The 71,892-nt window shown below is 44.3% G+C and overlaps 1 long non-coding RNA gene across 3 annotated transcripts; it reads right to left on the reverse strand.

Moving 5' to 3' along the window:
• Positions 1–15,380: 15,380 nt before the first annotated feature.
• Positions 15,381–40,687, reverse strand: LOC125332300. 3 transcript variants are annotated; one of them, XR_007206444.1, is made up of 5 exons: positions 40,601–40,687; positions 31,702–31,931; positions 23,474–23,600; positions 18,739–18,818; positions 15,381–16,075 (listed from the first exon to the last, which is right to left on the reverse strand). It is a non-coding gene; the product is annotated as an uncharacterized LOC125332300 (long non-coding RNA). The 3 variants fall into 3 exon arrangements; XR_007206443.1 differs by lacking the exon at positions 15,381–16,075 and adding an exon at positions 24,132–24,431 and having other exon boundaries at positions 17,753–18,818; XR_007206442.1 differs by lacking the exon at positions 15,381–16,075 and having other exon boundaries at positions 17,753–18,818.
• Positions 40,688–71,892: the final 31,205 nt, after the last annotated feature.

The raw sequence follows: 71,892 nt of genomic DNA on the forward strand, positions 1-71,892 counted from the left end.
ACGCTCCTATCAGAGCTCTTCCCCTCCCCAGCATCACACACCTCTGTCAAACACTTTGTCCTGCCAGAAAAGGGTTAACAAATACCCCTTTGGAAAAGAATCCCTTTGAATATGGCCTGAGAGGGAGCTCAAATATTTTCTCAATGGCAAGTTGACGGAGTTTTCTGTAGATCTGGGGTGAAAGAAAAGTCTTCAGAAAGTTTCAGAAGAAAGCTCCTTTGAAATGGCCCGACTGGTGTTATGATAAGCAGTTCGATAAGCCCACCCATGGAAAAGTTATTAGGAATTTATATCATATGGATCCCATTAACCTAAACGTTTGCTTTCAAAGTAAACTTCTCGGTACATGACTACCACTAAATCCAAGCACTTCAGGTCTGAGGATTGTGTTTTTACAAAGGAATCGAGGGTTATCCAATCAATTAGCTGAATTCCCTGTGTAATTGTGCTTTAAATGAATCACCTGGTACTAATGACGCTGCTTACCCATTAAAAGGAAAATAAATAGCGTTGCCTTTAAGGGAAACACTTTTAAATCTGTGGAAAAAAGTATCTCACAGTTTATGGTTAATCTTTGGCACTCAGTGCCTTGGGGTATACCCAAGGCAGGTAGATTGGGAAGATTAGGCAGAAGGGTTTAGGGCAGATGGCAGTCAAAATATGACTCAAGCTATTTTTAATTAATTTTTACAAGATCATCTGAAATCATTACTGAGATCAAAGCTGTGTTATTTAGGTGATAATAAAAATATAGGCTAAGAATAAGGTTGTAGCTTATTCTTCAGAGGCAGGAAGCAGTGCAGGAGCATGGAGATGACAGAGAGAAGAGGAGGAAGGAACTGGGATTCACTGGGGCCAAATGTCCAGTGCTGGGTGTGCAGACATGCAGCTTTAGACCTTGGAAGAGAACCCAGTTATTTTCATCATCTCCCCTGCCGCACTCTGCTGCACTTTGGAAGGGTTTAATACGTAGGTTTTGCCATGAAATAATTTGTCTCTGTGCTGTATTATTGCACAATTTAGACACATTAGAGACCTTGTAGAAGCATAAAGGATTCCAGGCTAAACGGGCTATTTGTCTATCCCAGCCAGGCAGCACGTAGCCATCAGTGGTTTAGTGAAGGATTTTATCATTAACTTATATCATGTTTCTAAATTAATTCACTTGAGCAAGAGGAGAAAGAGAAAAAAAAGCAATTAAGGCCCTGCTCCACACAGTGGAGTCCACAGGCAGGAGGCTGCAGCAAATTATCCGGAGCACATTTCTGCCCGACCACAACTGGATTGGAACAATTTACTGGATGTGAGCACTGAACGACAGCAGATCTGGATGCCTGATGGAGGAGCACCCTCAGCCCTCCTTCCTCCTGCCCAGCAAGCACTCGATTTTCCTGCTGGGACATGCTCCACACCTTGTCCTGCTCCGCTTGGTCACGGTGGGATGGGTGGTAACGCCTTGGATCCGAAGGGGCCTTCAAAGCAGGTATTGAGCAGCTTGTTGGTATTATTGCTGGGCTATTTTTGGTTCGTTTAGAGGTCAGCACCTTTCCGTGAGCAGGGAGTTATGAGATATTCCCCTGGACAAACAGAGACATAATTGCTCAGCAAAATAAAAGAATTCGCTCAGGAGCTGGCGAAGCAGAGAAGGTTTTTGCTCTAATTCAGAGAAATTTCTGCTGCGTGTAGCTGGGATTTCTGGCGTGTGAAAAGAGCCTGACTGAACGTCTCCCCAGTTGTTTTCAGTGAAGTGGAAAAAAATGAGAAACACGCAAGAAGTGCCTACTTTTGATCACCAAGGTGTTTTGATCTCATAAATTATGTCTGAAATTAGGCATGAACTGGAAAGTGTGAGTGTGTTTTCCCTCGGTCTGGGAGCGTCTTGTTTGGGGAGAAGGAGCCCTGTGCCTCCACCTTCATCAAATACCTTTTATTTTTCCACCTCTGCTTTCTAAGAAGGAGGCTCCTCCTGCCATTTATCAGACGTGTCATGAGTGTAGGATGGAGAAGCACAGCATTCCTCCCTTTCTTTCTCCCCTGGGACTTCCTCAGTCTAAACCTCATGCTTAGCTCCAAAGAGACCTGAAAATGTTCCAGGCTATGGAGCGGTTAACCTGCAACCTAATCTCATCCCAACTGTCATAACACTGTGTTAGCCCTGCACAGCTAATAAATCCCAATAATGCCGACTTAATGGGGCGGGCTTGGACAGTGCCAGGATTAGAAGGGCACACAATAAACAAAGAGTGTCTGAGTGCAGAGGTACAGTAGAGCAGTGAAAAATCACCAAGTGATGCTACAAATCTTGTGCTGGTATTTCCATGGGCCTCCGCCACAGGCAGTGCTGGGGGAGCTCAGTTCCATGCCCTGATTCCTCTTTGGACACACAAGGCATGGGAAGAGGTTTGGTGTAGGAGCTCAGCCTGGTGTTACATGCAGCTGAAAGGACAGGTGAGACTGTCTGGAAGGATATGAGAGGACTCGGAGGGATGCTCTTCCCTCAAGCAGTGATTCCCTTTTCTAGCACTAAGATTTCTCACCAGCAAGGCTGGGAGTTCACAGCTTCCTGAGGAGAGCAATCTGTCCGTCTGAGACAAAGCACTGCCCTAAGCAAGCCACCAGGTTCCATTTAAATAGAACAAGGAGAAAAATCACCCCAGAAAAAGGTGTTCATTTGTTAAAGGTTTCAGGATATCTTACTGAAAGAATTTTCCTTGTAACTTCTACAACTTCCACAGCAAATGCAAGGATAAGTAGAAAAGCTGCAGAGAAACTTATTATCTTTTTACAAGAAAGCTTGTGGTGCTGAATTGTGCATCCCTTAGCTCCTGAAATAGATTTTAACATTGTTTTCTTAACCCTGGCATGGGAAAGAGTGGATTTTCCAACCTTTGTTAATGATGGACAAGCCTGAAAACTTTTGATAATTTACTTCACAATGGGTAAATAGCCAAAGAAACCATATCTGAACCAGCCAGGATCATTTGGTCTGAGTAAGGAAGCTGAAAGACTCATGAGAATGGGACTTCTTGCAAGATTTCCTTGATTTCCTCTTTCCAGTAGGAAAAATGACACACAGAGGATATCCTATCTTTCTGTATTTCAGCACCTCAGCTTCTCCTCAGAGCTGGACTAAAAGCCGCAAAGTCATGTGAAAGTAGAGGCTGGGAATCATTTCCCTGACCTTTCTGGAAAGGTTAAATGTGACTGGAAGTTTATCTGCATAACCACGTAGTGATAGAGAAACCACATTTCTTTGACGCATTTTTCTGTTAAGTCTATTAATTTCACTGGTGTTATTTATTCACTTAACATATTTTGTTAAGAGATGAATCAGATCCCCCTTTATCCCCTGTTTCTTAGAATATTTTTTGCTGGTAAAACTGGGGCTTTCTTAGCTGAGGAGAAAATTTAAATCCTCTTGGACTCACCCAGAGTGGTGAAAGAAGGATCTTAGGTTACAAGCTGAATGAGTAAATTGTCAACTCATAGAAACTAAGCTTAAATCCAAGTGAGCAAAGTGGAGTTTAGCTTTCAAATGTGAACTTTGAGAATTGCTGGAAAGATCTCTTTACTGCAAACCCTTGGATTTCCAAGAGAAAAATTAAATTAGTGCTAGACCTGACTAAAGGAAACACACTATTATAGAGGTCTGAGCTAAAAGAATAGAGAACCTGATGTCAGTAAAAATGTGCACCTCCAGAAAATAAAGGCTTTAAACAGTGTGTGTTCAGAAAAACAAAAAAAGAAGAAAAAGTAGGGAGGAAAAAACCCAAAGGAAAAGAAGGGCCATGATCCATGCTGATGCCTGCATTTCTGTTATTAGTAGTGGCCCTGTCCCAGCCAGGCACGAATCACATGCAGAAATCAAAACTAAACATTGAGCAATCCTTTGGGGGGCTGGGGGTGGAAATCTCCACGTTTGGGTTTGCTCCAAGAGGAGCAGAATGGTGGGATGTGGATCCTCCCACACTCCAGTGCCTCCAGTAAAACCTGCTCACTGGGATTTTGCTGATGGTACCTGTCAATGTGGCCCAAAGCTCTTCGAAATGAGCAGCTTTCAGTGGCTTCCTTAATTTTGGGATTTTGCTCTCCTGAATATCTCAACCCATAAACATGGGTATCTCCCCCCATTCCTGCAAGGAGTCATCAGCAGTGCAATGGCTGCAAGGATTTATAAACTCTGCTTCAGGCAAATTGCTAAATGTCTATTTTCAGCTAATTCTTTTCTTTCTTTCTTCCTTTCTTTCTTTCTTTCTTTCTTTCTTTCTTCCTTTCTTTCTTTCTTTCTTTCTTTCTTTCTTTCTTTCTTTCTTTCTTTCTTTCTTTCTTTCTTTCTTTCTTTCTTTCTTTCTTTCTTTCTTTCTTTCTTTCTTTCTTTCTTTCTTTCTTTCTTTCTTTCTTTCTTTCTTTCTTTCTTTCTTTCTTTCTTTCTTTCTTTCTTTCTTTCTTTCTTTCTTTCTTTCTTTCTTTCTTTCTTTCTTTCTGTGTGGAGCTGCTGGAGGCTAAACCCTTGGATTGGTTTGGGATGTTTCCGTGCTAATGTGACATCTACTTTTTCCTAGGTCAAAATTAACTCTTAACATTTGTGGATGCTCCATTTTCCAGACTCCAATTAGGCTTATTAGTCCCAAACAACTCTGCCTCCTCCCAGAGATAATCAAGGCTCAGGCTGAGCCTCAGGTAGTAAATCCCAAAGGTTTCAGGCCCTGGAGTATTCCACCCCCTGATACCTTCTCTCATCCATCCAATGCTTGAGCACCTGGTGAGTTCATTGCCCATTTTATGAGCTATTGAGTGGGGTGAACATGTGACTTAACTGTAATTGAGTTTTAACTGCTGGAAAAATATCTTGTTTCTATTTGGGCACTGAGTTTATTGGTTTCTCAAATTTTTATCAGGTTTTTTTTGTAGCTCCGATGACTCAGAAATGGGAGAGGACACCATGAATTAGGAACCGTAAAAGGGAGGAAAAGTAAATTAGTGACGTTCTCTTCCTTCATAAATAAATATTTATGACTCCACCAATAGGTTCTCCTGCTTCAGCCCTGTGCAAACACTGTCTGCAGCAGAGGTAATGTTGATTTTAAGCAATGTGCTCTCAGATGCAGAGTCCTGTTCCTCAGTGCCTGGAGTTAGCACAGCTCAGTTCCTCACAGACTCTTTGATCCTTGGAATCCATGTCCAGGTGCTTTTTAGGCAACTGGGAAACCACTTTATGCATTCTCATTTCCATGGTGTCTCCTGAACATTTGTGGTATTGGTTTTTGCAATCTTATCTGCAAATTTATCTGAGCTATTCAATAAATCACCAAAAGTCGCTCAAATTCCTTGACTCCTGTTCCCAACACAGGTGTTTAATTGGGAGATCCCATAGCTTCAGGCTGTCCCTCCTCTTTCCCGATGTTTCAAACCCAAGTGAAATGAGGACTCTCCTGTTGGCACTCTGATTTTGGCTGGGAAGAGGGATGTTTTCCCTGCGAGCGCTGGAGTTTCCGAAGGCAGCCAGATGAGTTTGTTTATTCCCCCAGCATTTCAAAGCCTGCACTGTCCCGTGGCTCCTCAGCTTTAGGACAGCTTTAGCACCTGACAAAAGTGTGGAGGAAAAGGCTCCTGAGCACGGGGTGTTTCAACCTCCTGTGGAGGAGTGACCAACCACCTCAGCCTCCCAATGCCAGACCACGCAGCGCTGAGATGCTGATATTTGTTCCTTCCTGGCAGCGCTCAGGAAAGGCCAATTTTGTGGGAGAAGGAAGCTGGCAGAGCTCTGTCTGTAAAGGCTTCAGAATAGTCTGATTTTTATCAGAAATGGCAAGCAAAGGAGAGTAAGCCGAGAGTGATCCAAAAACTTCGTTTGTCTGCTGCCTCCCTCCACTCTCACCAATGTCATGGAGAGAATTTCCTTCAGATTTCTCCAGGAGACTCCCTATAGAAGAGCTTCTCTCTGTTGCTGTAAATCCTTATGTTTTGAGGGAAAATGAGTGGTTTGGGTAAATTATTGACAAAGCAAAAGTGTGACTGCTCAGAGGTCGTTTCAGTGCATGACGCTACATTCTTCCTCGCAGAGCTGGTGAAAGTAAACAACATTATTATAGATTTTGGTCATGCCCTGGCATCAGGCAGTTTCTGTGCTTGCCGTATGCTCACACTGAACTGGAGCAGCTCTGCATACGCAGGGAAATTGTTTCAAGAGCCAGTTCAGCCTCAGAACTCGCTGTCAAAATTACGACGTACACGATGCATTCTGCCGACCACAAAAGGGTTTCTGTTTGTCAAATGAAATAATGTGTAATTTGGGATATCATTTAGGAAAGATTTTTTTTTTTTTAATTTCCTTTTTTAGAAAATTTTTTTCTGTTTTTTTGTTTTGTTTCATATCCCACCACAGGCCTGGAGACTGCAGCATGGGATTAGTGGACAGCGTCCCACAGCTTCCCGCGATGACCGCGGCTCCACGTGAGATGGGAGACGGAGGAGGCAAAAGCCAAGTCTTTAAACTGGGATTGTAGAAGGCGACTTGCTGAGCCAAATAAAGAGAAGAGGGAAAACTGACACCTCACAAGACATGGACAATTGTTGCCACTGGCTGGGAGGCCTTAAATTACAACCCCGTTTTGTATATCCAAAAAGCTTACACTTTCTATTTATATATCCCACATCTTCTGTGCACCAAAAGTTGGATTTGGCAAATGCAGCTATTCCCTGCAGGCACATGGGTGGGGTTTGCTGCAGAGAAAATAAACTTGATTGTTGAAAACCTGTGTTTGCAATTACTTGGAGTTTCAATATTCTGAGGTCAAAATAGATCCTTTCAAATTCATAACGCTTTGAAACAGATTCATGTTCGTCCTGAAATGGTTATTGGATTAAAATGAAATATTGGGGTATTTTTGGTAAGCAAGTTACAGCAAAACCCTTCAATAGAAATTATGAAAATGTGGAAAGAAAGAAAGTATTGAAAGTTTTGGGGGGGTTAAAGAAGAACTTTTCTGTTAAAAATAATTAGTTCTAAAAATGACAACCACCTACACTAATCAGTTCAGCTACACTGAACTGGCCAAACCAGGTTTCCAATACATCTTTTGGGAGATTATTCTGTGGCCTGAGAGATCTTTCCTTGGCAAAGGAGCAGGTATAAATGGTAAGAGACATTTTCTTCAGGGACTTTGGGGGACTGGATGAGGGTCTTAGTTTCATAAATACTGTCGCAGAAAACCCTGTGACTGTCTTTGGGCAATTTTGCAGTGTGTTAATATGCCTTAATTTCCTTAAGAGTGAGGAACATGGACTGGCATTTAAAAATAAATTAAATGTCCCACCAGGACTGAGCCAAGGAGGTCTCCAAAGTCAGGAATAATCCTTATATTCTAAAGCAACCATTCAAGGGGACAAACTATTTTTAAACATTTATTTGCTATTTATATCTCAATGACATCTTCAGAGTATTTCAGCACAGCTTCCACCTTGGACGATCAGCTCGAGAAGACTTTCGAATGGAGAAAGAGTAAGAAATGGGGCCTTCAGGAGCAGGAATAAAAAGCAAATTCAGAAAAAAAACCCCTCTTAAGTAATTATTTAGGTCCTGGAGCTGTGGCAGTGCACTGCAAAAGAGCTTCAATAGGGCTGAGAGCCGGAGCCTTTCTCCTCCACCTCGGACTGGAGCTACATCTGGCATTTCCCCCTTGCAGGAAAACAGTGAGGGGCTTGTTCCAAGGAAGGTGCAAGGAGGGGAGCCAGAGCCCGCTCTGCATGCTCCTTGCCTTGAAATATTCCTTCACTGCATGCCCACTTGAAGGCCCCTTTATGCTGAGGAAACTTAGTGTAAATAGGAATCAGGCTCAAAGAGCCTGGAGAGCTGGAGCACAAGAGTTCAAACCTTTTCAGTTCCAATCCTTTCAGATCAGAGCAGCCCTGAACCTCCAGCCAGGTTTCACCCCATGGTACAAAGTGTGCTCGTTAGGGCTGGCTGATGAACTCTGCTAATTACCTCCTGCTTGGGGCTGCCATGTTATGGATGGCAAGAACACCAGGGGGATGCTTTTTGAGAAGAGGAGAGGGTGTCTCTTAGTTCTCCTCAATTTCTTGAGAAGAAAAAGCTTTTATTTTTATTTTTTTTAACCTTAAAGTGTTACTTGTAAATGGAGGCCAGAATTTAATTTCAGATAGCGTTACTCCACCTTGTGCAAGTGATTTCTCTTGACACTGCACTGACTGCCAGTGCACAAAAAGCCCTTTATGACTTATGCCAAAGAGCCTGAAGTATTTTTTGCCTCTCCAAAAATGACATTTCATTCCCCCCTCCTTTTTTTTTTTTTTATCACCTGAACACTGGCCTTAAAACCACAGCACGCAAAGGCCCCATGTGAAGTAGGGAAAGGCATTCAGCATCTGCTTATATCCCCAAACTGAAGCACCAGTGTGCCTAAAAAAGCTTGTATTTAAAGGCATTGCAGCTGCATCAGCTCATATTTCATCCAGCCACCAATTTCCTTTTCCCCCTGACAAACAGGCCTCAGAAAGAACCCAGGCCAGAAATTCTCCACGTTAGCGAAACATTTCCTCTTTCCCGTTCTCCCTTCCATTAACGTTATTATGCTGCTCCTGGGAAAAGATGACTTTTCCAATCCAGGCAGCATATTTCTCTCTTTTCTTTTCTTTCTGTCTGTTTTCTCCTTCTCCTGGCTAAGGGTAAGGGAAGAACAGGGGGAAAGGAATATTGGGAGTGAAAGGAAATAGAGCAATTCTGCAGGAAGGACACCCTAAAATCTGCCTCTCTTTCTGCACATGGATGCAGAGGGGTAGTAATTCCTGGATTTTCCCTCCAAAAAGAAAGAGAAAGCCACAGTGTGGGTGACAACATTCAGATGCTCAAACACCACATTAGTGACAGCATCCACCAAGGGTCAGGTGCTCCCTCTGGAATCAAAAACTGCTTCAAGCCCATTTGACTGATCCAGAGGTTAAACTCATCCCAGACCTGGCAGTGAATACTTACAGCTTGTTATGAAGTCAAAATTTGCAGTTGTCAGGTTATTAGATTTCTTTTTTCTAGGTGTCCAGCAGCCTCCATGATCTGTGCAATCCCACTTCTGCATGTCCACCAAAGATGTCCATGTTCCCACCTTGCAGGACCAGCCCTTTAACTCCTGGGTCTTCACTGCCTGACTTATATCAGGACCAAAGTTCAACCTCCACCAGACCAAAACCAGACCTGATACAAGAAAGAGGGATTATCCTGGCTATCAGGAGGGTTGCACTCGCATCAAATTGGATTTTACCATGAGCATGTTCACTTCAGCCTGCTTTTATTTTCCTTCTCCTCCCAGAACTGGAAGGCAGAGTCCCAGAGGACAGAAAACATTTCACTGAAATGAGTGGCAAAGGACAGCCAGGTCATAATTCCTGGCTTCAGAGCGAGCGTGGCGTGACGGAACCATGAACTTTCTGTTATGCCATAAAAAAGGTGAAAGAGCATCATCTGCTCACTGTAAACCCCCTCCAGCACTATTTTAAGTCATTTTACCTTATTCTAAGGTAACTCACTCAGGAAATCCATCCTTGAGGCGGTTCTTATAAGTTCTGGTAGAGAATTGTTTCTTCTTTCTCCTTGTGCCTGAAAGCCGTGAAATAATTTGGGTTTGTCACGTTCAGCTTTTTGAGAAGTGAACCCAAAAATCAGGCAGATTTTAAGAGAAAGTGGCTTACAAAGGGAGCAATTTTCCAGTAAAGAATGGGTTTGACAGAAAATTTCCTGCAGGTACTGGTTGTTTAATCTTGTCCTAGTGGCTGGATCAGGTATTTTCAATCAACCCGATTTTATGTAGTGTTTTAGCACTTCTTGGCAACAAGAACTAAACGTGGCTTCAGAAATGGGTCAAAAATCATAATTTACAAGAGCCCAGGAATGGTTCTTTCCTGGAGATCAGACTGAGCAAATGTCCTTTCTGTTGTCCTATTCCACTTGGGCTTCGTAATTTCTTTCTAAAAACCTTCTGCATAAATTGCCATTTGCAGTGAGAAAAGCAAGAGTCACGTCACGCCAGACCCCTGAACTTTTCCTCCAGGTTTGTTGGAAAGGGGCAGTTTCTCTAACCACTCTTTGTTTCCCTTTCTTAATTTTTTTTTTTTTTTGTGTTCTTACTCACTTTTCTGCCTTTGCTTTTCCCTCTGAGCTGGGAGCTTTGTTCAGACAGACCTTCCCTTGTGAATGGTTTCAGTTTCAACAAATTGCCATTCTGTGACACCCCGCCAGAAAAGAGCCTTGGAAAATTCCCAACCACCTCCAGTCTGTGCTCTGGAGCACATTTCATTCCCAAATCCTGGGCTAACCATGGACCAAACCGTCCATGGGCGTAGCTCCCTCCACTCCAGGGCATCCCCTCTGTGAGGGAGTTTGCCCCACGGAACAGGGAAGGAATTTGTATCCAAGGAGTGCAATCCTTCTGGAGGTGACGGCCTCGGTTTGAAGTTGGGGAGGGTGTTATTCAGCATTTCTGACAAGAACAGAATAATGATGCTGTGTCTGGTTTTGATTTAGAGCAAGTTGCAGTGCCACTTCAAAAAAAAAAAAAAATTCCTGTTTTTTAGGGCTTGAAATGATCAATTTTCTCTTTTGGAAGGTTAAGTGTGGGCAATCCTTTCTATTTTTTGGCTTTGCCAGCAGCAAATAGAGAATCCTGTTCTATTTAACAGTGTTCACGGAAGCAAGAACTTACCAACTTTTGAAAGAAATATAAAAGTATTGAAAATTCCACCTCTTCTTTCTAAAAAATTTAGTTTTCCAGGAGTGTCTAGCAATGATAACATGAAAAAGATAAGATGAATTTATGTTGTTTTTTTTTTTATTAGATGTAAAAATAACTCCAAAGCGCAGGAGACGCATAATGAGATGCAAATCATGACAAGGAAATGGACTCGTTTAGACAACCCAGGTTAATTCTTTGCCTGCATGCAAAGATTTGTTTTTTATTATGCACCTCTCCATGATTGATTCTCCTCAGATCCCCTGAACGTGATCCTTGACTTCATTTTTCTCTCTTTCAACTCACACTGCAACAACTCACACAATAATTTCGAACCATGTTTTGACTGCTTTTTTTTTTTTCACTCTTCCCCACCGTGGTTTCTCCCAGCTATAAGAATAATAAAAATAATAAAGCTAATATCCCAGTTCTGCCTGGAGAAGTTTTATTTCAGTTTTACTTCCACCAATGTCAAAATACCACTCGGAGCAGCCTTCATTCCCTGTCACGTGCTCGGAGATTTTTCCTTCATGCCTTTCTGGTTAGAGATGTCTTGTTGGAGGATTTTATTTTGTGCATGTCAGAGAACAAGTATGTTTTTTATGACATTTATGAATGTGACCAGTCTGGGAACATGCTGTCTGTCTGGGCGGGTTGCAGCCAAACTTGAAGTCATTGTGACCAGAATTTCCAATTTTGGGGACGGCTGATCCATCAGCTGGGGTCAATAAATTGGCAGAGTCATCTTTTATAGTATGGGAAGGGGACTTGGAGGGATTGTCAGGGAGAGGTTTTAATTATCTGGGATATTAAGCAGGACAATTTCTTCCACCTTTCTCTGCCTTTCCTTTTGGCTATAAAATTTATATTAACTGCAGTATGAAATAAAAAAATAATTTCGATTCTGAATGCCTGCTACAGAAACCAGCTTTGTCCTGAAGTGCAAGAATCAAGCCTGTAGCATCAAAATTTCAAAGGATTTCAGTTTTCTGCTGCCTGCCTTGTTTCAGCTGCTCCAGCCCTCTGAAATCCATGATTGAGAGTTGCTAACTCCCAACCATACCCTCCTGGCAAGCCGGCTTGAGGTTTTTTTAATATTTTATTTTAATTATTTTTAGTTTATAGCTCAGCAACTCGCTTGACCCAGGGGAACACTTAAACTAAATTTGATAGATGTCAAGTCAGGAAAAAAGAAAGACAGCAGTGTTCTTTCTCCCTGCAATTACAAATGTTTGCTGGAGACTTTTCTGACAGGATTAAGCGGAGCAGAGACCTGGGGGGAGCAGAGAGGGATTGGAGCCCAGGGCTCAGCTCAGCCTGGCTGATGTTCTCCAGAACCTGGATGGGGAGCAGGACTAGGACACCTCCAGTAGCAGTTCCTGACTCCAAAAACATCGGGTTTGCCTTTTTTCCCCCTTTTTCCCCTCAATCCTGACGTGTCTTGCATCAACTGGAGGAGCTAAAAAGAGCATCCTTGTTTTTCCAGCTGACTTTTGGAGCTGTGGAGAAGCCCCTTAGATGGGCTGAGAAACCCCCAAACAAAACAAAAACCAGAGCTTAAAGAGCTGCAAAGAAACAGGGAAATGCTCTGGGAAAAGACGAAAAATCCCGCTTTTTGACAGCTCCCCTGAAAACAAATATCAGAAACATAAAAAAAATCTTAAAAACCAAGAAAAAAGTGATTCTGCTGTTTTCCAACCCATTTTTTTCCTTGCAAACTAAATTTTGGAAGATACTGTAAAATAGACCGATGCAATCGGTGACAAAGGGAGAAAAATTAAGCTCCTTAAATTTCTCTAGGAATTATTCAGATGGGAAAAATGTTGCTTTTCTCCAGTATAATGTGCTGGCTGCATCAGGGAAAAGGAATGGGCTCTCCAGTTTTGTGTCATTACATCACTGGCTCAAATGTTGCCCAGGAATTTTATCCAAAACTCAGTGAAATCAGTGGGAGTTTCATTACTGGGAATTAATACTCAGGTACAAAAAACCAGCAAATAGAAATTAGGCAAAAATATTGAATTGTGATTTTGAAAGTGCTCAGAGTTTTCTTTCCAATGGAATAAGGGAAGAAATGATATGAAAGTCTGATCTTTCCATGTTTCTTTTCAATAATATTTTTTGGGTGATCCCTAGTCCCTATAGATTTACTGCTTATATTTATCACTGGAAAACAAGGCCAATTACAGGTTGGGAATGAATAACTTAAATACATCAAAACTAGGTTGTGTTTAAAGGTTGGAAACACTCCTTTTTGCTGCTTTTCTTTCTATAAGGAAGAAATCAAAATGATTTCTATGGGACTGGATCATTTTTCCCACCGATCGAAAAGGCTGGCAAAGAAATGCTGCACAGATATGAAAGTGCTCCATGGTTCATGTGAAATCAGCTGATCCTGGTTCGATTTTGGCAACATTCTGAGCAAAATAATATTGCCAAAGTGTGCCCATGGCACTCAAAAATGCTCAGTGTAACATTTTTCGAAACACGAGTTACATTTTCCTGATGGAGTTGCCCTTTCCCTTGTGGGAACCAAGGGTGGTACTGCACTTGCTTGTGATTTAAAGTGTTTCCACTGTCTGTTTTCCAGTCTTAATTAATTTGAAGGAAAACTCCTTAATGAACGGACAGGTATTCTTGTAACTTACTGAACAACATGTGCTTAGAGTGAAATCCAAGCTGATTTATTTCTGTGCCCGTGGAATGTGAGAGTATTCCCTCCATATTTTTCTTCCCAGCTTTCAGACAAATAAATGAACCCTCATGGATATATCTTTACAATATTTGATAACAACAAAAAAAGGGGAGGTTATCTGAGTTAACTCACAATCAGGCAGGCAAAGTGGTTTAGTAGATTATGAAACCCCAAATTGTTCCGTGCTAATAATTATATTTGCTCCTGTTCTTTAATTCTGGGTGGGCAAAGCTGCTTTTCCTCTGTCTGCTGGAAAAAAAAAGAAGGATGGCTCTCCCTCTGCTTTTTGGCTTAGCTGCACACATCTGGGTTTCGTATCAAAAGAAATAAATATCAGCCCTAATTAATCCTTTGAGGCTGCTGGGTACGAACTCCTGAGCAGCCCAGGCTTTAATTCCAGCCCCAGCCAGGCCCGGGGATGGGGTGGGCTGTGGAGGGCTGGCTGTTGATTTAATGCACGATATCGTGTCCGAAAGGATCTGGAACAACACTGATTTACATCAGCTGAATATTTGGCTCATTTGAGACTCCCCTGGGAAGGAGAGGAGGGATACCTACACACATCCATTCCCCCTGCTCTGCTCAGATGTGGTGTGTAGCAAACTGCATTGCAAAATGCTTAGGAAACCCAGGGAATGTTCTATAAATGCAATTTGCTGAGGTTGTTTAATTGGGAAAATAATATTCTTTCAAGAAACGCAAACGACTTGATTTACTAGTCCTTTATAAAAAAGTTATTTATAATGATTTGAGCAGGAGATAAATCTCCTGTATTTCAGACAAAGGAGTATCAGGATGGCAACACTCTGATTAGTTTTACGTCTTTCCTAATTCAGCTAATTCAAAGATAGACCTCAGGGAGTTCTTTGAACAGCAATAAAACTTGTTGGGAATGGGCTCTGTTACATGTTTTACCATTCAAAACTTGTCTGTCTCTATTTTTACTCCCTCCTTTTTTTTAAAGGAAAAAACTCTAAAATGATTTTGATCCAAATATGAGAGCGAATTCAGAGCAAATGGAAGTAAAGGGAGTGTTAACACTGGCCTGGGTACAGCCAGGCTTTGTGCAAACCTCTCCCCCTTCCAATGCTCCTCAAGCCTAACCTGCAGTAAACGTTGTTATTCCAGCCCTGGATTTATCCAGCAAAAAGCTGCCAACTGCCCCAAATCGTGTGGCTGATTTCTGTAACGAGTGCTAATGAGACCACCACACTGATCTTCCCAGGTTTATTATTTTCCTTCCCAACCAGAGCCCAAACTGCAACCCTCATCCCTAGAGGTTCAAACCTGGTGCTTTAATCCCCTGCAAAACTCCTGTCCACGCTGCCATCTGAAGCCATTCCCATGGATCCAGGCTGGTTTTGTTGTGCTAAGCAGGAGCATGTTTTCTTGACTATCCATCTACTAAAAGATATTATTTTTCCAGAGGGGAATATTTCAAATATTTCCAAAGAAGATTTTTCTTTTCTGCTTTTCTTCCTTTTTTTTTTTTTTTTTTCAATTGGGATTATTGAAAGTAAAAAAATGAAAGGAATAAAATCATACCAGAAAAAACTATAGTAAAATAAGAAAAGCAGGGAAAATTGAGAATTAGAATTATGGAATCGTTTAGATTGGGTAAGACCTCTAAGATCATTGAGTTCATCCATTATCCCAGCACTAACCCATGTCCCCAGGTGACACATCCACATGTCATCAATCCCTCCAGGAATGGTGACTCTACCACTGCCCTGGGCAGCCTTTTCCAATGCTTAATAAGCCTTTCAGTGAAGAAATTTTCCCTAATATCCAACCTAAACCTCCCTTGGCACAACTTGAGGCTGTGTCCATTGGTTACTTGGGAGAAGAAACCGAATTCCACCCCACTACAACCTCCTGTAAAGGTGAAGCTGATGCTGACACTGATGGCCCCGGATGAAGCCCAGATTTCAGTCAGAAACCTTTAATTCCATGCAATATTTTATGAAATTTCTTGCGTGTTCCTGAATTTCACACACATTTTTACAGAGATCTGTCATATGAAGGCCAAGCAAGAGAATCCTCTAACAAAGAAAATTAATATTCCAATAAACATCAGTGTCCAGTCTTGATTTCTGAAAGTATTTCACAAACACAAAGGGCCAGATTAATAAAATAAGATTTGCAAAATAGGGGCCAGATTAATTGCTGTAATGGCAGGAAATCAATGGCATAAAAATCAGATTCTCTTGCAGAAATCTTACAGAATTATTGTTTTCTTGGGCCATTTTTTATGGACAATCCAAGAACTGCCACCAGCTGTGATTTTCTTCAAATCCTTTGATAAAAGGAAGAAGTAAAGCCACAATTAAATAAATTACAATCCCTCTTATTGTTGGGCAAGCAAAGCCCTTGTGAAGGAAAAGGAACGGCTGCAGGAAGGTCATTGCCAGGAAGTATTTGAACACCATTATTCCTCCTCTATCAGTCCCTTCTGGGTGATAAGAGCGTCTTTAGACCCCTAAGTCAAGTTCCTCTTACCCTGATATCTCCAAGTGGTCACTGACATTCCTATTTTTCACGTCTGGCTGTAGGTTTGAGGTTCTCTCCCAGTTTTCTCTTGAGCTCTGGAGCCAGGACAACATGGTGGCATTGTCTGGTCTCTTCTCCATTAAAAATGAATCTTCCACCAACAAAAATAAAGGTGACTTTAAATATAAGTATGCAACATCCACATTTGTATTCAAATGCTCGTTCTATATTTACCAATGATCTATAAGTGCCTGGCTGGGCACATACAGAGAATGCAAAGCCTCCTTCCTCCATGAATGGCATCATTAATTTGGATTTAATTTTATTCTCACCCAGAAATTCATAGATAGAAATGTGTGTTTGGGCTTTAGGGCAAAAGGTAACCAAGACTGAAACAATTAATTTGAGATTTTTCTTTTCATTTATTTGTCCAGCTATTTATGGGGTCATACAACCTAAGATAAAGGTGAATAATATGAGTCCTGCAGTGGTTCATTCCACCTCCTCTTTGTCATTTTGCTGAGTTAAAAGGAAACCTAAATAACCTAAGGAATAACTTTATTTGGATTTTTTCCAGCTGTGCATTACAGAAATATTTGAATCCGTTATTGCTCCTAAACATGTATTTGCCTAAAGAGAGAGGTGAAATGACCCCACAGGGGGAGAACTGGGACACTGGAAGTTACCAGGAAGGGAATTCAGCTCAAAAATAGACTTGTAAATGAATTATCAGCACACAGCCCAAATACTGTTGCTTGTGGAACCACCACCTAAATCCTTGTTTCGTGAAGTCACCCATCTTCCAAATTCATTTTGATCCTCTGTTTTCACTTTGTCTTTACCTTTCAAAAACAAAATTTTGAGCACTTCCATGTAATAAAAGAACAATAAAACTTTGTCTAAAGTAGGGAAAATCTATGTCTAGTGCAGTGAAATATCAGAGACTGCATTTCTCAAAGCTATTTAAATAGCTCAGAAAACCCCACCTGACTGGGAACTTTGATATAAAACAAATCTTGTTTGTTAAAATAGGCTTCTAATGCCAAATTAAAGATGCCTGACTCAGAATTGTACACAAATAGAATTGTACACAAATAAACAGCTGGCTCCTTACTTGGAACAAAGGTTTTTTTTATCATACAGATATTATTTCTGGTATTGCTACTTAAGATGTGAATGAATTTGTCTTGCTGATTTGGATTAATGGGGGCAGCACCAGAAATATTTGCTGGGATGTCATTTTGGGCAGGGGGGTAAAAGCTGGGATGCAGGGACAGGCCAAAAATATTTGCTGGGATGTCATTTTGGGCAGGGGGGTAAAAGCTGGGATGCAGGGACAGGTTGAGTGCTGCACACCCTTGGAACCAACCTCGGAGCACTGCGAGTGCTCGGCTCTGCCAGCAGACATGACCACGAGTCCGATTTCCTCCCCTTTGTTCAGCCAGCAAATATGCAGCTGAGGTGGGACTGGCTGTGATCTAATTCTGCTGGGAGAGACTCGCAAATCTCCTGCCAAAAGAAGCAACGGGAGGCGTTGGTATCACCGAGAGCTGCTCAGTCCTCTGACAGTCGTGCAAACATCAGCTCCTTGAGTGAGGACCAAAGCAGGTGGATGTTGCCCCCAAAGTTTTAACAACTCTCAGGCACAAATCTGGAGCTCAAAGACACCTTTAAACCATTTGCTTGAAGTTAAACAAATGCTTAAATAATTTTCTGCATTTAAAATCCTAGAGTGGTTTGGGTTGGAAGGGACCTAAAAGATCATCTTGTCCCGCCTCCTGCCATGGGCAGTGACACCTTCCACTATCCCAGCTTGCTCCAAGACCCATCCTACCTGGCCTTGGGCACTGCCAGGGATCCAGGGGCAGCCACAGCTGCTCTGGGCAACCTGTGCCAGAGCATCACCATCTCACAGGTCAGAATTCCTTTTTCTTGAATTTTATATGTCATAATGTAACTGCCTAATAAAGTTTAGCACAAACAGAGTCTTCCAGATTTTGGTTGTGTTATCCACATAAAAATTCATCTCAACCAGATGTAATTTAGAAAGTGGAGGAGGGATTCATAATTATTGGTTACATCATCCAAACCTACTTGAGGAGCTGTTCATGAACGTCAGAGTTTGGCACAGATTTGGAAAATTTCATTTTCCTTTGGCAGAGGAAGCTGACTCAAAATATTCAGTGAATATTCAGATTTTCAAAGATGTTGAAACTCTGCAGCTCTTCCCATTTCCTTAGCAGCATCACAGGGTTTGACACAGCTGAGCCTCTGTTCGTTATCATTTATAGGTTTCTTTTATGACTCTCTTATTAAAAATGAATCTCTGTAAATGCATCTTCCAGAGAAGAAAATACAGCTTTACCTGTGCTCTTTTGGGGTACACACAAATCACTGCTCATGTCAGTTTACATGTCCTGTAACCCCAAACCACTGCCTGACTTCACAGCCTGGGCCAGCCTGAATATTGCAGGTCTTTCAGTCCCTTTATTATACAGCATGTTTGAAACCTGTAGTTTTATGAGAAAAATTAAGGATTTGTGCTGTGAGCCTCGTTTGATGCCCTGTGGATTTGTGTATGATTTTTACAGCATGGACAGGCAATCCAGCTTTCCCTTTAAGGAGGACATTAAGCCAAATTTCTGCCTCTGACTATTTTATGAAACATGTAGGGAGTTAATATTTAGGGAGACTTTGGCTCATTAATCCCATTTGACAGATGGATACACAGATACAACCCAGACCCAGGGAGTGCATAAGCCCAAAATCCCTAAGGAGAGCAGCTAAAATACATTTTGTGAGGAGCAGACTCACTTCTTCACAGGCAGTTGCAGACTTGCAGGTGGGATTTCACATGGACCATGGAGCTTTGGCTTCAGCCAGGAGTGGGTTGTCTGTACAAATGGGAAACAAAATAGATATTAAAAACGAGTGAAATGGGAAAATCAAAGCTTTCAGTAATTTCTAATTAGACCAGAAGAGATGATTGCGCATATCTAATAATCCTGCTCAGTGTGCCACAGGCTCCTCTTTGTCTGGGATGTATGTTTGGAAAAAAAACCCACCCAAACATTTTTACAAATGTCCACTGATAACTTTGCCTTTTTAGATTTCCATTTTTTTTCCCTTTTCATCATAATCAATTCTTTCTTTTCTATGATGACTTGATTATAAATATGGCATTTTGGCCATAGGTGACAGAAGCACTCTGGGCCAGATGTGCTGGCTGCCTGTGAAGGGCTTGGCCATAGGATGTTGGTGGTTTAAAGTAACAGGAAACCTGAGGAATATCATAAATCAGCCTTTTCTGACTGGGTTTCTTGTACAGAGTAAAACAAAATGAATTGAATAACTTAAGTATGTGTGAGCCTCCTGCCTACCAAATTACTGGGGGCTGCCGGTGGAAAACACACTAATTCGATGTTGGCCTCCAACAGAAAATTGTTAAATGAAAATTAGGTTTCAGCATTTTAACACAAAAATCAACTTGGAGTTCAGTGTTAACAGGAGCCTAAGGATTTAACTAACTGCAAGGAAAACAAGGAGAGACAAAATTCCTGCCTTACTAAGCCCCAGTCCTGAGAAAAAGCCTTTTACTTCTGGATCCCAACACGGCAGGAGGGACAAAGCGAGTACCAAAGGGTGGTTTTCTTTCTTTGCTCTCTCCTGCCATGGATTTCATAAGGTCATAGGTTGACATTTTGTACTTTTCCACACTTATGTTGACTTTCATTAACAATAAACAGAAGGTGCTGGGCCAAAGTCATCGAATCCGTGACAGAACGTTCGAAAATATGAAGCTTCCCACATTCAAGGACATCTGAAGGGGCTGAGCTCAGAGATCCTCTCCCCTGGTGTCCTGGCAGGGCACTTCAGGAGAGATATGAGAACCTCATCTGAGCTGTTCCCCTTCAAGGAGCTGTTTCCAACCCTAACTGGGGTTGAAGCAATCACATTCCAGGGATATTCCCGTGGATTAACCTGCCTATGGCAGTGCAGCTCCTGCTCTAACCAGCTAAAATAAGTTATTATGAATTGACTCATCCCAAGCCTTAATTAAAAGATGCTCTATTCTTATCATCCCCTTAAAGAACATTTTAAAACCATTAATTAAGACCAAAAATGTGGCCTGTTCCTCTCTCAGCTCTTCTCTGCTCTACTTAAACAAAATAACACTGAGAAACCAAACTTTTTTTTCCATCTAATAGCCATTCTTTTGGGTTTATTTTGAAGCAATAATTCTAAAAGTCTTTCAATCTCCTTTTTCTGACCATTTTGTGGAGACAGGCATGGCCTTGCATTCTTGTTCCCTGAAGAATGGCTCCCACATCAAGGCTTTAGCATCCACACCTTCTCAGATGCCCGTGCTTTCCCTTTCACAAACCACTCTGAAACAACTTTTAAATTTATAAATTAATGGGCTTACAGTGGATTGGCCCAAGTTTTACCATTTCCTCCACACTGGAGATGATTTTTTGCTCAACCTGGGACATTTTCTTCCCTGCAGCTTTTCTCCCTTTCTCCGTGGTGTTGCTACGTGATCTACTCAAACGTGGACCTCCTCTTATACTGAATTCTTATGGCTGAGAGGGCAGTTAATGCATTAAATATTAGAGAGAGCTCCTGCTTGAAATGCATCCTCAAACCAGAGTCCCGAGCCACATTTCTTGTTCTTTTTTGAGTCTATATTTTGGGTTCTGGCAGAGGGACAGGGAGCGAGCGTGGCGTGCAGCATTTCCCAGACTGTGTAGCTTGGCACCAGAAAATCATTTCTTCAGAGTTCCAAACCTGTCAGGATGCTCTCTCGAAACCGCTCCACATTTCAGACGTGTAACACTAAAATGTCACTTTTGGAGCCCAAACCGGAGTGCCTTCAGCTCTCTGACTGGCAGAAAACTGAAGGATAAACTCCAGGGAATTTCTCCTACAGCTGTAAACTTTCAAAAATACTTTACTGCTGCAAAAACCATGGAGTGTGGTTTAAATGAACAATATGCCCTCTTCATACCCCAGCAGCACCAAGAACACGCTTTCCACTTCAGTGTGAACAACCCAGCAGTTGATTTCTGAATTGTTTTCACCCACACAGAACAGGTTAAGCAGATTTTAGCTCATCACACAAAACAGACGAGATTCCAGACATCTCCAAGAGGAGGAAGAGATGATACAGATGGTTGTGCAGATGTTTGGATCCTGTTCCCTTAATGCTCTAGGCAGGACGAGTTTAACCTCCTCATATGCCTCACAGAAGACCAGATCACGGCCCTATTCCATCCCTGGGATCTCGGAGAAAGCCAAGTCTCCAGTTAATATGTTTATGTGACATTCTGAGCTTGGCTCTGCTCTGCCCTTGTGGGCCAAATCCTAATATGACCCAGTGCTCTCTCACATCAGCTGGAGGTTTGCCTGAATAAAGTAAAAGTAAGTGATGCCTCCAGGTTTCAGGCCAGGAATTTCATTTCACAAAAGCTCCATGTATTAGAAAAAGATACATCAGCTTCAGCCCGCTGCAGGGTCCTTGTTTTCTGGAACTTTTCGTGTTTTGATTTTTAAAAATCTGAAATATGAGCAGGCAGGTCTTCTCCCACCCCTGGGGCTACACCCTTCCCTGAACAAACCTGTGCTCAGCAGGACCTGAATCCTCCCTGAAGCATTTACACCTCCAGGGGCCAGAGCTCTTGGCACTCTGCCCTAATGTCATCAATGGAAAGTTTTCTCCTGAGATCACCAGGGGCTGGGTCACATCCTATTTTATTATGCAGAGAAGTTTTGGAGGCCTCAGCCCTGGAAGTGTCCAAGGCCGGGTTGGATGGGGCTTAGAGCAACCTGGGATAGTGGAAGATGTCCCTGCCCATGGCAGGGGGTAGGAATTGGATGAGCTTTAAGGTGCCTTCCAACTCAAACCACTCTATGATCCTATAATTTTATGATTCTATTTGCTTATGAACAACCCCCAGCTTTTATTCTGGTTTTATTTTAACTTTTACTCCTATATTCTCTCTCTGCCCTTCATTCAAACCAAAAAAATGACTGATGATTTTATAGGAACAATCCTGACAAGAAACCAGAAGGGCTAAACAGTCTTGGGAAAGGACATGACAGCTCTCCAGCTGAAAAAAGACTGCTGGAAAACACCCAGGCTTGAGGAAAAGGCTTGAGCACCAATTCCTGGTGAGGGTTGAGTGCCTTGGGTTTACCCGTTGCTTCCATGATATTCACACTTTCCCAGCTAATTCTGGGCATATATCCCATGTTTCCTAATGTCAGTGGACAGCTGGGGCTGCTGTGGGACATCTGGGCTGTCCTTTGCAGGGAACAGCGAGGAAAGTTGCTGGAGGACTCCCTGCCCCTTGCACGACACATCCATCCCAGTCCAAATCAGCAGAGAGGCCAAGCTTGACCCCACTGCCTGGCTGAGCTGCTTTTCGTTGTAAGGGGTAAAAACTTGAGGAGGTATCATAGAATCACAGGCTAATCAAGGTTGGAAAAGACCTCCCAGACCACCAGTGCAACCTTTGGCCTGTTACCACCATGCCACTACACCATATCCCGACGTGCCACGTGCTCTTTTTGTGTTCTTTGAATACTCCCAGGGATGGTGACTCCACCGCTTCCCTGGGGAGGATCACCCCTTTGGAGGGACCATGGGTGTGCAGGCCAGGGATGATTGTGTGCATGGAGATGTCCCTGAGGGGCTGGGTGCAGCCTGGCTCTGTGGCCTCTTGTGGGAAGATGTGTCCCCTTCCGTGGGGGTTGATTTCTGATCTCCCTGTCACCAGCACTACTTGACATAACTACGAGCCCAATGAAGACCAAAAATCAGCCAAATTCATCTGTGCTGTCAATCTTCTCTACAGATGTTCTCTGCAGATGTTGAGTCTCTGATCACAGTGTTTCAGTGCTCTAATTGTGCCTTCTGCTTTGGAAACACAGGCAAAGGAGTGAGTAATTACCAAAATCCCATGAATGAGCAGCGAGATTGCACATGGAGAAACTGAGAGAGAGACCACACAGCGAGGAGTGGGAGCCGTGGGATTAGGAGCTGGGATTTCTTTTTCTCTGTGCACAGTCCACGAGGCTGTGCTGCCCTGTATGATCTCATGGAAGAAGTATATTTTCCATCTGTGAGGAACTCCTCGCAGTATCAGCTAAGTGCAAATTAGTAGGATCATTAGCCACTCTTTGAGGGAGACGGCTGCCAGGAAGCCTGAGTGTATGTTTGAGGAAGAATTCCTAATGTCTGTGTGTCTGGAGGAGTATAAATTCTTCTATTCCCCTCCAGTAGCCTAATTAGATTTTACTCTGTTTATTAGAAGAGTTCAGTTGCTAGCTTAAGATGAAATAAAATCTGCATGATTAAGAAGTCACGAGCAGTAAAGCTTAGAGTGTGCTGTTAGAAACTTTCCTTTTGGATCAACAGCGATGAAATCCTCCAGTGTTAAATGAAGTGAAAGCAGGAGTGTGTTTAGATCCAGCAGCCAGGATCAAAACAGGGTGTCAGGGATGGAGGGAGGGTCAGGAAGGGGGTATCATGCCACTCAAATGGTACCTGAAATGGGAGGATTACTGAGGAAATTGCACTTTTAACCACAAAGCAGACTGGATCTTCACTAGAAAAGGATAGGAAAGATGCTCTTCCATCTGAAAATATGTTCTTCAGCTCTCCTCTCTTCCTTCTGCAGACACAACGATACATCAAGAGTCAAGAGCTCTAAAAAGATGGAGTAATATCTAGATCTAATTCTATTCAAACATCTCAAGCCTTTCAGGGGCTGATGGCCTTAGTGATGTCAAATAGCCTCCAGCAGTAGCTGTATCCATTATTTTTTTTTAAGTGATGCTTGGCTTTGGAATAAAAATCCATTGAAGACAACGAGATGCTCAGGGCTAGGATTAGATCCTTGCATGGAGAATGGTGAGCAGCCAAAAACCCCTGAGATTTTTGAAGCTCAGGATCTGCCCGTTTCCAAGATCTCTGTTGGCACTGAATTCCAGGCATGCATTCCTCAAAATTTCCTTGTATCGTTTTAGGAACTGAAGGCTGGGGAACCAGAGAAGAAAACCGATATTCTGTTTCCACTGACTTTGTTGGGAGCTACTCTGTCACACACAAAGCCATCAGCAACCTGCAACAGGGAGTTTTCCAAATGGTCTTTGAGTTGATGACCCCAAAATCCTACTGAAAAAATGCCACTGTATTCACTTACCCATAGGAAGACAAATGCAGAGGGTTTTTTCTTTCTCCCAGTTATCTGAGAAACTAAACTCTAATGGGAAACGAGGTTATTCTTTTGGAGGACCTCCAAGAGCTGTGTCTAGTGTAGGTTTTTGGTGCTGGGTGTACCTAAAACCTCTGAGTCCAGCCCACCCTGCTGGTAGGGGCAACCTGATCACAGAGATGAAATCCCATTCCTCATGGGTAATTTAAAAATCCATCAGGGGTAGAGTCAGGGTGCAAATCTGAGGACGAAAGTTGGAAGCCTGGTGTAGAAAGTAAGTTCTGGAGCCTAAAAAAAAGAAAGGAGCAAGCTCAGAGGAGGTGAAGAGTCAAGGGAAGGAGACTTGAAACCTAAAACCTTCCCAAAAAAGCAAAGGGATTTGTGTAACCCAAGGGACTAAAAGTACATTTTGGCCCATGCTCTGGTTTTCCTCAGCACGTGCCCAGCCACAAGAGCCCATGTGGTTCTTCTGTTTTCCCAAGTCTTTTGAAATATAGATGCAAGAGTCTCGAATCTCTGCACTTCCCTGCATTCCTGAAGAAATTGGCCCACCAAGTAGTTGTAATTCAGGATACCACCATACACCCACGTGTAAGATTCCTTAACAACTAGGCACATTTTTAGGCTCAAATATTTTAGAATTGTTTTCACTGTGCCTGAGCTGTAATTGGCTCAGCTTCCCAAGTGTTGGATCATCTAACTGGAGTGATTTTTGACTCCGAGCCCAGGCACCATATCAAAACATTTATCAATTAATCATAAAAAGTAACTAACATTGTTGTCCACCCAAGAAAAACTGTCACTTACAGACTCATGTATGTTATTCCTTATGAAAGAGCTGCTATATAGAAGTTGATTTCCTGCACAGACCAGGTGGAAAATCTGCTAAAGGCAGAGGTCAAATTTAGTTTAATTTTATACCCTTTGTTAAGAATGTTCTCCCTCTCTCTCTCTCTCTCACTCAAAAAAAAAAAAAAAAAAAGGAAAAAATCCACCCTTGTGTTCCTTTCCAAGTTTTCTAAAGTTAATTCATGTGGAAGAAAAAAAAGATTAGGATAAAATTTCAAATATTAAATTCAAATGCAGGATTAATGAGTTTTATTTCAAAGCCCCAGAGGTTGTCTGGAATTTAGGACATTTTTTTAGTAGCAGACACGAGACACAGCCAGATGCAGTCGTGTTTTGGACCAGCTCAGCACAAATTTAGCACCTTGAAGGAGAAATTTTATGTCTGTTTTGTAAAGCAAACATTTCAACTTTTCCAAAATCCCTTGTCCAAAAGATATTATTGTTGCACTGGATGAAGAAAGGGATTTAAACTAAGGCTGACTGGTTGCTCCAGCACAGAGAAATTGCCACCCCATCACCATCCCTGTAGGTGATGTAGGTCTCCTGCCCCATGCAACAGATCCATGTAAATCATATCTTTAGTTTTTAATAATGTGGTGCAAGCTAGATTAAAAAAAAAAAAAAAAAATTGAATCATTTCCTGAAACCAAATTCAAGACAGTCCTTGTGACACTCTGCAGGAAAGAGATTTTTGCAACTTGGTTTCTCAAAGAGCAGCAGGGAAGGGCTTGGCAGAGGCACAAACACCATTCTTCTCACGCCCTTCCAGCCAGCATGGCAAACCCAGGGCTGAGGGGCTGCTCCACTTCACACCCTCTCCCTGAGGCAAAACCCTTGGAGGCCAAACCCGTCCCTTTCATTAAAAGATTTTGTTCTCATCCCAAAAATTAACAGCCTACAACTTCCTCCCTGACAGGGCTGCTCCCAAGGAGCACCAAATATCAGTCCTGTTTCAGGTCACCAGAACTTGTTCAACCCGGAGAGAAATTCCTGTTTCCAGTCAAGTGATGGCTCAGGGAGGGCTGGTAACACCTGTGAAGCTCAGCCTGCAGATCCAGAGCAGGTGATTGGACCATGGTGTCTTTTGGGCAGCCAAAAGTGCTAAACATTGTCCTGATTGAAATCAAATGATGAAATTCCCTTTGAGTTCAATGAAAGAAGAAAGTGGCCAACATTTAGTTTAATATTTTATATATTAGCATTGAAATCTTGATGGGAAAGAACCAAAACCTTGCAATGAACACCTTTAAACATTGGAATCTTGTCTTAGAAGATTCCAATTATAGCAAGAAGAAAACACTGGAGTTTCAGTTTCACATTCTGGCTTTTGCTCAAATGGACATACCACAGTCTGTAAATAGACCCAAAAACTGAAAAATCATTCCAATTAAATTCCTTCCTTGCCTTAGAACTCTGACTCACCTATGGACAATCAATGGAATTAACATCAGCAGGTAATTAGGACCTGATGATAGGCAAGCTTCAGATGAATTATTCCATTTAGGAAAACACTCACAAATGATTTTTTTCTTATTTCTTTCTGGGATGAAAATCCTACAAGAACAGGTTTTCCCCCCTCCAGTACAGAACAAAAATAGTCCATGGAAATAGCCTCATCTCACAGTATTTGTGGTTTTGGGCCCCATCAAAATCAGTAAATGTGAAAACATAACAAAATATTATGCAAAGTAGCAAATATACTTTGAAACTCCTGAAAGTTTTGTCTTAGCTACAACTTAATTTTCTGGTCAACCCCAATTTTATCCCATGCAATCACTCATAATCTCATCCCATCTTGAACCCTTTCCAACACCAATGGAAATTTGGATTTGAAGCTTCATTTCCAAACAGATTTCTTGGACAGGATGGGACAAGGTGGATGTAATTGTCAGGAATTTCAGGTTGTAACTGCCTGGAGCTGTTCTGATTGCAACACTGAGCAAAAAGGAAGGGAAAAGCTGTGCGAGGCAGTGGCAGCTGCTCTAACTGCAACCACATTTCACTCACGTGAGGCCAATGCCTCTTCAGGTCTTTCGCATCTCTGATCTCAACCCCTGACATTTTCTTGGTGCTTTAAATTGAAAAAGTATCTTACAAATGAAAAATTGCACCAAAATTTGCTGAAGACTTGGTGTTTAACGGACAAAGCCTTGCTACATATTATCAGTGGCACAAGTCTATGCTTCATTTTTGGGTATGATAAGAAATGTTTTATTCCTGGATGCTGCTTTGCACGTATTCAATCCTTATCAAAACTGCACAGTTTGACACTTGCGCCCAAAAGTTGCCCCCAAATCTGTTGCATCACTCTGACCTATTGTCCAAGGCCGGCTAAACTGGAGACTGAGCCAAGGGACACGTTATCCAAAGGAAAACAGCAATAGCTGAAACGTATCTGAGGCACCAACAGGATGTGAACCCTTCACAACACCTTCCTTTGCTGAAAACGGATCATCCCAGCACAATGAAAATGTTGGGCTGTGATCCCACCCGCACCATGTGATCCCACCTGCACCTCCCAAGGCTGCTTAGCTGAAGAGATTGGATGGTTTTCCATTCTTGGCCTGGACTCTGGTGTGAAATATTCCCACAGCTGGATGTGAACAAAGAGCGACACATCCCAGTGACTGGACAAGAGACTTGAGCCAAGCCCAGGCCTGGGTGGAAGCCTGTTCCATGACCAGTTGCTCCACACCTGGCTCGGTGCTTGGGGATGTCCTACATGGAGCCGTGAGGTTTTATGGGCACTCCATCTATCATTGCAGCCAGGGAAAAAAAAATTTAAAAGAACAACAAAAATAATAAAAAGAAGATTTTTATGGGCCTAGGAGGAGCTAACCTGGAAATACCACTGGCACAAATAGAGCTGTTGAGCAGACAATAGCACTGGGGTATTGCCATGGCTTTGTTTACCCAAACGTGGCCATCCTTGTTGTGAGGTCCCCACTCTCCTGGTCCCCAGCCTGGGGAGCCTGTGGAACACAAGCGGTGATTGCCATGCTGACAGCTTTATTGCCTCCCTGACCTTGCTATTTTTAAGGGAACAGGTTATCTCTGTGATGTAATCAGGTCTTCCTCGTGCTGTTAGGTCATTCCCACTGCAGGGAGCTGGAGCCTTTGGTCCTCACTCACTTGGAATGCCAAGTCAGCTGTTCCAGGTGTCCAGGAGCTTATGGCACTGGTTTGACTGAAGGCTACTGAGACTGATGAAGTCTTCCATTTTCCCAAATCACTCAGAAAATACGGCTTTAGCTCCCTTCTTCAAACCTAGTTTACCCAAATTGATAGAGTTTAACCATCCAAATTTTGAGACTTGAAGATTTAAAGAACATCAGTGGGATCAGTTAAATGTGTGCTTGTGTTAGGAGGGGGAAAGTGCAACAACAAATTATAGTTCATGAGTGATTCTCTGGAATAAGTGCAATAAGTAAGTTCATGATAAAAAATGCTGTGGCATTTCCATTTTGAAGGTTCTCATTGCAAAAAAAGTGAACTTTACTTTGGGAAAACAAAATATCTCAGTGGTCTGAGTTCTACAAAGTCATTAAAGCCTTAATGTCAAGATGATCTTTCTGGAGAAGACACAGCCATGGTTTCAGAAAATGCTAAAAATTCGGGTCAAATTAAAAAAGCATTTACTGATTTAGTAACTACTTATCCAACATTCTCTGTATGTAAACTATTTACTGAGAATGATATGACTAAAATCTCTCTCCCATTCTAAAACTCCCGTCTCCTGTCCTAATTCCATGAGAAAAGGGACACCCACAGCAAAGGTTAGACCAGCTCTGTTAGGAAGCCTTTTTCCAGCTCCCATGGGAATAGAACACCTTTTCCAGTCTCAGCTGGAATGAGGAAATGAAAAAAAGATTAAAAATCAAGCCCTGTTTGATCTAATGCAATCCAAACACAGCCAAAGGTATCCAAGTTGCTCCAAATCATTTGACCAGTCCCTATTCTTGTTGATCCCAGTGTCAAGCTGGTTGTGAAACCCAACCACAAAACTGCCTGGAAGGTTTCCTTGGCTTCTCTCAGCCTGCAGGCAAACCTTGAGGGATGTGCATTAAAGGAAGGGGTGTCCCTCTCCTCCACAGTTCCTAGGGAATTGGAAAAATGGGCTTATGGGTCACTAAATCCCTCCTTTCCTTCAGAGGTGGTGGAATGGGGACATCGGAGACCTCCAGGAGAAGCCAGTGGGTGTAACCTGCACAGGGACACAGTTCCCATAACGTCACAGCAAGAAGAGGTGAGTTAGTGGTAAAAATAAATTCACTTTCTCACCAAACACCCTCCTATTTTTCCGAGTCCAGATAAGCAAATTAAAAATGATGTCATGGCTCCCCCAGGACACTGCAACACGCTGCCATTTGTCCAGCCAGAGTACAACTCCTATTAATGTGATATAACCCAGTAGTTGGGAACTCAATAGGAAAAACAGAGCTGGAATTTAATAAAAAAAACCCCACAGCTTTTAACTCATTGCCCTTAACATGCAGAGCTACTGTAAGTGAGTGCCTCAACATGAACACTCTGAAGACCAAAGAATTAAAGTAAATGCAATCAGCAGATTACTAAATACCAGTGGGAAATTTAGAGCTATAGAGAAAAATCCCAGAGCATTAAAGGATTTACTGCTTGGCATTGATGAGAAGCAAATCTTTGGATTTCCATTTCTATCCTTAATTAGCAACTGAGGTTTATTTTAGTCTAAACTAAGTCACAAAAGATAACACACCCTAAAAGAAAATAGATAGCAATGCAATAAACTTCATAAAAAGTCTTATTAAAAATTAGAAGCAAAAATAATAGATTTGAATGGAAAATCAATTTCCAGGACTTCCATTTCCTTTTGTTTTCTTGTCTTCCCACCCATGCTCAGCTCAGCTCTTTTCTAATAACATTCAGCTTTTTGCTACCGAGGTTACCAAGGGTGGTAACAAAGATAGCATTTGAAACCCAAAAGGGAGGCTCCCTTTTAGAAGGGACATTTTAGGAGTGTTCTTGCTCCTTCACAGCTTGGGGTTTGAAAGTTTGCTGTCTCCCTGCCCAGTTCCCAGGGCCTCTCACTGCAAATAGGATCTAAAATGGATGAGCCATGTTCTGTGTGGCCTCAGCTCTGAACAAAGCAGCTGTGTGAAATGGAGCGGTTTTTTATGGATTCTCTGGGACAGGGGAAAGACAAGGCTCTTCTGGTCAATGAGGAGATCCCTGGTTGGTTATCCTCTGATCCCATCCACCATTTACACCACTGGTGATGTGCTGCTTTGGCAGGGCCGTCCTGGTTTGCTGGAGCATTCCCAGCTGCCAAGATGCACCAGGGATTTGGTGTCTGGTCTCCTGACCTGGGATACAAACTCCCACGGCACCATTCTGAGCACAGCTCCTGCCATGGCTTCAAGTAAAGCTGTAAAATGTAAGCAGCTGCTTCAGAACAGGAAAAGAGTGAAAGTCTGGGAGCTAAATATGAAGAAATTCATAATAACAAGGCCAGTCCCAAACAAACCTCGTGCTTCAGTGGGAAAGAAGCTGTGGTATCATCTCCTGCTGTTAATCCCTCCCTACTTTTCTCACTTCCCCAGAGAGTCCAAGAATTCATTTGGTCCGCATAAAAATTGACTGTGGAGTGATCCAGAGTGTGATCCAGACCCACAGATCCATCCCTTCATGGCTTCATAGGCCAGGATTCAAATCAAATCCAGCTCCAGCATCAAACAGGTCATTTAGGCCTGTGAATCACCTAAGGAGCAAAACTCATTCAATCCCAGAAGTTGCCAAGTTGGTATCTAGCAGCCAAAAATTATTGGATGGCTTAAAAATGATTAATTTTTTAAAATGCAACTTTGAATTATTTTTATTTATCTTGTAGTTTGCAGTCCCTTGGGTTGAAAACTGGACACTTTTCGGACATTAACAAAGTTTTCATTGTGTGCTAAAATAATTAGTTGTGCATCTGAAAAGGCACTGATGGCAGTCATAGGATTGCAGGAGCTGAGCCCTTCAAATAAATTATCAAATACCGTGCAAAGTAAAGTTTTCATTCATAACAAAAAAGAAAAGAAAAAACCCCAAAACACAGCCACAACCAAACAAAACAAAACCCCACAACCCTTTTAATGAATTACTTAACAAGTGGTGCTACTTCAATTTATGGTCATTCATTACATCCTTGTTCTCAAGGCAAATCCTGAATGAATACAACTCGGAGGCACTGATGGATATCTGCCCAGCCCGGGGAGCAGCTCACTTTATCTCAGAGCCTGAGCAAAGGCTTGAATGTATTTTGGGTTTGTGACACCTCTGCTATCGCCAGGAGGGACAGTGCCAGCGGGAATGTGATGGATGAGCACGGCAGAGCCAGGAACTGGGACTTAGAGGGTGCCCTGCACTAGCTCAGGGACAAGAGACAAAGCAACTCCCTCCCTTGTTTTTTTAATTTGTTAAAATAACAGCTCCATATTCCCAGGGGCAAATGTCAGGAATAATTGCATGCAAATTGCACTGGAGCCATGCTGAGGCACCCAGTGCCACCCAAGGGCTCCTGAAGGGTTAATATCGAGGAGTTCAGTTAATTTACAACTGGAGACCTTTATCGTCTCCCCGTGACATCGAGGGCTCACATTTCCCACTTAATTACTTGTTCGGCAATCAGGCCCTCGAGAGATAGATGTGTTCTGTGTTTAGCCCTCGCAGCTGTGAATTGTTTATTTACTTATCGTCAGGCCGGGAATGGCTGCAATTTAAAGGTTCAGATCTCTGCTACCCTGAGCGGGACAGGTCTTCCTTTAAACACTTCCATATTGCCGCGGTGGAATTCCGCTGGAGATGCCCATCTTCTCCTCCCGTTCCGGGTAACGGGGCCGGCAGGTGTTCCTGGTTAGCGGCCGCTGGGGTTATTTACGCCAAACAGCCGCTGCCAAGTTCACAATCGGGACCAGAGATCTGCGGAGATAAATTTGGGAAGGTTAAAAAGCGGGCCAAGGAGATGAGGCGAGATGAATTCCAGTAACCCGGCTTCCGTGGAATGGCTCGATGTCTATCTCGGAGCTGGGATAGCTGAATCACGGCAGCTTCAAACAGTGGCTGCCAGCAATTCCTAGGCCAAATGGTGTAATTACAGTTTAAGCTGTCAAATGGTGACCAGATGGCTTTATCTTTCACACCAGAGGCCTAAGAAGTTGGTAGGTGTGACCTTTCCACATACCAATCCACCTGCAGAGCACACGAGGCCGGCGAGTGCCGGAATTCCCGGCGTTCCCAACGCATCCAGCCCTGGGCGCTGACACCCATCCTTGGCTTTGATAACTTTGGAGCCCAGCCGTGTAAAACCAGCAGCATCAGTTTTCACAAGGCTGCATCACCTCAAATGCAGCACCACCAGCAATGATGTGGGACCACTTGAGGCGTTGGACTTGTTGGGGGCTGGGACTGAATGAGCTTTGAGGTCGCTGCCAACCCAAATTCTGTATTTCAGCACACGAGGGTTACTGGGTTGCAAAGAAGGGGGGATGATCCCTGTTATTGCCTTGGGGAACACGCAGACTTCCCATCTACCCAGGAAAGAAAGAGTTGCGCAGGGCAAGAGAATCTCAGTTCCATAGCGGGCCAAAAAAGGACGTTTCAGAAGGAAAATTGGTGACGTTCCCTGCCAAGAGGGCAAAGTCAGAACTGTCTGATCATCCAGGAATTGCTGCTGACGTTGTGATGTGCCTGATGAAAGAGAGGATGGTGGCAGAACCAGGCTGGACACGTCCCCTAAAAATTCCCAAGGTAGTTGCAGGAGAGACTCCCTGGGCAAAGCCCAGCCCAGTTTCCCAGCAGAACCAGCTCAGGAGGTCGGGGGCTTGCTGGGGAATATCCCATGACCTGTTCCACCGCCACAGGCCACTTTCTCCTGCCTCCAGGAAAGCGCAGGCTGTTCCCACACGGAAAGCACAGAGCTTTGCAGCAGGCCTCAGATTAGAGCAGTATTAAAGGTAAGGACTTTGGGGTGGATATTAACCCCAGAGAATTCCGCCTGTGGGCAGGTGGAGGGGCTGACAGACATCAACAGCAGCAGCAGAGTTTCTGCCTCCGGGCTCTTGCAGCAGCCAACTGCTTTTGATTTAAAGAAAAGGCTTTCCTGTCCTGTGCTCTTATGAGAAACACACTTTTCTCCCAGTCCCAAGGTTATTTCTATCCTACAGATGAGGAGAAGGGGATGCAAGCTGACAGGGAACATGGTAAGGAAGGCTAAAGCACAGAGGTGCTGCTTCCTAACATTTTTTTGTATTATCATCACCAGTGCTGCAGGAACAAATTACCAATCTCTGACGATGGGACATCATTATGTAGTTTAATAATAATACGTAAAAAAAAAATAGATCAGGGCTTTCTAATCTTGAAAAATTATAAGAGATTTTATCGGACATACACAAAGAAACAAAAATGCAGATAATTCCAGAGCAATTTGGATTTTCTCAGAAACAGATCTACAATCATCTGTGTCACTTCGGTAAAGCCAAAGAAGGAAGAAAAGAGCCTCCATAGGTATAATTGAATTAGACAAAATCCTGGAATTTGATGAGAGATAAAGTTACCACTAATTCTCTTAAGGAAAAAAAAAAAAGAAAAAAAGGAGATGAAATTAAAATGTCAAAAGAGCAGTGAGCTGCTAAATTGAGCCTTCAGTTTTGGGTGCGTTCACAGTTGTGTTGGCAGCGCATCCGTGGACGCGCTGAAGTAAAAACACTGCAAAGGAAAAAGAAAACAACCAAAATGCAGCTTTTAAAAGGGCTGAAATGAACAGCACAGAAATGCTTCAGGATTTACAAAGGACCATTGCAAGGCAGAAACAAATACAAGCAAAACCTGGGCCAGTAACAGCCCAGTATGTACAAATGTGCTGGGGTTGGGATGAATCCTGCAGGCTGGATTGATGAGAGGGATAGCAAAGTCTTGGACCCAGCCAGATCAAACTGGCCCTCACCCACAACACAGAAAGTGGAGTGAAATATTTGTTTCTTCCAGTATTCTCCTATTTTTCTCCTTTGTTTTAGTTTTTGCTTCTGCTGACGCTGAGTTGACAGCAGCAGCGTGGGGGTTTGGGGCCGCGGCCGCAGCTCAGGGCAGTGGGGATTTTCAGAGAACTATAAAAATTTAACTCAGGTGAATCTTGCCCTGATTTAACAGACATAAGATGACAGAAAGCAACTTCTCAGCTTCTCAGGCCAGCAGAAGAATTATTGCAAAAACCTGTGGCAGAGAGATTGAAGGCAATGGGCACAAGGAGCTGTTTCGAAGGCGAGCGCAGAGGGGAAGGGGGAAGGATCCCTTGTGCTGGCTCCCCAGCCCTGCTACTTCACTCAGGCTTTTCCCACACTTAAAGGGAAGCAAAAAAGTTCTCTGAGAGCCTGAGGGAATCCAAGGAACAAGGTGGGCTGGGGAGGATGTGCCAGGATCCTGCTTGGTACCAGAATGCTGCCCCAGATGGAGAATGCAGAGAGACAGGGATGGCCCCACAACGATCTGACTCCCATATTATTTTTGTCCTAAGTACACAAAACTCTGGCTATTGAAATCAACTAGGAGTAGTATCATTCCCAAATGCCTTTTTTAACCCTGGAATTCGCAGCAGAGCACTGGGGAAGATGCTCTTCTGCCAGTGATGACGATGCTTTTGCAGTGCTGGGACGTGGGGCAGAGAAAATCCAATTTTCTGACAGTTGTTTATCACCCCCCCGCATTGCAAAGAGGTTTTATCTGTCTGGCATGGAAGATTTCCCAAACTGTTTTTATTAAGAGGAGTTTTGGATGCCAGCAATGAATATTACTCTATTACTGAAAGGAATCAAAAGCTAAAGTGCCTGCGTGTACAGTTAATCTATCCAAACAGAAAATGTTTCTTAAAAAATTACGGCACTATTTTTATAACAAACCTCAGCCAAACTCAAAACTGAATAAATAGAATGTGTTCTTTTTAAACCAATTAATTTTTTTTAATCCTGGGCAAAAAATACTTTCCTTGCTTTCATTCATCAGGTAATGCTTCACCCCCCATATCTGAGCGCAGAAATTTGCCTGTGACAGGATTTTGCCTTTCAGGGCACCGGATTGAAAGACTCCCAGGGCTGGAAGGTGGATACAAGGTTAGGTTGGCATCACAGCCAGCCTGTGGTTTCTATCTCTTTTTAACAAGCTCATGAATAAGGCAAGAAAATGCTTCAAAGGGGCCAGGAATGATGGGCAAGAGCCTCCCTACAGCGCTGATGCACCTAAATAAAGCATCAGGTCAGAGCCATAGGAATTTCTGTAGGATTGTACGAGGGATCTATTCCCACTGACACGCTGTGAAGGCAGGAACGCAGAGCCACTGTCTTTATGTTATTTAAAACTGGCCTGCATACTCATTACCACAATGTAATTATCATTAGGGCAGCTTAAAGCAGAGTTTGGCCGTTCCTAGTTTTTACTCCCTTGTTATTATTACGGTATACTTTAACTAGAAGCCCGTGCAGAACTTTTCCTGCAGTTTTTCGGTATTTATTTAGACTTGCACCGCTGCCCAAGACCACAATTTGAGTGTCCCAAGCCTCATCCCACGATCTTTCACTCCCTGAAATGCTGCGCATTTTTGATGCCGTCACGAAGAGGAGTCGAACCCAACAATTCACAGCCTTCGAGGACCCTAAAATGTGGTTAAACATTCCTAGAGGAGACGGTGATGAATAGGCAAGCAGGCTAACCTGACCCCGGGGGCTTACACATCCCTTTTTTGTTTATTTGTTTGTTTTTTTCTCCTGAGCTTTCCAGGAGTTTCAGCCGCGAGCAAACTTTTTTTTAAAAAAAAGCCATGAAAACGCTTTAATCCCTACAACTACGTTGCTCATTTGTGTCCGTGGTTTTTAAGAGGGGGTGATTCCAGTTGCAAGCTAGAAAAAAAATTAATTTAAATTTCTCCCCTCTGGTTTTCGTGTGTGAAAGAGAAACTCCGGGTGGGTGCTGTGCTGTTCCCCAGTGTTTGAGCGCTGCTTTTTCTGCTGCCCTGCTAAAGGTCAAAAGCAGGTAATGGATGTCGAAATCTCCACAGACTGGGGTAAGCTCGGAGCTTGTTGACTTTGATATCAGTTTTCTTCCACCCGGGGGAGGAAGAAAAAAAAAAAATCATTCCAGCTCCTCATTGATTTTTCATGGAAATTCACCAATTTCTCCTAGTTTAAGATCTGGTCTCTGATTTCGCCCTGATTATCATATCCCTCTGCCCCCCCAGTGAAGCCCTGCTTTGTTGCAGCTCAGGATGGTGATATCATCATTACTGCACGGAGCACGGGGGGAAAACCGCGGTGTGCTGGAGATTGGTGCTGGATGACAGGGGCTACCTCAGGAAAAAAACCAAACAAAGCCCCAAGTAAACACACCTCGAGAAAAAGGAAAAAGAGCGGAAAAAAAGCTGGAGAAAGCTGGGAATGGGAATGTAACGTGGCCGTGCCTTTGTGCAGGAGAGAACAACGGGCTCAGCGTGGCAGAATGAAGAAGGGTCAGATTTGAAATGCTCTTTTTTGGGAATCCCACCTCGCCCTGGCGGGCTTGGGTTGGGTTTAGCTCAGGGTCGCTCTCCCCCGTGGCCTCAGCCCTTCTGCTCTCAGCTGCAAAAGGAGACAGGGGTGGCAAAATGGTTTGGATTTCTCCAACTTTCCATCAAAAATGGATGGAATGAGCCATGAAAATTTATGGTTGTGTGTGTCCCAACTCTGCAAGGGGCAAAAATGACCTTTAAACAACCAAAATTTTAGTCTCGATGTTCTTAATTGCTGCAGAACTGGACTGGGATGTTCCCAATGGGTTCCCAAGAGTTAAACCCACTTTTTTTTTCAGATATATCAACATAAATGTTGGTATTAATTCACCCTCTTGAACTCCTGTGGATGTTAAAGGGACAGCATTTAAAACCTACATTTTAAAATAAATCTGGGTCACAAACACTCATTTTGTTATTGCTGGAGTCTAGAAAATTCATCTACTACAATGAAAAATTTTTATTAATTGTCATTGAGTCACACACTGAAATAAAATTGTTATGTGCCCACTACATTAAAAAAAATTGAAAAAAGATTTGAAAACATCAGTTGTCAAAACAAGCAGAATATTCCCTCCCATGGGAGAGGAGAGAGGGTCATTAAAAGAAGTTCAACACATCAGGCTTTGAACATTTGCTCTGAAAATTAATGCAGGGAAAGAAAGACACAGTAAAGAAGGCAAAAATTGGGAAAAAATTGTACTTTGAGAAATTTTTGTAGCCTAAAATAACTTATTTTTACTAGAGAAAACAAAAGAAATGTTTTAACATATATTTTGTCATTAATATGTGTATATATTTAATTATGAATATATCTTCACGTAACATTTCTGATACAGCTTATCAGTCATAATTCTGACAAATAATACAGTTATTATTATTAAACCTTTGTGAATCAGGAGGTTTTAAAGCCATTCAAACACAGTGCCTTGAAATTAAAATCCAGATTTAATTCTTTAGAACGTTTTCCCCAAATGAGGATAAATGTGGAGTCTGCCCTTTAAATTAAATGACAGCAACAAGTCGGGGGAAAAAAAAAACCAAAACAAACAATAGTAAACAGTTTGAGATTGATTCTGCTCATTGCAAATAAGGGGCTGGCTCTAATTTAGTTAATGAGATTTCACCAGTGTAAATTGAATTAGGTTCATTATCCTATGATTAAAACGATCTCTATCTTTGCAAAAAAAAAAAAAAAAAAAATTAACACTTGAAGGACTTTTTTTCTAATGTAACAAAAACTGCTGGAAGGAGATGTGAAAGCAGAACTCCCACAAAGATATTGTGAGCAGAAAAAATATTTTTCTTAAGTGATTAATATCGAGTTTTATTTTTTTACAATTTTTAATGATTTTTACTATTTCAAACTGCATCCATAATCAGTCAGGAAAAAAAAACCCCCAAACCTACTTCGTGCTATACACATTACAAATTTTTTTTTTTCTTATTTTCGCGTTTTCTTTGCTCAGCAGACAACACCCCCACAAGCTGTGTGTAAAATCCCTTTGCCAATGAGTGCAGCAAGACACGGCTGAGTTCTCAGGTGTTTGAACCTCTAGAAAACAGGAAAGGGCTGTGTATAATCTGCTCTGCATTGTACGGTGGATTGTTATGGTTTTTTAGTGTTGTACAGCACCCAATTATTTTGATAACGCCTTTAATTGGTTAAAAAGTGACAACACTCTGCGGGGGGGACAGGTGATGCCTTTTCCTGGTCTTAAAATCAAGAGTCAAACACGGTTAGAAGGGGAAAAGGGATTTTACCTTGGTATTTATTTTAAGGATCCTTAGGTACACCACGTCCAGGTCATATACATCGAAATGCACCCCACAATGCCCACCCCCAAAACACCGGGTATATCATTAGAGGTGTTACTAATTAGCAGATCTATCAAAGATTCCCCAAGGAGAGGCTCGAGTGAGCCCCCCTCCCCAAGGAGCCTTCCCCTGGATGGTTTTATCTTGGTTTACAGAATGTGTTCTGGAGAGGACCTTGGGCTCTGGGACACACTGATCCCTAAATACGAAGCTTCTAAAATGTTTCGTCTCCTGGCTGAACAAACAAGTCCAAGAATGCAGGCAAAGAGCACTGAGAATACAGAAGTCGTAAAAAGGTGTAACAGGGGTATAAAAAAAAGGTAAAAAGTCATCATGGCATCACAGGGGAGGGTCGCTTTTCCTCCCTGATACAGACACCGAGCCGATAAAATGATTAAACCGCCTGTTGATAAAGCAAATTGTGCTGTGAGTATCTAACAAGTGCTGAAAAGATAAATACGCTCCCAATGGCGAGGCAGAGCCGCGCTCTCCCTGTCCCACCTCCAAACTTCCAATGCCACCTAATGGAGAGCCCGCACCTCGCAGCAGCCCGGCTCTGCCCCGACAGCGATCCCGGCCGGGCGCTCCCAGCTTCCCAAAAGCTCCACAGAGCGATGGTTGCGATGGCGGAGTAACAAAACCCCGCAGCAAAGGCTGCACAAATATCTGGGTTGCCTCGCTGGATGTCAGAGCTCCGAAGGAGAGGCGTGGTCCCCACCCATCCCTGTCTCACGGGTGCGTGGTCCCTAAAGTGGGAATTTGGGGTTCCTGTGGGGTGCACGGCTCGGCTTTGTGATCTCCATGGAAATGCCGCGTTCCTGTGAGGCGGAAAACGCGGAGACGTGGCCAGGGTGCAGAGGGATGTGAAAATACGCCGGGATGCACAAATCCCTCTCCCTGAGGTGTGGTCAGGGCAGGTTTGCATCTCCCCCAGGGCGCGGCTCACACGTGGGGATACCGAGACCGGGGGCAGAGACTGAATAAATTTGTCCTTGTCTTAAACTGCTCATGCCGTGTTCTATCCGATTTCTGCGGCGCTGCAAACACCTCTCCGTGCGTGCACCTTCCCGGGAATGCTTCCACACCCACTGGGCAGCACTGCAGACATGCACGGTTACCTATGCACGCACATGAATATAGGGCTGAACCACTTTTAGGACCAACTTTTAGGACTGACTCCCAAACCAGGCCCTAATCCGAAGATGGTTTGAGGTTTCCCATTGAAGACGGTTGGAGATTCCCCGGTTAAAACCCCCTGGACTATCAGCAAACAGTTGGGATTTTGCTCTCCCCTGTCCCCCTTGCAGCTGAACAAAGCCCCATTCTCTCCGACCCGAATATATTTTCCTTTACCCCGTTCCTAGGATTTCCCTCAAATTTATTTCTGTAGGGCTGGATCCAAAGCTCCCGCTGATTTCGGGAGGTTTGGGGTAGGGCCATGCGCTTCTGCAGCTCCAGACTTGCTGCAGCCAGGGCTGAATCTGTGCTGATTTGAATGATAAATATCGGCCCCCACAAAAATAGTTCAGAATAGGGGCTTGGAGGAGGTTGAAAGACAATAATTTTCCATGAACTTTGCTCTGCCTATGCCAAGCTTTGCACCCCATCACCACCAATTTGAAGCATATTCTGGTATGGCAAGATTAGGGATAAAAAATAACTGTTAGAAAGATACAGATTTAGGATTGACAAGATTTTAACTGCACAGTTCTTGTGCAGTTTTTATGCTTTAAGCAGCAGGATTAAAGACAGTAGAGTTGGGAAGAAAATGCAAAGGGAGCTTTGCTGCTCTCAAAAAAAAAAAAAAATCGAAATAACAGAAAACCAAACTCAGACAAACCCCACAACAGAAAACCGAAGCAAATAAAGGCGAGTGGAACAGATTTCCGTGTTTACTTTTCTTTCTGCTGTTGGATCCCTTGTCGTAGCCACAAGAACTGCAAGGGTAGGGTACGGAATGGGAAATAAATGACAGGAAAAAGAAACAAAGAAAAAAAAAATGAAACAATTTAAGGCGAAGGAAGCAAACCCAAGAGCTGCAGCCCGAGGCAGCCGAGCAGCAGCTCTGCAGAGCCGCTTCCCATACCCAGGCTGCGTCCCTGGAGCCGGGGGAGCTCTGCGAGGCGGCAGCTGGGAGCGGGGAAGGGGATGGTGCAAACCCCGGGCTAGCAGGGGAGGAAGAGGAAGAGGAGGGGGGTTTCGGGACGGGGAGAGGGAAGAGAAAAAGTCCAGTACATACAGCTCGATGCGTCCACCAGCCCCCAGCCTCCGCTTCTCCTCTCTCTCTCCCTCTTAAGTCAAAAAGGAAATGCGGTTCTTTTTTTTTTCCCTTTTTTTTTTTTTTTTTTTTTCAGAATCAGAAAATGAACCATCAGGAAGTTGGCAAAAACTCTGACTAAACAATCAATTGAGGAAATGCAACAAATTCGCTTTGGCGGGGGGGTGGGGGGGGGTAACGAGGCAGGCAGGGCAGAGCCGCGCAGGCAGCGCAGGGCTCAGGGCGCCGCGCCCAGGGCTCCGACCCGCAATTCCCTCACATTCCTGTATTTTTTTCCCCCACGGACACCCATCCTCTGCGGCCGGGTACGCGGCCACGCACCCCCAGCCTCTCCCGGGCAGGAACGGGGGGAGCGGGCCAGGCTCCTGGGTCCCCCCAGCCCCGGCAGAAGTACCGGCATCTGTCCGCAAAAGGAGCTCCCTGTGCGTCCGGGCGGGATGCACACCTATTTCCCAGGAATTATCTTCCCTTCCCACGGGCAGGGATGAGTAGGATGGAGAAAGGAGCGAGTTCCGTGTTGGCTTTCTCCTACAAGTGCAGTTTGTACAAGGACGAGGAGAGCAAGGAGAGGTTTGAGAGGAGGTTTTTTTAAATATATTTTTTTTTTCAGAGCTATCGCCCCGAATTTTCCTAATTTTTCTACAATTCACTCGTTCCTCCCTCATCTCGGAATGACGGTCCCTGCCTGCTGGCACGGACCGAAACGCTCACATCCCGCTCCGCGTCTTCCTTAGGTAAAACAAACCAAATAGGCGGATCCCTAGAAGTTCCGCGGGGCGCAGCGGAGCTGCCCTGTCCTGCCCTGCGCTCCGCGGGCAGCGCAGCCTCGCACTGCCGGCCAGAGAGGACTGCGGGGCTACTTTAGGCTCCCGTTCCGGTAAAAATCACCCCCCAGACTCCTGCAAGGGATTTTTTTCCCAGGCGGGGGCTCTCCCAGGTGCTGCTGAAGGCGGCCGGAGACCTCCCATCTCCCGCGGTTGCGGGGCTGGGAGCGGGGGAGCCGCGGGCGCGGGGAGCCGCCCTCCCCCAAAAAATGCGGGAAGCGCTGCGGGGTCGCTGCTAAAACCAACACGAGTCCGTATTTTTTAATAAAGAGCGTTCTCTGGCGAGCTGGCCGCCTTCCACCCGCCCCACGGATGAGCTGGCTCTGTAAACACTGGAGAGAAGATTAACACTGCTGTTCTAACCTCATAGCGAGAGCTCTGCCTTGCGAGGGCTCTTGCTGCTGCTGATCTGTGAGCTCCATAAGAGCCTTTTTGTTTTGGGGGTGACAGCAGCCCTCAGCCCGGTCCCTCTGCATCACCAGCCCTGCCCTGCTCGACGCTCTGAGACTCCCCCCGGTCCTTCTCCATCATCATCTCTCCCCTCCCTGGGAGTCACCGATGCTTTGGATGCTCCCTTACTCCCTCTCCATCACCACTCCTCCCTGCCCAGGGCTCTGGGGGTCCCCCCGGTCCCTCTCCATCACCATCTCTCCCATGCCTGGGCGTTACAGAGGCTCTGGGTGTCCTCCCAGCAGAATCAGCGACTTCAAAAATCCCCCTAATTTTAATTAGTTTTTTATTATTACTATCATGATGATATTTTTAATTTGGCGGCAGAGAGGAGCTGGGAACAAGTGACAGAGCGAGCTGCCGCCGTGGTTTGCCAGCAGCCCCCGGCCTGTTGGCAGGACCCTCTTTCCCGAGCTCCCGGGACAGGGAGAACCTGCGCTATCGGCGAGTGGAGCGCGCGTCGCTTCTTAGGGAAACTCTGGAAATCGAGCTCGGTGTTTGTGAAAAGGAGGAGGAAAACTGGCAACGGCAAGGTCCAGGAATTCCGTAAACACACCAATCCCGGGGGAAACGGAGCCCCGGGATGGGCCGGGATTGGGATTGGGAGGAGGGGAGATGGTTGTTTTTGTTCTTTTGCCAAAATAGCACCAGGATGGGGAGGGGAAATGAAGGGCAAATCAGGGGGAAAGAAGTGGAGGCAGAGCTGAGTGGCCCGGCCGGGTGAGAGCCCAGACGAGCCTTCGGAGTCACAGCTCCTCCCTCCATCCCTCACCGCCACCAGCCTGCACTCCCAGCTCAGCCCCGGAGAGGGTATGGAGCTGGAGAAAAGGAGTTGAAACGAGAACCATCGTAAATAAAACCCCCAAACAACCAAAAATAATATTAAAAATAAATAAATAGGGGGAAAAAAGAAAATGGAAATTTAAAAACAAAAAAAAAGGAAAGGCAAAATATTTTGAATGGAAAAGACAAGGGAAACAATGAGGAGAGGAGAGGAGGGGAGGGGAGGGGAGAGGAGAGGAGAGGAGAGGAGAGGAGAGGAGAGGAGAGGAGAGGAGAGGAGAGGAGAGGAGAGGAGAGGAGAGGAGAGGAGAGGAGAGGAGAGGAGAGGAGAGGAGAGGAGAGGAGAGGAGAGGAGAGGAGAGGAGAGGAGAGGAGAGGAGAGGAGAGGAGAGGAGAGGAGAGGAGAGGAGAGGAGAGGAGAGGAGAGGAGAGGAGAGGAGAGGAGAGGAGAGGAGAGGAGAGGAGAGGAGAGGAGAGGAGAGGAGAGGAGAAAAAAAGAGGAGAAAACAAACAAACCAATAAAAAGGAAAAAGAAGAAAAAATAGAGGAGAAAAAAGAAAAATGAAAAAAAAGGAATAAAAAGCAGCTCAGCTTCTGCCGCCCCACTCCCAACAAGACCTTTACACAGTAAAATGTTTCCTTGGATAAGGATTTTCCCCCATATCGTTTTCCCCTCTGGATCCCTTTTGGTAAATCCCTGTAATGCACGATAGATTTGGGGTTTTCCCCCCCATTTGCCCTTTCCCAATACCACTGGCATGAGCTCGTTTGAGGGTGATGGTCTGACTCGCTTTGCCCACAATCCCTGTGACAGCGACACCGGGGCGTTTGAAAACGACATAAAATCGGAATAAAGCAGCAATCGGGAGCTGGAGCACCCGGAAAAGTGTCAGACAAAACCCGCTGCAGCCAGAACGGGCTTCACCTTTATGAGACGCTACAAATTGCTGCTATGGACACTTTGGAGACCTCTGAAATCCCTTCATTAGCTGCTTGATGCATTTGACATCCGAGCTCCTTGTACCCCCGAGGCGTCCAAAAGCTTGGAAATCAAGTTTTATTAATCTAATAAAACGCGCGCACGCAAAATTCGGGGGAAAACTCAAGAATCGAGAAAGCCTAAATAAATCCTCTGACGAGTTGCTGGAGATTTTTCAAGGCTGTTTGAAATGGGGAGGAAACAAACTGTTTTTGTCAGAATGGGATTTTTTTTTCAGATTAGTCCTGTAGCGGGATTTCTTTATAAAAGAAACCGAGCATTCATTTGCGCTTAAAACTGACAGGCTGCCTTCGTTTCCATCCTCATGCTGTCTTTTCCCTCTTCCTTGATTCCTGCATTATGCAACAACTCGGTCATTTTTTAGGAACAAAGGGGAAATATAATGAGAAACATTACAGCGGCAGCGCGCGTTTTCTGCCCGCTAGCAGAGCGCTTTGCGTGTGAGATATATTTCATTTCCAGCCAAAACCAACGATCCCGACGTCCTACATGATGGGAAGGGACGCGTTTACAATGTGACCATTGTGCGCCCGCATGAGGAGATTTTTCTGTGCCTTCAGCATCACCTGGGAGGAGGTCCCGGCGCCGCTGCCCACCCTGGGCAGGCAGCATCTCTCCTCCGGCAGCAGCAGCGAGACGGCTGCAGAGGCTTTTTCCTTCTTTTCCTCTCTGTAAAAGAATAAAAAGAAAGAAAAAAAAAAATCACCTTTGTGATCTCTTTGCCCCAGAAACTCAAACAAACTCCCAAGCGCGGCTGAAATTCAGCTGAAGCCGCACGGTGCTTTTAACGCCCAGGGCAAGCTTTGCTTGCTTAAAGCAGCGTCTGGCGTGAGCAAAACACATTTTTTTGCCTAGCAGGTCCTTGTAAACCGCTTTTTTTTAACCAAACAGTCGCGTTCGGGGCTCTCTGGGGCACGGCCGTGCTCTCGGGCTACCTGCACAGATGAGCGGGGCTGTTGTCACCGTCACTGAGGCGCGAGTGCCACCAAGCCAGTAGCATTAGCAGTTGGTAAATAAGTGTGCAGACTGTAAAGTGAAGGGTTGTATCCTTTAGATAAGGGCTTATCTACACAGCCATTGACCCCCCACTTACCTCCTCAGCATATGGAGAGGCTGGGGGTGTCAACTCCCAGAGGGAAATATTTACTTACTCCCATTTGGAACAGGAGGATTTAATCCTGACTTGGTGTGCCAGGAGAAACCCTTTCCTTGTTTTTGTTTGGTGGGTTGTAATTCTATGGATTAAAATCCTTAAAGTCTTGCTGTTTGGCCACAAAACAAATAAAAGATCATCGGGGTGGAATGACTGAGGCCCTAATACACATTTTTAATACACCTGCGTGTCTTTTCTGTCATTTCTTCTTAGTGAAGTTCACCTTTTGATCATGTGCACAGGCTGCTCACAAAAGCAAGTTTATATATATTAAAAAATAAAAATGGAAAATAGGAGCCAATCCTGCCGACTGTCACTGAGGCTGGAGCACGCTGGGTGAGGGATGTGTGGTGCAGCTAAATTCAAAGTAAATCAGCAGCAAGTCCCCCTTGGATCTGAGGGTCACCGGCATCAAGCCCTGGAGATGTTCAGAGCAAGGAAGGAGCTGGGAGAATCCCTCAGAACCAGCACTGGTGCAACACTGCTGGTCTAATCCATGGTGTTAGGCTGGATAATTGCATGGATGAAGTAGAATGGACAAGATTTAGGTCCTGATCCTGGATTCTCAGTCTTTGTCCTCAGCAGAGTTTTATCAACTTAAGGATGCTCGTGCAGTGCGGACTGGAGGGGAGAAGAGACTACAAATATCAGATTTTAATTAAAGTAACAGCAGCAGAAAAAAGACTAATCTGGAACATAACTAGAAAGACTCTGCTGTGTCACCTAATTCTTTCCTAATTTTGAAGGTTAATACAAGAACTAGCAACACTTGTTTTCATTTTTATCACTGAGGAAACTGAGGCAGTGGGGGAAAAGGGATTATTCAAGGTGCAACTTCAGTGGCAAAGTGCAGCATTAAAACACAGCTTTATTGACATGCCAGCCCAGTGTGTTTAGAGCAAAGCCACTCTGACTTGCAGGTAAATCTCTGGTTCTTACTGCAGTCGATGGAAATTTTAGCACTGCTTTCCAAGTAGAGGCTGAGCAGCCTGGTGAAGGATCACTTGTTATTGATCCTTTCCGAACAGCTCTCTGTGTTTTGTTTTTATTCAACATAAGCAAAGCTCCCAGCCCCGTCTGGGGCCTGGCCTTCAGAGTGGGGGGAGCTGGAGAAAAATGGGAGCTTTGGTATGCTTTGGTGCAGAAGGAAGGAAAATAATCAGCGTTCCAAGCTGCATTTCCAAATGGGGACTGAAGCAATCCGAACCTTTTCTCTCCCTTGAAACTGTACATTTATAGAAGGGTGCACTCTTTGATCTGCCCATAAAACAGGACAATTCTGCTGGCAGCAGAATGCAGGGAAGTAGCAGAGTGAATTATTCATGTGAAAGTCGAGTCATAACTTTCCGTGACACGTCACACACAGGATTCAGGGCTTAGGCAGGAGCAGAAATCTTACACGCCTTAACTTAATCCCAGTGTAATGGAGCCTCATTACAAGTAGGTTTTTCTCGGTAGCTTTCAGCTCTGAGGATAAAGCTGTGCATATCATCTCCCTATCTCCCTATCCCCATGATGAAACCCAAATCCAGAGCCCCAGAAAGCAGGGGAAAAATCTGCCACTGAGTTAAGCGAGAAGAGATGAAATCTCTTGATAAAACAGCAATATTCCATTGCACTTTTGGCCAGTTGCTACCCAGTGTTTGCAGTCTGCCCTGCTGCAATATCGCTCATTTGGGGGCAGGAATCTCCTCAGCTTCCCCAGCAAAGCCGTGTCAGGCAGAATTGCAGCACCAGGGCATCCTCCCACCGCACGTGGCTGTGAGATTTGGGGGCACCGAGTTCTGCACATGAAATATTTTAGGTCAAACCTTCCGAGGTGTCCCCTGAGAGCTCTGGGATATGAGGTGCACAGGAGGCGGGCACAGTGTGGCGCTGCTCCCCCTGTGCCCACATTTGCAGGTGGTTGCTGTGCCCCCCATGGGACCACATCTGTTATGTCCCCATGTTTATTTAACACTCTCAGTGCTGTAAATCGGGTGATTGATCAGTAAAATTGAACTACAGTAGGGTTTTCTTGCCCAAAATGTCATTCCCCGGGGGGCCTCTGACAGCTCCCTTCTGTGCTCCCATAAAAGCCACTCCTCTCCTGCATTTGGTCTTGGCAAAGGTGCCAGAAAAGGAACGAATGGGCCAATAAGTGCTTTATTGCTGTCACTCATTTGGGATCCACAACGACCCTGAGGACACCCTGCCGTGTCATCACATCAGCTCGTGTTAGCCCTCAGCCTCCCACAGAAAGGTCCATTTCAGATAATTTTGTGCTTTCCAAAAAAAAAAAAAAAGTGCAAAAATAATTGAGGTAAGGCATCAATTTTGCTGTCGCTTGGTATTTCAGGCTGACTTGTTGAGTGCAGCTGGAATTCCAAAGGCTCCAGGTGATTTTATGCCTTTTTTTTTTTATCCCTTCAGTTGTAAGAAAAATGCTCAAAACTAAAACAAAGCTGAATTTTAAAAGTCTAGGGAGCTTTCTAAGGATTGAGAAGGGAGAAGAGCAAAAAGAAGGAGCAGCTATTCTGGTTCCCATAAACGCCTATCTCCCAATTAACTGAACGAAAGAGCAATTAAACTTTTTATGATGATCATTGGGATAAATTTCCCAACCGATCTCTTCCTTTTCTCCACCCGCAGGTAGTTTGGGACCTGGGGATGGGCTTGGAGCAGCATCCAGCAGGGAGCAGGGAAGGCTCTGCTCCACCTGCCTGATCCCTGCGCTCTCGGCCGCAGGCTCCGAGCTGTACCCTCTAGTGGACTCCGGGAGCATTTTCCTTTGGAAAAAAAATCGGGAAAAGAGTTTTCTATGCAACTTCCATCTTTGCCAAGCGCGTTGCTGAGCAGCTCTGTGACACCTTCCCCATTTATTGAAAAGAAATTTAAAAACCACAATATAAAACAGAAGCCTTCTGGAGCAAACACCTTTCTCCCTCTTGGGAAGAGAGCTGAACTCTTTTTTGTTTTCCAGGCATGAAAGGGCAGAGAGAATTCCAGCCTAAAGCGAAGGACTAAAGAAGAGTTAATATATTTTGATTATATTTTCTAGCTGTATGGATCCTATTAAAAGTAATCTTCCTAAAATAATTCCCAGGCTGAGCACTCGTTTTGAGGGGAAGATAGAAAATAGTCTTGTGAACAGGACCAGCTCCATTATTCAGGGGTATGAAATTTAAACAATGAGTGAAAAAAAGATGGAAAAACATTTCCAATTTGCTTCCTACCATCCTCACTCTGAATTTTAAGCCAGTCACAGTTACAAAACAAGTATATAAAGTTACAAAAACTCTGGCCAGATTTAAAGCAATGATAGTGACAGCACTTGCTTAGAAAAAGGAAATCCAACATTGAGGGGAATGTTTATATTACGCCGTAGAATTTCAAACAACTGCTTTTTTATCCAGAATAGCTGTGGGTTTTTCTTCCTTTTCAATAGTGTAAATGACAAATATGAGAGGTGTGGGGAAGAACAGTCCAGAGCTGAGTGTTTAATGATGTGAAGTGGGGAAAAGGAAAGAGGAAAATAGTGATAACTTATGTCCAGATTAAAAAAAAAATTAAACAACACTATGTGTTATTTATATATACCTCTCTACCGATCCCAAAACAGAAAAAAAGCTGTAAATTCCTTATCTTATGGATTTATCCAAGTAGCTCTGCTCCACAGCTGGTCCAAAGTGGTGACAGCCAAGAAAAGGTCACTGTTTAATTACTCCAGGTCAGGAAGACCCAAGAAGATTCAAATCAGACTCAGACACTGATATGATCTTCCAGGCTGTTTGTAAGTCCCAAGATCAGCCTGTGGCCATGTGTTGGGATGGGATTTTTTTAGATTTTTCCCCTTTTTTTGTCTTTCAGTGTCAGATTTTTGCTCGTCAAACAGCCCCACACAATGGGCACACTGGCCATGGTACCACCCGTGAGGCTGCCACAACCTCCTGGTGCCACAGCCAGGCAGCACGGGGCCTTGATTCCACCTCCCAGCCCACGTCAGGCACCAAATGTCACTTTTAGTGGACACCTTTGGGAGGTGTCCCACCAAGAACCAGCACGGAATGACGGCCAAGAGCTGAAAACTCAACTCTCCACCTCACCAGCTCTTTGACTTTGGAGTCAGGAAGGGAGGAGGCAAAGCATGGAATCACAGTCATTTGGGTTGGAAAAGACCTCGAAGGTCATTGAGTCCAACCATTCCCCCAGCACTGCCATGGCAACCACTGACCCATGTCCCCACCTGTCACATCCACACAACCTTTAGATCCCTCCACCGTTCCCTCTCCTCCTGTCCCTGTTCCCTGGGAGCAGAGCCCGACCTCCCCGGCTGCCCCCTCCTGTCAGGGACTTGTGCAGAGCCACGAGGTCCCCCCTGAGCCTCCTTTGCTCCAGCCTGAGCCCCTTTCCAGCTCCCTCAGCTTCTCCTTCTGCTCCAGAGCCTTCCCAGCTCTGTTCCCCTTCAGAGGCAGCTTCCTCCTCACCACTTGAGGCAAGTTCTCAGAATAGTTGGATGCACCAAGCTTAGAAGTTGCAGGACAGCAGTAGCAGAAACAATCCTGTTATAACCCTGTCACCTTCTGTTTGCAAAGGTCTCCAGTCCAGAGCAGCTCTCCTTCTGCAGGCTTTTGGCATGAAACATTCCCACTCATTTTATGCTTTGTTTGTTTAGTTGTAGGAGGAGAAAACCAACGTTCTTCCCCACTATCAGAGGAGAAGGAACAGTGGCAGGAAATTAGGTCACTGAAATTACCCTGCTGTTTGGAGAAGGGGTTTTGTTCCTTAAGAAATTTCCACTGGAGAAAAGAAGCATCCCAAGCAGCAGAGCTGCCTCCTTTGTTTCATCTCAGGCCCCCTTCCCAGCTCTTTGCCATGGATCCAATTACCCTTCCCTGGGAACAAGCTGTGGCTCTAAATTAAATCAAACCATTTATTTGTCCGGGGCAGCTTCGCTCAGCGACATCGAGGGGTTTTTGGAGAAGCTGCTGCCATTTGAAAGAACATCTTTGCCACTGTCACTCCTGTCAGGAAAAAGTGAGGCATGACTGTGTCAGACATCATCCCTACTTTGGGGTCTTTTTCTATCCGTGCTCCCATCCAGGATGTGTTTTCTTTTCTTTATTGGTGCCATTTTCCCATCTCAATTCCTAGTCTTTTGGGAATTCTATTTTTCTATGCTGGAGACATGCAAATCTCCAGGTACCCCAAAAAATCTTCTTCCTAAAGTTTGATTTCTTCCATGCCTCCTCAAAACAGAATCCTGTGAATTGACCTGCATTGTTTTTTTTCCGGGCTGAAAGGAAGGAGGGACTTTTCCATCCATTTTGAGACTGAAATAAGCCCCTCAGTTCCTGTCCAGCCTTTCTCCTGCAAGGCCACTTCACTGGGGACATGCCCCAAAAACACATCACAACTTTATTTTGGCACTTTAACACTTCCACCTTTTTCTATGTGTGCTCCATTTTTGATGGGAACGCATCCATAAGGGTCTTTGGGATTCAAGTGAGGGGGTTGTCTCCCTGTTTATGGTCTAGAATGGGGTTTATTATCTGTGCTTATATATACAAAGTATATTTTAAAATGTAAAAATATATATTTGGTCCTGGGGGCACTGGAAGGAGCTCATCAGACCTAACAAGAATTCATTAAGGAATGACATGTAAGGAAGTAATGCAGGTTTCTGGGGATGTTCTTGGAAATAAGGCACTGCCTGTGTCACCAAACAAGCCCTGAGACCTCCTAGGGATTCCCCATTTTTGAGGATTGCAGTGATTCCTATAATCTGTTGATGAAAAAAGCAAGTGCCTGCAGGGCAGATAGAGAGAGAGGATCCAGACAAAATTTCCAGTAATCCTGACCCATCCTTAAGGCAAATATAAATTTAAATATACAGAGAGCTACAGCCCCAAGAAAAGGCGCTTCAGGAGGCAATTGCCCTCCTGGGCAACAGGGAAAATTAACAGGACATAACACCCAGGTTTGCATTTATTTCAGTGATTTTCCCCATCCTAATCCAGACTTCTGCAACTTGTAGCAGGACCCCCTTCCTGTGGCAGGTCCGTGCCACGACCTCCGCTCCACACACAATCCATTGTGCTGCTGGAAGCAGGGAGAGGTGGAGAATTGGAGACACATTTTGGGAACGGCTCCTGCTTCTGTGTTGGGTTAATTAGCGGTTTGTTAGCATGTTAAGTGCTCTGCACATTGACCTCAGGCTGGTTGTCTCTAATGAACAGAAGCAGCTCTCCAGCACCAGGTAACCACTGCTTTCCCAGGGACTGTAACTTGACTAACGAGCACCGAGGTACCCAGGCTCCCATCTGGCCAAGAAGTGAGAAAATCCTTTTTTAGGAAATAAGAAAAAAAGCTTATTAGAATGATCTCAAGTCTGATTTAAAACCTGAGGTCTGGGATAGTTTAAAACCTTCCTTGTTTCTTTTCAATAAACTCCCCCAAAGCTGAAGTGATTTTTTGAACCATGGTCTGATGATGGCAAATTTTGTATCTATGGTAAAGTTCATCAAGAAAGAATTCACCTTCTGTAGGAAACCCCATTTTGATCAGGAAATGCATTTGTGCCAATGTTAAGTCCAGCTAGACAGGCTCTTTTCAGGAAGTAGGATAGGGCCAGGCTGAAAATCCAAGACTTTTTCCCTTTCCTGTTAGGATGTCCTTGCATTGACAGGTTATAAAGCTGAAACACACTCTGAAAAAAACCCTCAAAAACCAACGGCAACGTACAGAGATGGCTCTTGGGTGACCCAATGGCCTGGCCCTGATTTTTTTCCATGGGATTTAGGAAGAATTGCAAAGGCTGCAAGCCTTTTCAAAAGCACTGCTGTAAGTTGCAGGCAACGCTGTCTGCGTTGGCTGCCAGGAGTTTCGAGAGGATCCCTGGAAACACATTTGGTTTTAATCAGGCCCCTGCACTGTGGAACATCCTGTTTGTCTACACTTATTATTACTGACAAATTATCCTCCTCCAAATCTCAGGGAGCATTCACTTTATCCTCACATTAAACCTGATTGGAAACAGTAGGTTTAATTGGACTCAGCATGAGGCCCAGTCGTAAACTGCACCAGTTCCTTGTTTTATTGTGGCATTCCCTGGATGTGTGAAAATACCATATTTCATATACAGGACCCAGCTTGCTACTGCCAGGGCTGTCACAGACAATGCACAGACACCATGAGCTACAGGAGCACCCTCTGCCCACTCCCAGCTTGGAAAAGTTGGTTTATTCACAGCAATCTCTGAATAAAATGCGTCATTCCGGATCTGGCCCAAAAATTGGAGAGTTTTCTTCATCACCAACTGAGCTCCATGGTCTGCAGGACTCAGAGTCTGCTCTGCTTCAGCTGAGCTTTGGAGTTTGAGAGGGATGGAGGAGCCAGTGCAGGGTGTGGATCGTCCTCTCCCTGGTCTTGCTGAGAAATATGAGCATCTTCTTCTTCCCCTCATCAGCTGGAGACTCTTTCCTAGGAAAAGCCTGGGAAACCTGAGGGGCTAAAGGTGAATTCAGTTTGATATATCCGGAGCTTGTGCCAAGGGTTGATTATATGGGAAGGAGCTGAAACCCTTCAGCCATGAAGGAGCCCCCCATGGTCGGACTCATGGTGATTGCAGGGTTACGTATTCGGTTGGTGCTCTGAGATCTTCCCAACATCTCTGATTTTCCCTTGCTGGGAGTGACCCTCTGGCAGCTGTGCCTCATCCAGATGTGCGCTGCAGGGAAGTCCAGGTGTTTCCAGATCAGGGAGAAAGTCCAGTGAGGTGTCAGGTGGTGGCAATATTGGGTGGAAGCCCTGGAAATGAGCTCGTGTTCGAGAGATTCTGCCAGGAGATGAACTATTAAACAACTTCTTCCCAATGTCCTGGGTGTGGAAAAGCATGAGACAGCATAATGTGCCTGTGGTCCAGAGGAAGGGGAAAAAACAAATCAGTAGAAGACAAACAGACAACCCAGCCCCTTTGCTATTCACATTTACACAATTTGGGACTGTTCATTAGGACAATAAATTGTGTGATCTGCTGAAATTCAGCTTTTCATTACAGTGTGGTCTCTCCCAAAAGGGTAGAATATCATTCAAGGGATTATCTTGGCATAAATATTACTTTAAACTCAATTTAAACTGGATTTACATTTGCCATGCCTGTAAATACCGTGTTCTGGAAGAAAAATCTAGGTAGCATTTCTCCAGTTTTAGAAGCTGTGTTTTGCAAAACCAGCCTTTTGGAAATGATAAAAACCTCACATGGGTTGTTGATTAAGGGTCCTTACCAGAAAAACAAACAAACAAACAAACAAACAGCAGACTACAGATAGAAAAGGAATTGCAAAAGTGATAAATATTTGCAGGATGGAGACTTGTTCCAAAGTCTAGTGCACAAACCTCAAACCTTTCTTCTGAATTGTCTTTGACAAAATCTGTGCCTCCTGTTGTCTGGCAAACAGCATCACTGTGATGCTCCTTTCAGTGACACAAAATCTTCCAGTGATGACAAAATATTAATCAACTGTGCCCTTTAGACTGCAGCTTAATCAGCTTCTCGTTGCTTTTTTTTGAGACCTGGATTGTTATTTTTTAAGGGAACTTTTAAAGAGGTCATAGCAGAAGGGTTTCTTGTAGATTTCTGTGAGGCTGGGCATGTTCAGCCCTTCCAAAATCAATGTCCATCTACTCTGGTGTTAAATATCAGCCTGGTAAAGGTAGAAGCAGCTGTGTCTTCCTGGAGTAGTAAAACCTCAGTGCTTTTCTGGAAGCATCATGGAAGTGCCTCTGGAACTCCCTGCTATCCCTCAGATCTTCCTTTGGGGTAGGAAGATGCCCAGCCAGGGTCATGCTGCACTCATCTCACCAAACAGGATGAAGAAACCCAAAATGCAGCTTTTTAACTGCTCTGCTTCTCATGACCAGGAGCATTAATTTCTCCTGTGCCATTTTTGGGTGCTGCCTTCTTGGTGCACCTCATTTTCTTCACCTTAATTGCTGAGGCACTCACATGACTTGTGCTACTTTGGGGTACTTTTTAAACAAAAATCTGCAAATCTACAGGAGAGCTACAACTAAATCTACCAAATCTACAAATCTATAAGAGCCTGAGATACCAATGCCCGTCATGGAGTCCAGGCTCCCAGCTTTTGTTGAAAATTCCCTATATCTTTCCCAAAGCAAAGCGTTTCCTCTACGATATTTTGAAAGAAAACACACTGCCGTGGTTGGAAGAGACGTGGAGCTTCTTTACCAGATGGAGGTGGCCTGACAGCTTGTAAAAAACCCTTTGCAAACAGTCAGCAGGAACGACAACTGACCTCAATTACTGCAGCCTTTCATTTCTCCATCTGGGGAGGGCACTGGGATTGTGCAGCAGCGGGGTGAGAAACAGGCTGGAAAACACACGGAAACTGCCTGGGTAAAACCAGAGTGCTTCGGAAAACACAGCCCACAAAACAAGTCCTTTCTCATGCTGTGTTTTTCCTCCCCCCCCAGTTCAGCTTTGGTACTGAACTTTCCATTTTCAACTGACCAACATAAATTAAAGGCAAACATTGGCATGGAGAGGAAAGATGGAGAAAGTTGACCATTTCCCTCAGGAGGTCAGCCACAAATTCCTTCTGTTGTCTGAGAAATGATGAGCTACTCTTTGGAGACATGACTTAGATCCTTTGGTGTCACAGGGAAACTTTTCAGGCGTTTCAGGAAGACTTGAAATATGTCATCTTTTTTTCCCCTTTTTTTTAATAAATATAGTTTTAGACTATGTTCTTTTTTTTTTTTTTTTTCTTTTAATATAGTCTTCCCTACAAAAAGCCAGTTGTGCACGGTGCTATTTCCTTTGGGCAATCTTACAAGAAATGTTCCCAGCTCGCTTCATGCCACTACAAATATCTCTTTACCTCAGAGAAAAGGGCACATCACTCACTTTTTGCAGGCCTAAACGAATTCGACTGCCTCGAGCTCGAACAGCTCTGGGTGACAAAGTACGCCAAGGAAAATGTGTCACTCCCCCTTCATCATTCATTTTTGCTATTCATAAATATAACATAAAAATCTATTTACTCTAAAAGGACTATCTGTCATGGAAGTTGGTGATCCCAGCCCACCCTGCTGAGTTTGGAGACAAATTTCCAATCAAAGGCAAACCCAAATTGAAAAGGATGGAGGATTTAGAAGATCTTGTAGGTGACATTTCCAGACAGAAGGAAAACAAGCTCTCAATTCCACCCAAAATGATAAATAAGGAGGACTGCTTTCAAACCTTCAGCAGAGGCTTTTCTGGTTTTCACATTTACGGCGGCTCCTCGCTGACAGACTTAACAGATGCAACCCCTATTTAACAGGGATGACTAAAATGGTTCAAGACACCATAAATGTTCATCAAAAACTCACACGAAGCCTGAAATGAGCTTTCTGCCGAGGTTCCTGAAGCTGACTTTTTAAATTCCTCCTCATCATGTAACGGCTCTGGCCCCACTTTCTTGCCTGGATTTCATCCAGGGAAAGAAGTCAAAGAAATTTCTTCTGCTGAGATATTTATTGCATTTGCTGTTCGAGGAAGTATTTGTAACTTGTTCAAAGTTCAAAACATCACCTCAAATCTTGCAGACTGACCTATGAACCTGTTGCAGATCCATTTCTGAGAGCGTAAAATCCAGGTTTGAAGCTTTTACAATTATTCTGTGGGAGGGAAGAAAGGTATAAATAAGTGCCATTACCACTAATTCCAGTTTTTTACAAATGCCTAAAACCAAACAATTCCCCCAGGATATCGATGCTGTGCTGGTCTTTTGCTAAATTAAATCAAATCTTTCTTTTCACTGTCTCCTGTAATTACAACAGGCTTCCATTTGACACGAGGGAGCTGGAGGCCAGTTGGGATCACCTTATTTTTTATCTGTTGGTGAATTGTAGGAAATCCCACTGGCCGGATGCTGGTGGATTAGCCAATAACAGCGGCATAGTTTTAATATCCTTGACTTAAGTAATAATCTCCAAAGCAGGTTCTGTAGAGCATTTTTAAAGATTTATGCTTCACTCCTCACATTTTTCAATTACCCACACCCAGGGATATTTAATGGTATGTAAATCCACCGGCAGTTTTGGAGCCTACAGGTTATTTAATTGAAAGAAGCCTCTGGGGATGAGGGAAAAAATCCTTCCATGAACTCCCAGGTCCTGCTTCCCACTCTATCACATCCTTTGAGACCCAAAAGAGAGGTGCTGAAATAGAGGAGAAAGTGTCAGGAGAAGGTCTCCGAGCACTGCGGTGGCTGTCAGACCACCCCGTGTGCATCCAGAGGTCAGGGATTCAGCCCCACCACTGAGAGCAGACCTGAGCACATTCCCAAGCAGAGAAAACCAGCAAGGACTGCATTTTGACTGATTAAAACCAGGTTTTTTTCCCATTTTTTGGGGGAGAGAAGTGTTTGGACAATGCTCTTGGGCACAGGGTGTGGCTCTTGGGGATTGTGCTGCGCAGGGCCGGGACTTGGATTTGATGATCCCTGTGGGTCCCTTCCATCCCAGAATATTCTGTCATTCTGTGATTGTATTTAAAAGATAGAAACAATATTAATGATGGAAACAGCACCTGCAACATTAATTGTGGTCACAAATTACTCGTGGTTCCCCAAATTCCTCTTTGGAGCACGAGACTGGGACCCACCTCTGACAGAAGGTTTGGAAACAAATATTGATCATCATCACTGCAAGGAGATGATAGTCCTGCATCCTTCCACATGGATATTTCTTGGAAAGGCTTTTTTCCCCCACCTATTAGTATTCCCAGTTCATTTATTTTAGTGAGGAAAGCAGCATTTTCTGCCAATAGTGTTTCTAGGAATGTTTTCCAATGGCTCAGCTGAGCATCCCTGAACAGACAGAAAAAGGGAGACAGATATTTTCTGTGCCATTTGTGAAAAATTTGTGCTTTCTGCGTCAGGATAAAGGTGGGAAAGCTTAATCATAATAAAAAGGCTTATTTTAATGGGCATATTAATGGATAACGGAGAGTGAGCTTGTGGTGGTCAACAGCAAAACCATCAGACGTGGAGCCCACTTTTTTTTTGGTACAAGAACAGATACAAACCCTTCTGCAAGAAACCTTTATTCATTTCCAACACCACTCCTTGGCTGTGGCAATGTGGCTTCAATTTGTTTTAAAGGTGCATTATGAAGCTGGAGCTTGAAATTACGCATTTACAGTTTGAAAGCAAAGCCATCCTTGGGCGGGAAGGAACTTGTAATTTTGTCAAATTACACAGAAAATGAAATTGGAGGAGCAATAAAGTGCCTGAAATGAGGTAGTGAAAAGTTCCACAATGAAAAACCCCTATGTGCTGCACATGCAAAAACCACGTTTCCGTCGCCTTTACTTAATTTTGCACATTTCTCCACAAGCAATAATGACAGAGTCTTGTTTTCACTTTTAAATACACGGCTCTTTGTTTAACTGTTTTTATGTTAAAATGGGAGGGTAAACTTTCTCAGTGGCATTTTCGTCCTTAAATGTTCAAATTCAAACAACATAATTTGGTTCAGACAGGTAAATAATTCTTATTCTTAAAAAAAAAGTATAAAAATCGGCTGTCATGAATTAAAATCCATTTTTCCCTAACCCCAAATAAACATTAGTCAGTCTGCATTTGATTGTAATAACACACTTGTCATTTCAGATATCATATGTAAGAGGGTTTTTTTTTTCCTAAAGGCTTTATTGGAATTCCTTGAGCTAAATTTGCTGCGGGTTTATGACGGGTTCATTAAAAATTAGAAACCAAAAGGATGTGGAGGACTCCGAAGAGTTTGTACTAACATGAAATAGAAAAAACTTGCAAGATTTTTCATTTTCAAGCTGCTCCTGTTTCACATGCCTCAAATTTTGTCAGACAGTAGTAATTTGGGGCCAAATGTGAAGTATTAAAGCACTTAGGGAATTTATTTTGAACTGAGATTCATGTGCAGTGATGCTTCTCCCTTACTTACAGTAAATCCAGAGTAAATGTGCTCAAATGCTGAAGTTTTCACCGATTTTACACTGCCACAGTTGAGACCTCAGGGCAGATCAGAGCAGAGATCCCTCTCATTAAACAGCAGGAACATATCTCCAGAAAAGGGGTTTATTTCAAGTAATCACACCTTGTATTTCAAGCTGGCCTGATGCAAAGTTATGGTCACCTTTATAATGTGTGACTTTTCACTTCTTCCTTATTTTAATCGCAGAGCAGAGCCCTGAGGGACAAACATGGGCAACAGAATCTGAAATTCCAGTTCCTGGTTGCCTGTTTCTGGTAACTGTGAGGTAAGAGCAAGTTTCAGGCTTTGGCTTCACCCTGAATCTAGTTAAATTCATAGGAGGTGTTCAGTAATTAAAATGGAACTATAATTAGGTTTCAGTTTTTCCATACTACCAGTGTTTAAAGTCTGAAAACCTAAAAACTGCTTCAGAGAATGAAGTGGTGTCTTCTCTGGATCCTGGGGCAAATGGGACGAGAAAAAGTGGGATTACATTGCAGCAAGAAAGGCTCAATTTAAAAATTGTGAAAGTTTCCAAATGGTGAGGGTGACACAGTGGCTGCAAAACTCTAAGGAAATGCTGAATAATTCTTCTGGAAAAGGGAAGGAAAGGAACTTTTGACAAGGTCATGGAGCGATAGGAAACAGGGAAATGACTTAAAATTGAACAAAGGTAGATTTAGATGGGATATTGGGAAGAAATTCCTCTCTGTGAGGGTGGGCAGGCCCTGGCACAGGGTGCCCAGAGCAGCTGTGGCTGCCCCTGGATCCCCAGAAGTGTCCAAGGCCAGGCTGGACATTGGGGCTGGGAGCAGCCTGGGACAGTGGAAGGTGTCCCTGCCCATGGCAGGGAGTAGAACTAGATGATGTTTAATCTCTCTTCCAACCCAAACCATTCTATGATTTTGCAATTCTGACTGAACATTTCCATTTTGTCATTTAGGGTCCTATTTTTGCCTCTGATCATTTTTAGGTCAGTTTTTTACCTTGCTTTCCCACTTTGCAATGAAGTGGCAAAACAGTACCCAAATACATTCACTGTCCAAGGAGTAATAACGTGAGTTGTAACTCACTGTGGGTATTTAGATGACAATTGGCCATGACACAAAGCTTGTAAGGCACAATCAGTAGAGGTGAAAGGGAGGAAAAAGTGGACAGAAGTTAAACACGTAACCTTCTTCCTCAATCACCTCCCAAATCCATCTGTCAGGTACTCCTAGCCCTCATTTACAGGAGAATAGATCCATTTTACTTTCCCTTTCATATTTTACCCTGCTGGAAGGTCGCCCGGTCTCTTAAGTCGGACCTGACAGGATGTGAATTATCTCCATCCAGCCTTGACATAACTTTGTGCATGGTGATGTAATGTCCCAAAAAGCCTGGTTTAGGAAAAAAAGAGACGGGACTTATTAGCAGGAAAGGAAACAAGCCTCTGTTTGACATCCAGTGGCTGGATATCAAGGAGAGCTTTCTTAGGGAAAAAAAAAATCGTTTATGACCACACAAATTACAATTATTTATTCAGAGGGAAGAAATGGCCATTGAATTTTTAACTAGAATCAGCTGGGTGAGCAATCTACAAGAGCAGGTATTTGGGCATGGATTCCAGGTAGATTCAGACAGGAAAGGCTCAAGTCTGCTCCCTGAGGGATCAATAAAACTACCAGGACTTGAGTGTGAGCTGTTGCAAACTCAGCCAGCAACGTTTCCCTGCACTCCCCTTCCCCTCCATTGGGAGGATCTGCCAGGATATCATCACCCCTCTCCAGTAATCTCCTTTTTCTCATCTTTTCCACCATCTCCTGTGGGTGCAACGTGCTCCAGTGAAACCCCACTTCTGTCACCCCCTCATGCTTTCTGCTCCGGGTCTTTGTAGCCAGGGCTGCATTCCAGCAGTGTGATCTGAAACCGTATCCCTCTAAGTTCATGAAATATTTGGCATGTGTGTGTGTGGACTTGCGAACTTTTACCTTTTACCTATCAGCAAGGCAGCTCCCTTCACCCTTTCCTTCCCTCAGACTCGCGGGAAGCGGTGGAGTCCTGATCTCCACTGAATCATGGAAAGGCGTCCAGCGTAGCTCCATGGCAAAATACTCCCTCTCTACCCCATTTCCTCGCCGTGTTTCTCATCCTGGGCTGACACTGGAATTATTGGAGAGTATTGCAGGGAGCTCAGATGGATTTGCAGATTAAAGCACATTTTGATCACTTTTAACTGGCAGCCCCAGCAGCTGCCAACTGATGGAGCATCCCTGAGGGTGGTGATGAAGTTTTTACAATGAAGGCGGTGAAACATTGGTGTAGGTTGCCCTGAGAAGGGAGGGATGCTCCATCCCTTGAAAATTCCGAAGCTGGATGGGGCTTTGAGCAGCCTCATGTAGTAGAAGATGTTCCTGCTCATTGCAGAGGGTTGGACTCAAGGACCTATAAAAGTCTCTTCCAACCCAAACTGTTCTGTGATTCTATGACGGTCCCAGGGATAAGAGGAGACAGGAGACTGCCCAAGAGTGGTTCAAAGGGTCAGGAGGGTTGGTGACAAGCTGTGGAAGTGGCAGATGATAAACACATTCTGGAAATGACACACATCTATGACACACCAAAGTGTCGCTGCATGTTAAAAAACCCATCTTGAGCTACATTGAAGGCATCAACTGCTGGAAAGTAATGCAGTAACGAATATTTGTGTCCCTGTCTTTAACAAAGATGCCAAAAGTGGTCTTCAGCTCAGTCCTTTCAGCTAAGTCTGTTGCTATTCTAGAAAGTGAGAGTAGAATCATGGACAGCTATCCCACTGTTTGTAGTCCCCTCATGTAATTCTCTTTTTTCCAACCGTATTGATGCCGGTAGATGTGGGGGTTTTTTGGAAGGAGCGGCATGTGTGCCCATAAATGCTCGTATTTGATTACACATTGGGCTTTTTCTGAGCTGCAGAACAGATGCCAGTTTCCTTTTACTTTCCCCTGCTTAATTACAAGCTGGATTTGGTTCCTGAGGAGGTCAGTGGGACTGCAGTGGCCGTGGCCAGACATCTCGCAATGTCAGGCTTTCCCACGCACAGCTCCGCCAACATCTCCCAGCCTCGACCTTGAAACACCCTCTGCCATTCCCAGCCCTCTGTGAAAAATGTGCTGACACTGAAATCCTCACTCAACACAGACATGCAATATCTGGGGACATTTCAGAACAATCCTGATCGTTCTGCCAATGTGTGCTCCAAGGCTCCAGGTGCTGTGATAACCCTGTCCTGTCACTGTGTTGTCATTTACACACTTAAATCCAATTGAATTCTTTTTATCTCCACTATAATCTGGTTAAATCTCAGACCCTTATTTCTGGTTCTTTTTGATCCATGGAGAAGTAGAAGAGCTGCAAGTGTGCCCTGGCTCCAGGGTGACTGCAGTGATTTGGGAGCCTGCGTTGTTATCTCTTGTCAAACGCGTCTGCAATCCCAGGGTCCAACTGGAAACATTTGTCAGTGCCCCTTACATAATACCAGGTTTTATGGAAAAATTGAACCCTCCAGTAACTGCAGAGGAAATTCCAGAGCGAGCCTACTGACAGACATGTCTTGGAAGTTAGTGAGTATTTTGGAAGAGATCCAGGATTTATTTTTCCTTTGCCTCACTACCACCCTTAAAATTTTTTTTGAAAAAAGAAGGATAAAATCTCTTTGGAGCAGAGGGTCTTGAAATCCAGGAAACCCCACTGGTGCTTCTCTTCCAACTCTCTTGAGGATATTTGGCAGTCAAAACGGTGCACGGAGGAAAAATTTGTGAGACAGAAAACTGACAATAGGAACAACCTCTAGAACAACAAGGTCTAGACCTCTTTTGGTCTTTAATGTGTGAAAATTATGTGGCTTCTTTGATTGAATTGAAGAGTCACTAAAACATTGCAATCTGGCTGGTGAGTCCTCAGCAGAAGTGGGTTATAACAGTTCCGAGTGTGCCTTAAGGAAGGCAGGGATCTGGTTTTGCTGTGCAAGAGAAGGAGCTGTAAAGCCTGTGAGCGAAAGGCTCTCAATTGGTGTTTAACCCAGAAGATGAATCGCCACAGGAATGAAGAGACAAGAACACTGGGAAATTGGGAAACTGGGAACTGAGTCAGCACCAGCTACAGACAAGATGTGCACTAAATGCCTCTGGATGGATGTCCAGGAGGGCTGTGAATAAAAACAGGGGAAAAGGTGTTTTCCAGTCCCACCCCCTGCCATGGGCAGGGACACCTTCCACTGTCCCAGTTGCTCCAAGCCCCGTCCAGCCTGGCCTTGGACACTTCTGGGGATCCAGGGACAGCCACAGCTTCTCTGGGCATCCTGTGCCAGGGCCTCCCCACCCTCCCAGGGAAGGATTTCTTCCCAGTATCCCATCTACCATTTAAATCCACTCTCCCTCTGTTTAAAGCCATTCCCCTGGTGTGACGGGTGTAGGTCAGGGTCAGGAGAGCTTGTGCCTGGAAGCAGAATGCGCTGTAGGTACCAATGACTTCCAGCTGACAGGGACATTTCCTCTTCTCACCAGCTCCTCACCTTACCCAGGAAGGGTGAAAGCAGCTTTGTGTCCCCAGCCAGCCCCTGAGGTGACACGGCTGTGGCTGTCACCTCTCTGCTCCTGGCACTAGGCATCCAACGGCACTGTGGGGCCCAAATATCAGCACAAGGCGTTTTTCCCAGATTCCTTGCTCCCCCACTCCAGCCCTGGTCTGTGGCTGCTCTGACTCATCTTGTAAACACCAGTCTCTGCAGCAAGCAGGACTGACAGAACAGGAAAAGGAAAGGAAAAAAAACGGGAGAGAAATGGAGAAAAACGACCCCCTCCTCCCGCTTCCCACCACCACCCCTCACTTGTTATTGCAGAGGATCTTCCTGGCCAGACTTGACCTGCAAACAGTGGTCACCAGTGAACCATCAAAGGCCTTTCACATCTCCAGCAGCTGCAGGGAGGGTTCCTGTAAGCGCTCCTATCACTTTGACACCTCCAAAGCCAACAACGTCAGTTGTACGCTGTCATGGGCCGCGTTTCAGGGACCACCTTCAATGCTTTGGCTCCAAAGAGCTGCTTTTTTCCAATTCATTGACACAGGGGGATATATATCTCAAAACTTGGCTGCAGCAGCCAGTGCATGCCTTGAGGATTACATAGCAAGTGAACTTTGTCAGAGTAAGCCCCAGTCAATAGGAGGAATTAAGTAGAAAGACCTCTATTGTTCCAGCCAGCCTTCTGAAGGCACTGATTGGCAGTAAAATGTCTTCAGTGACAGATGTAAAGTAAATATTGCCTGTGCCAAGTCTCTACATTACTTTGATTACCCACCATCAATCAATTTGTTCTTTCCCTTGCAACAATAGCGGCTGCTGTTACACTTTAGACCCCTCTGATGAAGCCCGAAGTGTAATTGATTAACAAACTGAAAAGAAAGGTTACACAAATGACAGCAAAATATATCTCAGGAGAAAAATGAGACTATTGTCTCTGTGCACATGGATGTGCTTTAAGTATCTTGCTCTGAGGAACAGAATGATATCCCCTCAATAAAATATATACATATATACATTCATGTATTCATACTCATATATCTCCTCAAACTCCCTCACTAAACATCAGGTCAGTATTTCCAATATCCCCATGGCTTTTACAATGGCAAAATGTCAGGAATTATAACAAAAACCAAAGTCCTGAGGTCACCTCATAAATGGAAGCAAAACTGGAGGTGAAGAGGCTGTTTGAGCAGCAGATTCCTGAGGCATGGGATGTACAGCACAGCTACAAGCATTAACATAATTTCTTGATTCCAGGGATTGAGGCCAATGCAACATCCCTTTTCCCCCTTAATTCACTCTAAAAATAGCAGGTGCTCACAACAGTAAAGGTTCTTTTGTTTTGCTTGCACCATTGGGGAGGGCAAAGAATTTTCAGCTGCCTCAAGGTGAAGGAAAACAATTTTTTTGGAAGGGAGGGTGAGTTCCTAAATGCCTCTAGCTCTAAATCCTCTTCCCACTAAGCAGGGCAGCACATTTAGGTCTCAAAGCATTTAGCCATGTGCAAAGAGGCAAGAATGGCCACACAGGATCATGTTTGCTTCCTCTGACAGACGGTAACAGGCACTGAGGGAAATGCCACAAGAAAAGACAAACTAGGAGCAGCATCTTGAATATTCTCCCAGCTTATGGCGAGTACCAGCACGGGGATTTCCTCGTCTGGAGGCTGCCTGTGTGTCCTTGCTATTCATGGCCACGGATGGATACATCCCATGGGGATCTCTCTAAATTCTTTTCCAAGCCGTGTCTACTCTGATATCCTGTGGCAATGAGGAGCTCAGGGGCTGAGCAAAACAACCCTTTCTGCATTTGTGCTTAAGCCCTGCTCTCTGCCGACGGCACTGTGTCCCCTAAGGTCCCCAGGAGCCCATGGGGTTCCCATCCTGCTGCTCTGGTGACCCTACAGAGGGACAGCTGCCTTGGCTCAGGGCAGCCAGGGCTCTGCCCATCCTTTGAGCTGCCTATGAAAGTGTGGGACAAGGAGGTGTAACTTCACAATATAAGGGTAGGATTGTAGAAGCAGCTTTTGAAAGGCTGATCCATCTCAGAATCCTCTCTGCTCTGAGAGAAAGCCCACCATGCTCTGCTAAAGTCTGACACAGGCTAATTTTTGACCCCATATTTTTATTTCTGATTTGTTGCAAATTTTTGTCACCCTGTGAATCATGAACATCACATGCCATGCTTAATAATGCTGAAAATGAAGTGTATTTCAAGATTAACTTCACATTTCAAGTCCATCTCACGGGTTAGTTTGGGATGAGCCTTCACATTCAGAGGAATAAAGTGTACATGGCAGCGATTTTTTACCTCTTCTCAACCCTAGCAGCCCTGGTTCAGTGTGTGCCTGGGTAATGGAAATAAACCCTTCATATTTCATGGGGTTCTGGCTCTTTTCTCAGCCACTGTGTTTGTGGGGTTCACACGAATGTCTTTGATTAGGTTTTCTAATTTTCCCTGATACCTGAGGGACCAGGCCAGCACCAGGCTGAGGAGAGAGCACGGCAAGAGAAAGAGAAATCTGGGAACACTAAAAGATCCAAGCCAGGTTGGAAGGGGTTTAGAGCAACCTGGTCTAGTGGAAAGTGTTCATCTCTCCATCACAATATCAGCCCTGCAATGAGGGGGGCAATCATTTGCCATAGGGGAAAGGAGTCCAGGTAATTCCTGAGGGACCTACAGCATGATCTGTTCCCTTGGCTTTCCCTCTGAGAGGAGGGAATGCTGGGAATGGCACCAAAATCGAGCTTCCCCGTGATTTCAACCAAAGGCACCACACTGGCATTTGTGCCCAGGCAGTTTTAGCAGTTTTTAACCCTCCTGCTCCACCACTAATAACCAACCGCCTGGTCGCTGGATATATTTGGGTTCATGCTTGTCAAATCAAGATGCAGAATTAGCTGGAGTGCCTGATATGTGTATTTTTGGAATTACTTTTATGGTAAAATCATTAAGGCCACCCACCAACCAACATATGATCTCCCTACTGTCTTGGCTTTGGTTAGAGGTATTACCAATAAGAATTCAAACATTTTCCTGAAATAGTTATTTTTCAGTGACCTTCAGCAGCAGATGGCCACTGCAGCAAGTACTTATTTATAGCTTCTGTGTGGTAGCAATACTTAATTAATGTGTTGAAAACTTATTTTCCAGTCAAACTGGAAGCCCAAATGGCTCTAAAAATGGTTGATTAGGTGGCCCCAGCCCTGCTTGCTGGTAAATGGCTTTACTGCTGCCGGGCTTGTGGGGCAACCCAGAGAGATGTGGAGTGTGAAAAAAGAAATTGCTGAATAGTTTTATTTTAGGTGGGTGAATTTCTTCTCGCCATTTTGGTGAGTGGCTGCATTTTTCTTCTGGCCCATGTACCCAAGGCGAATTCAGAGAGGGAGGTAACATGACAGTTTCCATCAAAGTTTGGACACATTTCCTCTGAAGGAGACTCTCCAGGGGATGGCCCCGTGCAGTGAAAAACGGCTGCAAGTTCATAGAAATAAAGGGGCACTTTGCCAGAGCAAACAGACTCACACAGCTCTGCCTGTGACAAGGAATTCTGCCCCAGTTCCTGTCGTTCTCCTGCCCAGGCACCAAAGTCTGGTTTTGTTCTGGCAAACGCCAGAACTGAGCATGCTGAAGGTGTTTTGCCACAATCAAAGATCCCTCTGTGCATGGAAGAAAGAAAGGTGAACTCAGATTTGGTGTCTTTTTCTCCTTTTTTCCCCGCTGAAAAATGAATGGCTCCAGGGGGATTTTTCTGTCTATCACACAGAAAATTTTCCTTATTTGTTTCTATATGAAAACTGCTGGCGAAGTGGGACAAAGATTCCCAGCTGTAACTGCTCCGTGCTGTGTCCTTGGGGATTTTTGATGACATCTGAGGATTTTGGAGGTGACACAACAACAAATGCATCTGAATAACAAAACTGGAAGGTAAAGACTAATTTTTAAGCCTGTATTTTTACTCTACCTAACACAAGGGTGTCTGCAGTCCTGTCTGAGGCTCCTAGCATGCCTTGGGACAGTGAAAACATAGTTAAGATCAACATCCTGATTTGCTGACACAAAGCACTAAATCACTCACACGCACACCTCTGAACAGGAGTGTGGGGAAGAACATTATTGCCAAGATCAAAGGCCAGAGTCGGTGCTCCTTGGGAAGGTACTGCAGTCACAACTGCTCAGGGAAACTTTAGCACCTCCCCAAATCCAAGGAAAATAATGAATTCCTAGTAGAGCTCAGCCCTAGCAGATGTTGGGCATGAGCATGAAACAGATTTTTGAAATAATAATCAACCTTAGATTCAGAAACCATCAGAAAGACCCTCAGAAATCAAAATCAGCCTCAGACCCAGGGAGCCTACGGAGGAGGTGCGGAGATTTTCAAAGGGTGTGTAGTGACAGGACAAGGGAGAATGGGTTTAAACTGAGAGAGAGCAGGGTTAGATGGGATATTAGGGACAACATCCCAATATGTGAGGCCCTGGCACAGGCTGTCCAGAGAAGCTGTGGCTGCCCCATCCCTGGAAGTGTCCAAGGCCAGGCTGGATGGATTTTGGAACACTCTGGTCTCAGCCCTGTGCCCCTGCCGGGCTTTGGGCTGTGCTATTTCAAATCTGTGCAGATCTACTGGGAAGTGAGGAAGGATTTGGAGAAAATGGTTCCAAAAATTGCAGATTTTGTAGTTGTGGGCAAGTGAGCAGCCAGGTTCTGACTGTAACTCCATTACACTGTGGCCTGCAGCAGTTCTCAGCCTTCATTTTGCCAGCCAGCAATCTGTTGATTTAATTTTATGTTACAACCCTTGGTTATACCTAAATATATCAGGAACGTGGCCCTCAGCATTCCAGAGTCGTAAGTCATGCTGAGCTAACCAAAGGCAGCATATTTAACTTCTGATGGCCCACAACCCATCTCAAAGGTCACTGCAATCTCCAGGGTCTGAGGAAACCCACAGATGCTGCAATGCCTGTTTTCTTTGAAATACAGAAAATCTCTTCTCCTGAAAAAAGTCTTTTATTCTCATTATTTAACTTTTTCCCCTTCAGCCCAGGTGATCTGTAATCCCAAATTTTTGAGGGAAAGGAAGGAAAATCCAAAAGAATTAGTGTCAGGTAAGTCAAACAGCCTGGTCTTCATTAAGCAAACACAGTCCACCAAGTTCCTCTGGTTGTACCTGCTCCACGAAGGGGCTGGAATTCTGAACAGGAGCCTGGAAATGAAACACGAGCTGTAACTTTACTCATGGTGCCAATCAGGGAAATTAACACAACTTGACTGGTCAATGAAAACATGAAAATAAAATTGTGAGTATGGACCAGACACTGCTTGTTTTCCTGAGGGAAAAAAAAAGAAAAAGAAAAAGGAAAAACGACAAGGAGAAGAAATTAAAAAAAAAAAAATAGAAAAGAGACAGTCCTCAAAATCTGGTGCTGATTACCAGCTATCATGTGAGCTCCTTGAGAGGGTGCCTAAGCAGAAAGGTACAGGGTGTTTGTGCTTCACAAGGAAAATATTTATACCTTGCCCATAACCATGGCTGCAAAAACTTGCTCAAGGTCTAAATAGTGTGACTACATGAATTAAGCTGATGGCTCCTCTGGTGGGCAAAGGGGATGTTTGGTCAGGAGTGTGGTGGATGCAGAGCTGCATAAAACATGAAAAACAGACCTGCAGCAGGGCCAGGTGAGCGTAAAACTGTGCCTTTGTAATAAACCCCTGCACCACTGGGAGTCATCAGTGGTTTGACTAATTTTATAGCAAATCACCAAAAAAATGGTTTTTCTCCCTCTTGCTGAAGAGTCCTCCTCCTCTCACAGGCGGTGACCACATGCTCATACATTTTTTTCCTTCTAGAAGATCATCTTCTTCAAAACTCTGTACCTAAAATGAAGATCTGTGGTAGAGGGAAAAACGTAAATTAAATATATGTGAATATAGAGGGGGAAATGTGGAAACATGAAAATGACTGGGCAGTTGCAGTGTCTTCCCAAAACACTGCCACTGTTCATTGGTTTTTCTGCACTGGCCCCCACGTTTTTTGGGGCAGATGAGAGACCCTCCACTGCTAAGGCAAAACCAGTGGGTGTCAGAGGGAAACCTGAAGTACAACCCCCCCTTTTTCTTAAGCAGATAAAGGTGGATATGAGCAAGAGAGGTTTCTGTGCAAATTAAATCAGTTTTCCTCCTGGCTCTTGCGGCAGGGGCTGCTCAGCCAGGACTGTTGCTGCCGTCATCATAATGGCAACAAATCTGTAGGAGATCTGGAAATGCGTGGAGGAGCCAGAGAGCCCCTAAACACCAGCACTACAAGCCAGGGAATGTCAGAAAGGGAGCTGAGATTCATGACAGCTCACACTTGACCCTCACAGATACAGCTGGAGAGGGTTAATCACAACCACTCTGCAGCAAGGACTAACCCAGAGGCATTGCCCTGGAGTCAACAGCTTCCAGTGCTAAAATGCCTGTTGCACTTGCTGCTGGGAGAGCAAGCCCTGGCAGAAAGACAAGGGATGTTGGAAAGGTCACTGGGATCTCAGACAGCACAAACTAAACTTGGCAGAGCTCCTCCAAAAAGCTTTTTCAAGCGGTGGTCACACAAGTCCTTGGTAGGGCTGTGGCATGGATCAACCACTGCCTTGGTTGGGGCAGCTCAGTCTCCTTCAGCCCTGCATCACTTGGTCCCCTCTCTGCTCCACCAGAACAGGTTCTTCCCTTCCAGAGTCCATTTTCCTTGTGATTTCCTACCACAAACCAGTCAAACCTCGTTCTGTGTTAGGTTAAGCAAAGCAGCTGCACTAAAAAGACATAAAAATGAGTGACATATCACACAAATATGAATGTAAGATTTTCATTAAATAAGGAAGTTACAAGAATTGACAGCCTGGCGGCCTCCACCTGCTGCCTTGCTTTGCAAGCTGTCCTTCTGAGGTTTGGTCATGGACAAAAGTATTATCCAACAGGAGTGAGGGAGAGAGAATGCAGCCCCTGGTATTTTCGGGAAAAATTCTGAGTGCAGTGCAATCCCCACACATTTATGCTGTCGTTTCAAAGCCCTTGAATCTCACACTTCTCCTCCCCATTTGCATCCTGCAGGACACGCTGTTGGCAGAGGTCCCTTTTGCTAAGTAGTGACGTCAGGCTTTAATCTTTTCAAGTCATGGTTGAAATGAAAAAAAGAAGGGGAAAAAAAATAACCAAACCCAACCCAGTTACAAGAATTGAGATTAGGAACAAGAGAGAAAGAGAGACAGATGCCAAGACATGATGAAAAAAATCTGCTTCTTCTGCCCGCTGCTTGTTCTGAGACTCAGGTTGCTGTGAGAGGGGAACTGAAGATAATTAAAACAGGTTTGGAACATGGACTTCAGAGCTAAGTCTCGTGTGCCAGCACATGCAGACAGCAAGAGGCAGAGCCTCCATGCCAATCATCACATCTACCTTGGAGCTGAGTTTCAGCAAAACCATGCTGAGTCTTTGCACTGATGGCTGAGAGCATCAGATCCAGCCCAGTCTCATCCCAGGAAACTTAATGCGGAGGAGTGAGTGAGTGAGTGAGTGAGCACTCTTTGGGATCTTCACACCACAGTGGATGCAGGAATGATGCCGAAAAGGATCTTTCCGAGGCAGAAACTTGGGCATTTGTACAAAGGACTGACTGATTTGAAACTGCATGTTAATGTTCTGATTTGACTGAAAGAACTCAGTGAAACACCCTCCCCTTCCTCTTCAAGTCTGCTTTCCATGTGGCCCAATTCTCATCAGCTTGTCATCTTTCTCAGGAAAAGCTTTCTCATCATTCCAAGGACGCTCGAGTGAAGAGGTTAACAGGAATCCAGGATTACAGAGACATCTGGCTTTAGAAAACCCCGAACACTTCAACCTCAGCCTTGGCAGAGAGCTGGGGTTCACTGGGGAGCAGAGCGTGGAGATTGACTGCAGATCCCGGAGCCACGGCGCCAAGAATGGATGCAATGGCTTGGATGCATCAAGCATACTGGACAAATGCTGGGGTGATCGGGCGGTCAGCGCCTGTGTCCTCACCAAACGTCTTCTTCTTCGTCAGAAAACTGCTATTTAATTACATACATGTGATATGAAATGAACTTTGCCAAAATGTTTTCTAGTCTTCAATGAGCTCCGAGGAAGAAGGTGTCTGGGAGACGTGTTTTACTACCTGTGCCTTTGCCTCTCTGATGGGAGATGAAGCGCTAAGGATAAAAGGAATTTCCATTTCTTTCTGTGTGTGTGAGTTGTTTTTTACGTTTCTGTGCTCGCTGAAGCAGCTCCCATAGGAGCTATGCAAATGTAATGGCTAATTTGACAAGCTTGAATGAGTCATCTTTCAAAACCATTATTGTACAAAATGTAACATGGGTTGGAACCGTCTCCCATCTCTGTAAAGTGATATTGCTTCTTTTCGCCCTTTCCTTGAATCAAAGGCAGATGCAAACCTCAAGGTTTCTGTACAGCACACCCCCCTCCTCCTCTTCCCACCCTGGGACTAGCAGTGGGAGCTGCAGGCTCTTTACAGTGATTCATACGTAAAGATCCACTCAGAGTTCTCTTCCAAGGCCATCTCTTCAAGGAAATAACTGTAGATGAAGAGCACGCCATTTATTTTTCAGTGTATTTTGCCATTAGTACAAAAATAAATCGTGGTGTCTAAGTGGAGCGGGTTGGAGAACAGGTGGTGCTGAAGCAGCCACTGAAACCCAAGGAATACTGAGAGGCATTTCACTGCTGCCAACCCATGACGAGTTCAACGCTACATTAGTGTTGTGTAGCTTTTGGACCTCCAAAAGGAAGTGTGTAGCAAATTCCTGAGAGCTGAATGGAATAAGAGGGAAAAGGAGGAAGTGCTGAGTGTTTGGTTGAGGAATACCACTTGTCCCGAGCATAAAGGAGAAGTCATCAAGAGAGAGGAAAGGAGGACTTGTGCTTTTTCAAAGGAAAAATTCCTAAGGCAGTGAGGGGGTGGATTTCTGGATATCTCAGTGTGAAATAAAACCCTGGCTTGCACATTGTCCCCGCCAGATATTTAGTGCAGAAGGTCTAAATAGGTAGCACAAGAACTCTGAAATCAGAGCTGCTTAAAGACAACTTCAAGGTGGCAGGTGCTGACAGGAGCTGCAAAGAGAGGTAGAAATGGGACCCTGAGGGAGAGGAGGTAGAAGGAGGTGAGTTTTATTGCGAGGCAGGTGAGCAAGGCCTCAGAAGGGCTGTGTTGAAAGCAGAAGATTGGGCTTGGGGAACAACTCTTAAATGGGCAGATTGGGATATTGATCCGGAACCAGAGGAGACTGTCTGACCACGACCTTTAGGTAGGAAGCCCATGGAGGAAGAGGAAGGCACAAGCTCCAAGGCCTTGGCAAACATATGATGAAGGATGTTAAATATCTGATCTTAAAATTCCTGGGAGAACCAGGAGAGATTGAAGACTTGGATGAGTAATTCCAAGAGAAGCAAGCCAAAGAGGAGGTCAAGAATATGGGGGAAAGACCGTGCCAGTGG

Source organism: Corvus hawaiiensis, chromosome 12 (genome assembly GCF_020740725.1).
Source record: "Corvus hawaiiensis isolate bCorHaw1 chromosome 12, bCorHaw1.pri.cur, whole genome shotgun sequence".
Classification (NCBI taxonomy): Eukaryota; Metazoa; Chordata; class Aves; order Passeriformes; family Corvidae; genus Corvus; species Corvus hawaiiensis.